At 44.5% G+C, this 71,668-nt stretch overlaps 2 protein-coding genes across 2 annotated transcripts; both read right to left on the bottom strand.

Moving 5' to 3' along the window:
• Positions 1-42,835: 42,835 nt before the first annotated feature.
• On the bottom strand, positions 42,836-50,880 carry LOC129342205 (SLAM family member 5-like). Its single transcript, XM_054997848.1, has 4 exons — positions 50,810-50,880; positions 48,311-48,631; positions 45,279-45,554; positions 42,836-43,469 (listed from the first exon to the last, which is right to left on the bottom strand). Exons 1-4 carry the CDS (start codon positions 50,847-50,849, stop codon positions 43,318-43,320), a joined length of 789 nt encoding a protein of 262 aa, XP_054853823.1. The 5' UTR covers positions 50,850-50,880; the 3' UTR covers positions 42,836-43,317.
• A 2,169-nt stretch (positions 50,881-53,049) lies between these two features.
• LOC129335905 (SLAM family member 5-like) lies at positions 53,050-71,364 on the bottom strand. Its single transcript, XM_054988774.1, has 4 exons — positions 71,315-71,364; positions 64,120-64,440; positions 58,470-58,733; positions 53,050-55,199 (listed from the first exon to the last, which is right to left on the bottom strand). Exons 1-4 carry the CDS (start codon positions 71,352-71,354, stop codon positions 54,994-54,996), a joined length of 831 nt encoding a protein of 276 aa, XP_054844749.1. The 5' UTR covers positions 71,355-71,364; the 3' UTR covers positions 53,050-54,993.
• Positions 71,365-71,668: the final 304 nt, after the last annotated feature.

The following is a 71,668-nucleotide window of genomic DNA, read 5'->3' as shown; positions in this document are numbered from 1 at the left end:
TCAAATTAAAAATTCTGGTACCTGGATAAATTTCAAATTTAGGAAATATTCCATGATGGTTATAGAGATCTACAACTTAAGGAAAGCAGAAAGAACATCTCTTGAAGTAATGGTTTACCCAGGGCTTTTTTTCAGGGGGAACGCGGGGGAACGGAGTTCCGGAACCTCTTGAAAATGGTCACATGGCTGGTGGCCCCGCCCCCTGATCTCCAGACAGAGGAGAGCTTAGATTGCCCTCCGCGCTATGCGGCATGGAGGGCAATCTAAACTCCCCTCTGTCTGGAGATCAGGGGGTGGGGCCACCAGCCATGTGACCATTTTCTCCAAGGGCAACCCACTGAGTTCCACCACCTCTTTTCCCAGAAAAAAAGCCCTGGGTTTACCATTAGGCTCCTCAGCCAATGAATTAACAGGCCTAGTCCCAGATTCTCACCCGGAGGAATTGAAGAGCAGTAAAAAAAATATATAACCTCCACATAGTGACACTCTAGGAATTTCCCCTGATCTTTATGGTCTTGCAGCCTAGAGCATCACCTGGTAGTGACATCACATCCTCCCCAAACTCCACCATCTCTAGACACCATCTCCCAAATCTCTTGGCATTTGCCAACGCAATGTTGGGAACCCTACTTACCATAGAAGTTTTAATTAAAATAGTTTAAATTCCAGCTGGATCACAGTCTTAATTCTGTTTCCTGCTGATTGTAAATGAATAAAAACAATCCCTCAGCACCACTTAAGGGTCCTACAGTTCCATCCTAAGCAGGGCCGATTCCGCACATCTTACCTGAAGCCGGAACGTTGCGGGACATTGCGGAACATGCCAGCAAAAATGCGGAAGATCGCGTTTTCTCACACGAGTTCCGTGTGGAATCGGCCCAGATCTACTCAGAATCCTACTCAGGTCTACACAATAGGGCTTACTCTCAGGACAGTGTTCTTAGGATTACACTGCTAAAAGGAAAGGATCCTTGTCTGGTTGAGAGAATGATGCTTAAGCAGATGCAGTTGAACATAGAGTTACCAACCTCCAGGTGTGGCCCAGAGTTCTCCCAGCATCACAACTGATGTCCAGAGATAAGTTCCCCTGAAGAAAATGGTAGTTTCAGAGGGCAGAAACACATTCCCACAGAGTTTCCTCCCCTTCCCAAATGCTGCCCTCCCCAGGCACCACTCCCTAATCTCCAGGAATTTCTCAAGATGTAGCTTACCACCCTAGCTGATACTATTATGGGGAAGAAAAACGTATTTTCTCTGCTCAGTTTTGTCCCAAGTTCTAATGTACATTCTTATCTATTTTATTTTTGAAATTAATATTTATGACTTTTTAGAAAGTATCTGAAAAGCTAAATTCTCCTAGACAAATTGTTATTTTAACATTTCCAGATAGGGATGAAGTTGGTGATTTTTCTAGGGATGAGGAGAAATCTTCCCTTCCCTTGAGGAATTTGGCTAGTATTAAAATAAAATTCCTTTTTGTCTCTGTAAATGTCTGTACCCAAACAGGAACTTCCCTCCAAATTCCTCATCTCTTTTGTCTCAGCAGGGAGCTCAAAATTCGTGTTCAAATTCTTTCAAAATATCTCACCTGTTTGGCCTGAGCCTTCAGATTCAAATTCACCACCAAATTGCCTCAGAATTGCCTCCAAATCCCTGACAGCCAAGCTACAAGTGACGCCTGACACAGGTTGGACACTTGTCAGCTTCCCTCAAGTTTTGATGGGAAATGTAGGCATCCTGGTTTTACAGCTTGGCTCTCCATTACAGCTGCAAGACCAGGATGCCTACATTTCCCATCAAAACTTGAGGGAAGCTGACAAGTGTCCAACCTGTGTCAGGCGTCACTTGTAGCTTGGCTCTCAGTCGTTTTCCCTCAGCAGCAACCTCCAAATTCACCTTCAAATCACCTCAGCGTTCTCTCCAAATCCTTCATCTGTTTTTCTTCAGCAAGAAACTCTAGATTCACCTCAGAACTACTTCCCAAATCCCTCAGCTCTATTCTCTGAGCAAGAACCTCCAAATTTATCTCAGAATTTCTGTAAAATTCTACAGCTCTTCTACTCATTTTCTTTGCTTGCTGCACTGGTTTTCCATTTGCAGGAAGATTTTTAATATGATGGAGCATTCCAAAATGTGATTCTCCATTACAAGGACGTAGTCCATTCCACTCATCTCAGAATTTTATAATCTCATTCTCCTAGTATGTGTAAAGCTGGTACATTCAGTAGATTGTTTCAGAGAGCTGTAAACCATGTAAACACCATATAGTTGTGCCTAGCGTAGTTATTAAGATATGCTGAGATCTTAAATGATGTCAGATTTAACAAATCACATAGCATTCCCCCAAAATGGTAATCTAGTAAATTTTAATAATTATTTTTGTTTTTAGAGGCATCTTCTAATGGCCCTAAACTAGATTACTAGTTTACATAAATCTAGCTCTACATAGTACATTTATGGGATTCTGCAAATTATTGTTGTTGTTGTTATTATTCTGCCTTTCTCACTGAGATCCTCACAGGACTTGGTCTCCAGACCTTTCACCATCTTTGTTGTCCTCCTTTGAGCATGTCCCAGTTTATCAACATCCTTCTTAAACTGCAGTGCCCAAAACTGAACACAGTTCTCCAAGTGAGATCTAACCAGAGCTGAGTAAAGCTATGCATGATCTGGACACTACACTTCTGTTAAAGCTTAAAATCACATTTGCCTTTTTAGCTGCTGACTCATGTTCAGTATATGATCTACTAAGACCCCTAGATTCTTTTCACATGTACTATTGCCAAGACAAGTCTCTCCCACCCTCTAATTATGTCTTTGATTTTTTTCTACCTGCTTTTTCTGCACAACTTTACGTTTATCTCTGTTGAATTCCATTTTGTTAGTTTTAGCGAGTTTTCTAGCCTGTCAAGATCACCTTGAATCTTGACACTTGAATCTTAGCACTTTCTAGATTATAAATGTCTTGTATTCATTTTAACTTTGATGCTACATTAGCAGTGAAAGGATCAGATGGTGCCAGGGTGCCAATTTGTATGTTTGCTTCGGCTGCTTTTCAGTTTATTCCATCAGAGGATGTGGACAGGATCCATGGAGGTTTGAGGCCTATCTCCTACTTGTATGACCCTTGCCCTTCTTGGTTAATTATATCTACCAGAGGAGGGGCTGGTTGACAGGGTCCAAGAGCTCATTAATGCCTCCTTGAAAGTGGGGTTGGTTGCCCCAGTCTTGAAACAGGCTGTGATTAGAGATGTTAACTGAAAAGAGGGTAGAATGCTTCACACAAATACCAACAGCACAACACGCAAAGGAAGCACACCCGAGGCGGAATCAATTAAAGACAAATTTACAAAATTTCAGCAAGGATAACACGTAATACAAGGTTACATGCGAAAGTAATCACTATATATCAGCAAATTCAAAGTCCGGTGAATGCCAAAATATTGTTGCTGACATGACCATTAATCAACTATAGCCCAAATCGTTCCCAATTGTATAACGAAAGCTTATAGTCACTTGCACCCCCGCCGCGGAGCGGGCGGGAGCCCAGGCAGGCACTCGTAAGAGCCGCTGAAAGGCAAGCCGTCCCAATCCGGCGCTTGTAGAGGCCGCTGTGAAGTGAGCGGAAATAAAGCAACTGAGGCAACGAGCGTGAGCCGGCCAGATCGTTCTCTTTTTCTCGTATCAGACTTGAATAAATCTTTCATCAGGCCACAGTATCTAAAGGATAACATAAAACAGTAGTATACAGCAATACATACATAACCGTCCCCCAATCATTAAGGTAGTACTTACAATACAAATCACAAGTTTATTCTCCCAGGAATATATCCAAACTTTTGGAGTGAGGGGGATGGAAGAATTCAAGCGCTTAAATACATAGAGATGGGTCGATAACAACATGAACGCAATTAGTTTAAAGGTGCAGTACTATTGATTAAAAGGACAGGCACTAACATATGCCAGGTTATTTATAACTATCTACTGAGTGATACTCGGTTCTAACATCCTAAATTAATGAATGAAAAATTTATTTTAGAAGGATGCTAGCCGACCGGAAAAAATCCGGGACTAGAAATTCATAAGAAAGAGGAGAGATCTAGATGGTTATTGAGGCCATTTGGGATCATAGAATGAAGTCTAAAGATCCACCGAGTTTCAGCCTGGAGAAGAAAACGATTTCGAAACCCTGGTCTCGGAACAACTTCCAAAACAGTAAATTTAAAGGGTCTGTCTAAGGAGTGTCGGGCTCTGAGATGTTCGTAAAGGGGAAGGTCCAAATTTGGATTTTTACATCTAGAGATATGTTCCTGAATGCGTGATCGTACTGGACGAGTGGTACAGCCGACATAGAACTGATTGCACTCGCATATCAGGAGGTAGACAACATTTGGGGTGCTGCAAGTGGAAAAGGATTTGGAATAAAGATATTTACCTGATGCTGGATTTATAATTTTTGTTAGTTCTATACTCAAAGAGCAAACGTTACAGTGCCCACAGGGGAAATGCCCCTGTGGTAATTCGGATCCGGCAGACTTAGATCTAAAGTCTGAATGGACCAAAATTTGAATTTGCTGATATATAGTGATTACTTTCGCATGTAACCTTGTATTACGTGTTATCCTTGCTGAAATTTTGTAAATTTGTCTTTAATTGATTCCGCCTCGGGTGTGCTTCCTTTGCGTGTTGTGCTGTTGTGATTAGAGATGAGCATGAACAGCAATACGAACAAAAAAAACCCACGAACAGCCCAATCCGCTATTCGCGAGCAAGCTGTTTGTGAGGCCCCGTTCCCAGCGAACATGTGTTCGTTCCAAGCCCTCTTCGTGGCATTCGTCAGCCATTCATAAAGCCAGACAGTCTGGCGCCTTTCAATCAATTCCCCTGGCAACATAGGCATGGACTGTCTGAACTCTGTCTGAACTCCTTCTGGCTTTCCTTCTGGCTTGTATCCCCTCAAAGTAGCTTCCAGCAGACAGTCCAGTTTTTTCCACTGTGAAAGAAAAATGACAGTAAAGGGAGAGACCCATGGATGATGGCTTTCCCAGGGTCTAATCTCTCTGAAACTTGGGGGGTCTTCAGAGGACAGTGAGGACTATGTCCCCTGCAAATTTGGTGGGTATTGGGCATTGGGAAGGTCAGTTTGTAACCCCTCAAATTAGCTTCCAGCAGACAATCCAGTTTTTCCCACTGTGAAGAGAAAGTGATATGAAAGGGGGAGACCCATGGATCATGCCTTTCCCAGGGTGCAATCTCTCTGAAACTTGGGAGGTCTTCAGAGGACAATGAGGACTATGTCCCCTGCAAATTTGGTGGGTATTGGACATTGAGAAGGTCAGTTTGTAACTCCTCAATTAGCTTCCAGTAGACAGTCCAGTTTTTGCCACTGTGAAGAGAAAATGACATGAAACGGGGAGACCCATGGACTGTCCTTTCCTCGGCTCCAGCTAAGTCCCAAGGGGGCCATTCAGGCTCCCACGAACCTCCAACTACGAACATATTCGTGAACATGTCATGTCCGTCGATGTCCGTGAATCCCTGTTTGTGGATGGCAATGAACAACGAACATCGTGTTTGTTTTTTTCCTGTTCGTGTCCATCTCTAGCGGTGATGTCGTCACTTATAAAGAAATCTATCTGAGACCCAGGAGATCTTGATAACTATCAACATTCCTGAGCAACTGCAAGATTTCCTGGACGAGACAAATTATTTCGGTCCTTTCTGGTCTCATTTTAGGCCTGGTTGCAGCACTGAAACAGCCTGGGTTGCCATGGTGGATGACCTGCTCTGAGGGACGCACAGAGCGAGTGTGACTCTGTTGATTCTCCTGGATCTCTAGCATCTTTCGATACTATTTGATACCTCTAGGAGTTTCTGTACAGTAGCGTTGCTGAGGCAATAATACATGCTTTAAAAAATCCGTTTAAAGAAGATTAAAGCAAGTGTCCAGTAGCTCCTAGAAGACTAACAGAATTTGTGGTAGGGCATGGGCTTTCGTGAGTCACAGGAGCTCATACCCTACCACAAATTTTGTTAGTCTTACAGGCACTACTAGACTCTTGCTCTTTTCTACTGCTACAGACCGATTAACATGGCTACCCATCTTGAAGAAGCTTAAGTACGATTTTGAGTTATGGGTGGGTTCAGAGAAAGTCCAACATTTGGCACCCCCAAATCAGGAAGAGTGGCAGTGGGGGTTGCCACTTCTTGGCAAAAAGTCAGCGGTCGCTGAGGGGAGCTGTTCCTTTTGTCATGTAAATCAACTCTTCTTTATGAGAGTCTCCAGAAATACAGTGCCTTTTCACTGTGGGTCAATCCCAGCACAGCAGCAATGTTTGAAATCCTGGTTTGGCCGTATCTTGTTAGTTCTCTCCCCAACTGCTGTTTGGAACAGTTTTAAAAAATTTTTCCAATAAACCACTGCGGCTTTCATCATGCTGGCTTGCCATTTGATGAATATTTAGTACTGGAAGGGTGGGGGAAGAAAGGGGCTGAATCTATTTGGCTCTTGCCAAATACAGGGTATTGCAGCAGCCTTGAGTGAATGGTTGTGTGACTGCCTAGAATGCTAAGTATCCTTCGTCCCTAGTCAAGTCCACTCCGAACTGCTCCCTCCCTTTTCTCACAGGCCGTAGGCCAGAATGTACACTCCCAATCTCACTTTTTAAACTAACATCTTAACAAATTAATAACAGCACCAACAAGTATGGCCTTTCTATAGTTAAAACTAAGCAAAAAGAAGGGTACCTTTTTTTTTTTGCAAAACCTTGGAGGGCAGAGTTGAAAAATCTCCTTACAGCATTTTTTTCAGAGATTGTAGCAAAAGCAGGGAGAAAACACATTCATCCATGCAGAGGAAGGCAATCAGTAACTCCCATGTCTTGTCGAGGAACTACAGTTGCCAGGCCCCGTGGCAACTGTGTGTGTGTGTGGGGGGGGGGGCAGCACTCACCTTTTGCAATGTCTTTCCGTGCACGCTTCTGGGGTGCCATAATGACATCACTTCCAGGAAGTGACATCATCATGCAGCAGGGCGGCTGAGGAGTGCTCATGTGCTTTGTAGTGCCACCTTGGGAGCTTGCCTGTGAGGCCCAATCCTCAACCTTTCCCCCCACCAGCCACATGAGTGGTGGTGGAGGATGTGAGCGGGGGATCCCCTGCCTCCACCGGGAGACCTGGCTCCCTGCAAGGATCTCTTATCCAGTCTTGCTACCTGCTTTGTTTGTTCTCAGTGGCCCTACAATGTAGTTAAATTTAGTTGGTGATGTGATGTCATTAAACAATCCCTGGCTGTCTAGGATCGGTCTGGATAGAAGAAATATTTTTTTATTTATTTATTTTCATTTATTTGTGCCTCTCCTATCTCCCCAGTGTGGACCCAAAGTGATTTGCATCCATTCTCCTCTTCTCCACTTTATCCTTACAGCAACCCTGTGAGATAGCTTAGGTTAAGAGTATGTGATTGGTCCAAGGTCACCCAGCAAGCTTCCATGGCAGGGCAGGAATTTGAACCTGGTTCCCCCGATCCTAGTCCAACACTTTAACTGCTACACCGCAGTGGCTCTGTACTTAAATCACTCCCCTCTAAAAAACTTGGTGCTTTATTGAACATCAGCAAAAAGGCTCAGGAAACGATAGCCAATTTTCAGGTAATATTTCATTCTCCTCCAGAACATTTTTTTTTTTTGCACAAAAATTGAAACTGAACAATTTTAGGTACAATCCTTGAAATTTGCGTTTATAGGGAGCGGCAGAGAAAGGAAACGTTACTGTTCCATATCCCTGTAGTTAGTGGTACAGCATGTATTTCACATGCTGTATGTCCTGGATTGAACCCCTGGGATTCCAGTCAAAAGGATGTTAGGTAGCCTATGTTGGGAAAGTCCTTGAAAAGTTACTTCTAGGCTTGATTGACCAATGGTCTGACTCAGAATCAAGCCGCTTCAATTGATGTTAATGATCCATTTTACTGTAATTCATGCCTAATTCTATCCTTGTCTTTTTTTAGAATGGCAGGAGTGACTTAATTCTTTTTGCAACCCTCAAAAGAAATAAAAAAATGTGGTTTAGATGTGTTCCCAGATCTTTCCAATTCCACAAAGTCCTTTTTGGCAGCTTTCCCCCCAATGCCCAGCATAAGGCACTCTTTCCAACAAGAAGAATTAAAAGCTTGACTTCATTATTCATCCAGAGACAGTGGCTGTCTCTGGATTTCATTATGCCACGTAACATAATGTTTCATAAATGTAGTGCTTCCACTTGTAAGGGGGCATTAAAATGCAGCAACTAGTTTTTCTGTCCAACCACAAGGTGCCCATTGAAGAAAAATAACCACTATTAAAAAAGTGCTGAACAATCTTAACTTTATTAAGAAGAGCCAGTTTGGTGTAGTAGTTAAGAGTGGCTGGACTGTAGTCTGGAGAACAGGGTTTGATTCCTCTGCTTGAAGCCAGTTGGGTGACCTTGGGTCAGTCACAGATTCTCGGAGCTCTCTCAGCCCCACCTACCTCACAGGGTGATTGTCATGAGGATAATAATAACACTCTTTGTAAACTGCTCTGAGCGGGCATTAAGTTATCCTGAAGGTCAGTATATAAATTGAATGCTGTTGCTGTGTTTGTTAAAGGTCTTTGTTATGCCCAAGTGCTTGGGTTTACCCATATGACCAGTCTAGGGTTTTTTTTCCTGGAAAAAGAGGTGGTGGAACTCTCAAGAAGGAAATGAGGGAGAAACACATGGGATTCTTTGAAATAATACTATTTTCATGCACTATTGCCGAGTATTTTCAAGAGGTTCCAGAACTCCGTTCCACCACGTTCCCACTGAAAACCTGTCCATCAGGAGATGTGTTCTGGCTAGCAATCAGCTTTGTTTGCCCTTTATGATGTCCCCAAATGAGATTGGCTACATAACGCTGTGATGTCATCACCAGGAATAAACTGATTGTGACTATTTTTGATTTCATATATTGTCATTATTATCAGTTTCAATCTACTTCATTCCATACTGACTCATTCAGTGATGCCCTCTGGCTGCCCCTGGCGGTCTCTCCCAGGGCTGGTTGCAAGTTTGGGGGGACCCTAAGCAGACAATATCTGGGGTTCCCACAACTTGCCCCTCACCAGGCCCCCTCCATGCCTCCATTTTCATTCCCCACCTGCCTGTACATCCTTCTTCTGCTTACCAGTCTTGCCACTGACCATGCTAAGTTGCCTGCATCGCCTGCACACTTTTTCTTCAACAGCACTGGCCAGAGGACGCAGCTGGAAGTGCTGCTGCCAGGGCCATCAGGAACACCATCCTCGTGCACCACCCACATATTCTTCCCATGATGCTGGACAGCTGGGAGCAGGTGTGGTGGATCACTTCAGGCAAACAGATGAGGAAGGGCGTGCAGACAGGTGGCAGTGGAGGTGCCCAGGTGGTGTTCCAGAAGCCCTGGGCCCTGGCAGCTGCCCCACCTCAGGGTATGCTAATGCTGGCCCTGCTCTGCTCTCATCTCTGCTGCCTCAACATGAAGAACTGATGCTCCTTCCCTTCATTCTCCAGAAATCTTTAAATATGGCATAGCAAGCCATATATGCCCGACGAAGCCCAACAAAACACTTGCAAGATTCTCTGATGCTGCCCTCCAAATCAGCTGCTTGAGGCCATAGCTTTATTTAACCTTGTTATAAATCTGGCCTTGTCCTCATTTTCCTTGCCACTTTTGGTAACTTTCATTTCTTTTATGCCATTTGCACATTTTTTGCATCGTTTGTATGCAATGCATATGCAATTTATGCCCAAGTAAACATTGACAAATGTGTGCATTTTAATGAGGGAACAGCAAAAAGTGTGAAATGAAAATTCACATGTTGATTTCTCACAGATGAAAAAATGGAGATATTTGAATCAAACTGACAAACCTGGAAAATTCAGTCTTATGCTTGGTCAACACATTTGTTACATGACCCCTGATTACCTAGGATCAGCCTGGGAAGAATAAAGAAGCAGTAACCAGATCTCCCCCTCATGGCATTGAAATATAGGAAGACATGATAAATTAACAGTACTAAACAGGTCTTCAATAAGAAGCCATTAAAAGTATTTTGGGGGAAACTTCCTAGATCACTCATCCTAACAGCAACTGCCAAATTCATTACATTTTTTTTTTGGCAAAACTTTCTAGCTACTTAAGAGGGTATGAAACTCCGCCGAGAAATTTTGCTACTCTATTCTTATATGTGAAAAAGACCCCTCCCCTTCCTTGACATGAAACCTCCAAATTTACCTCAAAATTTAAGTATAACAATAGTACAATGTTTATACAACGCTCTTGAGTGTTCAATGTGCACTTCGTCTATATTATCTGGTTGTGAACTTACAGCATCCTTGCGGGTCAGCATTTATCCCCATGTTAGAGGAGGGAGCTGAGAAACTGTGGTTTACCTAAAGCTTCTTGGTGAATTCATGACAAAGAAAGGATGTGAACCTCAGTTTGCCTGATACATACTTCCATACGTTAGCCAATACACTCATTTCACCTGAGCCATTACTACATTTTGCAGTAGTATTTCTATCTATCTATCTATCTATCTATCTATCTATCTATCTATCTATCTATCTATCTATCTATCTATCTATCTATCTATCTATCTATCTATCTATCTATCTATCTATCTATCTATCTATCTATCGTCTGTCCATCCGTCCGTCTTTCTTTCTCACTGGGACTCAAGGCAGATTACATGGTGTAAGTCAATAGGATCTCCAATTGGGACATTCAATAAGCAATACAATAGGGTATGCATTGAAGAAATTGGAAAAGAAGCATAAACTCAAATAGAGGAATATAGAAGCATAAATTTGAATACAGGAAAACAAAACATAAATAATTTGAACATGACATATTAAACAACATGGAAACTACCCAACAATACCTACATCAATAAACAGTACCCCATAATATAGTCTCCAGTCTACCAAAGCCTCTCTCTGAACCATTTCCTTACTGCACAGCCCTATTGCCTGTGTAAAAAGAGCCCTCTTGAATAATTCAGTTTTGCATAGTTTGCAGAAAGCTAAGAGAGTAGGAGCTTTCCTAACCTTTTCAGGCAGGCCATCCCATAAGGCGGGACTCACCACAGAGAATGCATGTGTGCAGGCAACTGTTGATTTTGCCTTGAATTGAGCCTGGTAACTGATGGGTAGCCAATGGAGTGACTGCAGAATGGGAATAATGTTCATGCTCTTGATAATAATTGGGCTGCCGCGTACTGCACCAGCCATTTTCCAGGCTAGTTTGAGTAAGGAGAAAGCATTCTTTGCAGCTGTGTTTATGTGTTTCTTCTTTTTCCACGTAGGTGTTCTAATCCCTTCCCTTGATATTTTGGTTGCTATTTATACCTTTCTTTGATATTCTTTCTGAGAAAAAAAGTAAAAGGGAAAGGCATACATTCTTTGCATGTCTGTGCTCGCGTCTGAAGAAGGGAGTTTTGACTCTCAAAAGCTTACACTCTGAAAATCTTGTTGATCGTTAAGCTGCCACTGGACTCATATACTTCTGTTCAACAAATAAAAAACAATATAAACAGTACAAAGACACTTATCTTAAAGCCAGATAAAAGCAGGAGTGATGCACTGGTGTGTCTGCTTAGGACGCCATCTTGCCCCGGTCCCCTCCTATAAACAGTATAATAAAACAAAACATTACAAACAAAAATGAGAACAAGTCAGCAGGGTATTCCCCCATTTATGTATGTATGTATGTATGCATGTCATTTATAGTCTGCCTTTCTCACTGAAACTCAAGGCGGATTACACAGTGTGAGATTAGTACAGTCGATATCAAGGACATTTCCATAAACAATGCCATAGGGTTAATAAATACAAGTTTACAAAGACATCTCATTAGCCATAGAAAAGAGCAAGAGTTCAGTAGCACCTATAAGACTTAAGAAAATTTGTGGTAGGGTATGAGCTTTCGTGAGCTCTTGTCTACTGCTCCAGAGAGACTAACATGGCTACCCATCTTGATAGCATTAGCAAGAATCCGATACAGAGTCGAAGAGATGCTGAAACAGAACATAAGCAATTCTAGGACTGACATTAGACAACATGAAGCACAAGTAGCTCATAGGAGCACTTATTTGAAACAACAGATCATACATAAGGCAATATAGCTTGGGAAAGTAGAAAGGGGCTTCAAGTCACAGCCAAATTATGGCAACCCGTAAGGTTTTCAAAGGAAGGAGAGGAACAGAGGTAGTTTGTCATTGCCTGCCTCCAAGGCCGAATCGAGGGGGGGACAGGGGGGGTAGTCTGCCCCCGGCACCACCAGGGAGGGGGCGCCGGGAGCAGCTGCCAGCTGCCAGAGGGCGCAGGCAGCAGCACGGGCAGCCTCGCAGCCCCCCGCGATGCCTTTTGCCTACCCCGCAGGACAGGAGGCGGCCAGCTTGCCGCGCACCCCCCCGTCCTGTGGGGCAGGCAAATGGCGCGGGTGGCCGTGCTGCCTTTTGCCTGCCCTGCAGGACAGGGGGGTGCGCGGCAAGCCGGCCGCCCCCTGTCCTGTGGGGAGGCGAATGGCGCGGGCAGCCTCACAGCCCCCTGTGCTGCTTTTGCCTGCCCTGCAGGGCAGGGGGTGTGTGGCAAGCTGGCCGCCCCCTGTCCTGTGGGGCAGGAGAAAGCAGTGTGGGGGGCTGCGAGGCCGCCTGCGCCATTCGCCTGCTGGGAGGTGAATGGGGCGGGCGGCTTCCCAGCCCTGCACGCTGCCTCCGTTCTGCCCTGCGTGATGACGTCACCGAAGTGATGTCATCACACAGCGCGGGGAGCGTGCTGCGGGCGTGGGCAACCCTAGATCTGGTGCTGCCTGCCTCTGTGTAGCATCCCTGGACTTCTCCCATCCAAGTACTAACTAGGGCTTATCCTGCTTAACTTCTGAGAGCTGATGATGAAAAGCTCTATGGAACAGCTCTGTTTTTCATTCTTAATGAATATCCAAGCTGGTAAGAGCTCCCCTGACCTCTTAGGCAGTGCTGTTCCATAGGCATAGGGCAGCCATTGAAAAAAATAGAGCCCAAATCATGATATGTGCCTTTAACAACAGAGGGACTGATAAAAGAAACTGTTTTATTGTGCTATGATTTTTGATTGCTAAGTTTTTACAAGCCACTTTGTGGGTCAAAGATATGTGGGCATAAATATTTTTAAATAAAAAATATGAAGCTTTTTGGGAATAAGAGATAGCACTGTTTTGAAGCGACCATCTTTCACTATGTGTAGATTGTTCAAAATCCAGATTTTTTTTTTTAAATGCCACAGAATGCCAGCAGGGCCTTCAAGACGTGGCAGCATCCGGCCTCCCTGCCCCCAACAGACCTCTGCTCCTTCCCTGAATTCAACTCGCTAGCCACCTGGAGGCCTCCCAATCCAATTCTGGCCTAGCCAGACTCTGTTCTGAGCACATGAGATCACTCTTGGGGGAGGGCGTCCTTGTGGTGAGACGCCTGAAGCTGGAAAGGGAGAGAATCAAACTGCAGAATCAGCAAGGAACACTAAAAAAGCCCACAATTAGTACCAAATGTTCGTTGCTTGGACTGCTGGCATCTGGAATTTCTGCTCAGAGAGGAATCGATCATTGCTGCCTCTATGATATGTACAAAACCAGCCTTTGGTACCGTAAGCCTCCAGGAGCCTCCATGTTTAAAGGTGGCATAGTTTTGAGTGCCAGTTGCTAGAGGACAACCGAGTGAGGCTGGGTGTTTATGCCCTCCATGTAGCTTCTCAGAATAATCTAGTTGGCTCCTGTGGGAATCAGGTTGCTGCCCAAGATCAGCTTTTGACCTGAATTAGCAGGGTTCTTCTTACGGCCAAGGACAGTGGGCACAGTGGATACAGCAGCTGGCAAACAGAAGGAGTCTAGGGAACATGGGGTGAGGTTAGTGTGAGTGTTGCATCACTTCCAGGGGGAACATGGAAGTGATGCCGTGCATGTCTACAAATTGCCAGAAAATAAACCATAACATTTCTGGTGATTCCTAGAGTGGCATGACTCACTTCTGGGTTTTTCCCAGAAGTGACATGATGCTGTTACCCCAATCATGATTTTTAAATTTAAATTTCTTCCTCTAGCCAGCACAGCAGCAGCAGGCAACCATAGGTTGTTTGGTGTCTGGTTTTGGCTCTGGCGGTGTGGTATTTTGGAGGTCTTTCTGGAAAAACAGTCCCCCAAATATCAGACACCTGGCCCAGGCCCTCTGCCTCCCCTGTCGGTTGCCTGACCTGGCCATCCAGCCTCCTACAGATGTGCAGCACTGTTGCCAAGCCAAGAAAGCAGCCTGCCACTCCGGGTGCCAAGGCAGACTCCTGCATCAGCACCATGCCGCCAAGAAGTGGCCAGCCAGCCTGGGTTGGGTGCAGGCAGCCTCCTGCAGTGGCATTATTCTTTCCAAGAGCAGCCAGCCAGCCCAGGCACCCTCCTGCGGCAGCGCAGCACCACCCAGGAGCAGCCAGCCAGCCTGGCTGGAAGGGGTGTGTGTGTCGGTGAGATGACATCACTTCCGACAGTGACATCATCATACCACTCGGGAGTGTGCATGCAAAAGGTGAACCCCCCCCCCACCTCTCTCCAGGGTTTGGTGTTGGGCCAGACCCCATATGGCAACCCTGGGCAGCAGGAGTGGCTGGAGGGAGGTCTCCCTCTATAGTGGGAGACCTGGAATCTCTATGGTACATACACTTGCCAGACCAGTGCCAACTCCTTACAGCATGCTACCCTTATTGAACCTGTGGACACTTCCTGTAGTCGTGAGAATAAGTAGGGCCACCACAAAATGCCTGCTAGTGAGGTGGAGGGCAGTGAGGATTTCAGTCTGTATGGGTACCAGGAAACACATCAACAAGGATGTGTCACTCATGGGTACCATGTTGAGGATCAATGTCCTACAGAAAAGGTCATGCAAATTGGCCCTTGAAATCAGCCAAAGATGGAATAGATAAAGTGAAGCCAACCGCACAAGGAGAGAGTTCTTGTCCTCATGCTAGAGAAGACATCATTTTTATCCATTCTCTAAGTTTATCTTTCATCTTAATATGAGACACAGACAAGGTTTATTAAGAGGGTGTCTCTGTTCTATGGACTGGAACAAATGTCAAGGAGAATCAAAGGGAGCTTAACTGGGGAGATATTTTTCCACCCAAGGAAGAACAGGAGCACAGTCAAATGGCACCAGGTCAGCCCATTATTATGGCGCTGAATGTGGATTTGTTTATAACACGACTACTGTGGGTAGTTAGCAATTTAACCAATGTAGGAGCCCCCCCCCCCACCAACCATCTCCATTCAAGGGTAAGCTAATATCTTTGATTGTCTGATTCTGGGTGGCTTCTGAGAGCTACTCCCCATAGCATAGTAGACAATATTATGGACCAAAGGTCTAAGTCCATATAAGACATTTCCCTATATCTATAGAAAAACGTAAGAGCCTTATGGCGCAGGGTGGTAAGCCACAGTACTGCAGCCCAAGCTCTGCTGAGTTTGATCCTGGTGGAAGCCGGGTTCAGGAAGCCGGTTCAAGGTTGACTCAGCCTTCCATCCTTCCGAGGTCGGTAAAATGAGAACCCAGTTTCCTGGGGGTAAAGTGTAGATGACTGGGGAAGGCCATGGCAAACCACCCCGTAAAAAGTCTGCCAAGAAAACATCATGATGTGATGTTTCCCTCATGAGTCAGTAATGACTCGGTGCTTGCACAGGGGACTACCTTTACCTTTTTTTAAAAATAGAAAAACATAAGAGTTCTGCTGGACCCAGACAAATTAGCATCCACATGATCAAATGTGTGTTGCAAGTTCCATGGTGGGAAATAAATCCCAGACACATGCAGGACTGATATGGGTTGGACTACAGCTTGGGTGGAGAAGGGAGTTTGACCTTTTCCTGCACCATTTTTCTGATCTGAAACAATCGCAGGAGAACAGTTTGCCCCATTGGGGGTTCTCCGAGTACTGATGGAGTACCTGCAGTGGGGCAAACAACATCCCCAGGGCCATTTTGTGTCAGGAAAATGCCATTGTGGGGGGAAGGGGGAAGCCCTCCCCCACTGAGTGCCATGGCCTTGATCCAAACTTTGCAGAAGGGCAATTCGGAGAGACGGACTGACTGAAAACTGAAGGATAAAACAGCATAAGGAATAAAGGCGGCATGGTATAGGCCTATCCTCAGATCTCAAAAGCTAAGCAAGTTTAGTACTTGGATGGATGGATGGATGGATGGATGGATGGATGGATGGATGGATGGATGGATGGATGGATCAAGGAAGACTCTGCAAAGGAAGGCACTGGCGAACCACCTCTGCTCCTCACTTGCCATGAAAGCCCCTTGCTGGGGTCACCATAAGTTGTTTGTGACTTGATGGTACACGCACACACACACACCAGCGGAAGAGAACCTAACAGAAATTTTGTGTGGGCCTCAGAAAGGAGAAAAAAGGGTAGCACATTTTTAATTACAGAAAACTGTAGTCGTTTTTATCTAAGTGTAAAATGCTTTGGAGGGGGAAGGCAAACGCTGGATTTCTCACACAATTTCCCCCCTCATTGTTCCATCTCATCTCCTCCCTCCCCTTCCTGCAAAAGGAATGGTAGGCATGCTATAACATCTCAGGTCAAACTATTTTTGCAGGTTTCTCTAGTGCTGTGAAAACCTGCCAAACCTGTTTAATCAGAGGCTATAATGAGATATTTTTTTAATCTTATTTATGTTATTTTTTGTCTTTCTCACTAAGACTCAAGGCAGATTCCACAGTAGAAGTCAATACAATCAACAGGTGGGACGTTTAATAAACAATACAATAGGTTACCGATTGCAGAAATCGGTTCATGTTCCCTTGGAAATGATGCCTTTCTCATACTGGAAGACTTCTGGTGAACTTGAAAACTTTCTGAGCACTTTGTGAGGCAATCGTTTCAGCTAGCAAAGCATGCGCCATACAGTTGTGTTTGGATGGCTGCTGTGCCCACTGCACCACCTAAAATTAATCACTAGTTTAGTTACCATGTTTCTTTTTAAAATCCTGCTTTGTTAATTGAGGCTTTTTAGTAAAGTTTAATATGCCAGCCTCTTATATAATTTGCTTTGAGATCTGTCTTCAGCAGAAAATCAGGTCATAAATGTATAAGGGGAGGGAGGGAGGGTGTGAGGGTGTGTGTGTATGCATGTGTGTAGGATGTGAGATTTTCTGTGTGCTAAAACACGTTTCATCCTCTGCAGAAGTGAGCTGTGACTCATGAAAACTCATACCCTACCACAAATGTTGTTAGTCTCATAGATGCTACTGGACTCTTGCTCTTTTCTTCTGCTACAGACAGACTAACACGGCTACCCATCTTGATCTATTTCATTCCCCTGGTGGGATATCTGTCAGTTCAGTGAGTCAGGCCACTCATTGTCAGGGTAGATAAGTTCTTCTCTACAACCTTGTTCCCAGTGCAGTTTTTTTATAATATCGGAGAAGGTAAAAGGGCTCGTTCAGTGTGACACCATTGGGATGAATGGGGTAAACCTGCTCCTGTTGAGTCCAGCTTTCTAACCTAGCCTGCTTCTATCTGCAAGACTCCATCCTGGGCTCTGCTTCTTGGTCTTTCTGAGAACTGGCTTCTATATCCTCTCCATCATCCCTGCTAACAGTAAAATTTACAATCCTTTAACCAGCAATGCACAGTGAAATGGAGCCACCTAGAGGAAAAAAGTTTTTCTGCACTTCTAAAGGATTTGCAGATTATGCCGAATAATATTGAGATGCATTTTTTGAAAAACGAACATCTCATCTCAAAGTGGCCTGAGAAGGATGGAGTGTGCCCGTTGCCCTCCAGGAGGCCTGGAAAGGTGAGGGAAGTTAGAGCCAAGCTACAAGTGACGCCTGACACAGGTTGGACAATTGTCAGCTTCCCTCAAGTTTTGATGGGAAATGTAGGCATCCTGGTCTTGCAGCTGTAATGGAGAGCCAAGCTGTAAAACCAGGACGCCTACATTTCCCATCAAAACTTGAGGGAAGCTGACAAGTGTCCAACCTGTGTCAGGTGTCACTTGTAGCTTGGCTCTTAGAGGGGGGGGAGAAAAGAGAGGAAGGGAAATTGGCCAGGCAGACAAACTTGGGGGAGTAAAAGGCAGAGACAAGGGTCATGAGATGTGCAGTAGTTCTTCCCTCTCTTGCTACTCCATGAGCCATAACCAATTAGGGTTGCCAACTCTGGTGTGGGAAATTTCTGGAGATTTAGAGGCTGTGCCTAGGGAAGACAAAGGGTGGAAATACATATTACTAAGTACCTAGGGATGCTCGAATGAACCTCGTTTCACATGCTCCCCCTCCTACTTCCCATGCACTTGCTCACAGTCACACTTCCATTTGCTCCACGTGAGTACATTCACAAGTTTGATATCAGTTCCTCCTAGACTGCTAAAAGTATCTCATTTATTGTGAGGCACCAGTGTTTTCCATTTTTCCTTTCTGATAACCACATGGTTTGAAATTGATGCAAACTGTTCCATTACATTTCTCTAAAGAAATAGCTCTGGCTATGCCTTTCATTGCTACCCCTGTAGGTATTAACCTATAAAGCCCTATGCAGACTGGGACTAGCATATTTGTGGGACTGCCTCTCCCTATATATACCCCAGAGGGCGCTTTGATCAGCAGAGAAACAACTATTGGTGGTCCCTGGCCCCAGGGAGGCCCGCCTGGCCTCGACCAGAGCCAGGGCCTTTTCGGTCCTGGCTTCAACCTGGTGGAACTTGCTGTCTGTTGAAACCAGGGCCCAGCAGGATTTGTTATCTTTCCACTGGGCCTGTAAGACAAGGATGTTCTGCTAGGCATATGGTTGAGGCTGGGCCAAGCCTCTGCCAACCGTGTAGGAGGAGGAAGTAAATGAGTTAAACCTCCTTATCAGATCTGCCCAACACCCTGTACGCGTGTTTTTAAAAGTAACTAAGCAGTGACTGCCGCCACCAGGGGAAGCTATTGTAATTTTTGTATCAAACTGTATGATTTTATAATGCTTTTATGTGTTTTTATGGAACTGTAATTAATTATGTATTGTGTTTTAAATGGTGAGATCCGCCCTGAGCCCGCTTGCCTGAAGGGTGGAATAGAAACTGAATAAAAAACCGGACGGATGGACGGACGGACAGACAGATGGACAATCTTGGACAAGGAAATTCTCTATTTAAAATTGCAAAAATTCCAGTTTCCCCCATCTTCCACATCCATTCATTGAAATGCAGATCTTTACACTTTCTCACACTTTAAATAAATGCAGATCGGCAAGTCAAAGGAGCCTACAGTACTTGTTCTTGCAGCAAAAACAGAGCTGAATTGGTGCTTGGCTGCCCCAACTCAGTTGCAAATGCAATTACACAAAGAGAGCTCCCGTGAAAGCAGCATACACGTGTGTCAAGCCAGACATAGCCTGCACATAATTGAGGATCACGCATAAAATCTTGCACTTGAGCATCCCCAGGTATTTCCATTCAGAGTTTGGGGGCAGGGAACGGCACAGAATCCACCCTTTGCAATGCAGCCATTTCCTCCAGGGGAACAGAGCTCTGTAGTCTGGAGATCAGATGTAATTCCAGGAGAACTCCAGGCCCCTCTTGAAGGTTAGTAATAGGCTCAGGGTTGAATGCCACATTGCATGGACCACAACTCCATCCCCTCCCCAAACTGTGCCATAATACATGAAAAAGGAGAAGTAATACCCCCACCCACACACCCACATCCATGTCACATTGTTCAGATTCGGGGCCAGAAGAGCATTATCGTGCTATAAGCAGTCTGCTCTGTTAGGCAATTTTTGTGATAGAGCACTACTGCTATATTCGGGTGAGCTACTGCATGAAACGGGCACCGGAACTTCTAATGCGATAATCATGACTGTTCTAAGCTCTCATGAAGTCCTGCCTGTGCTCAAACTATCCACTTTCCCCACAGGATTAACTACCAGTTAGAGAATCATGCCAGTTTCGCAGCTTAACTCAATAGCCCCTTAAAATACCCATGTGCATCTGAAACAACATGGGTAGTGTGATTGCTAATGCCAGTCATAAGGATGCCAAGCCATCTCTCATGTAGCTCAGCAGCAGCTGTGAAAGATGAAGGGAAACTGGATGAAACGGGACGTGGTCACTTTGCAATGCAGCCAGACTCTTGCTGATTCCGCACACATTGGATAATGCACTTCCAATCCTCTTTAGAGATCATTTGGAACTGAATTGTTCGTGTGTGTGAAACAAAAAATCCACTTCCAAACGATTGCTAAAGTGCATTGAAAGTGCATTATCCAACGTGTGCGGAATCAGCCTCTTTCTCAGTATTTGTTGCATGGTCATTCTGGATAACCCATCCTAGCCAGGAATGTTATTAATGTTGGTGAGGAGCTGGAGAGGGCATCGAGGGGAACCAGCAGAAACCTATTCACGAGTATGCAAATGCACTTTTCATTTTTTTAAAGTTTAAACTCTTTATTTAGGACGTCAACAAATAGGTTTCGTTAGTGCTTTGGGTGGTTTAGGTGAGCAGACATGTCGGTCCATTTGTGGAATGGAAAGTTGAGCACTTTTTCAATACTATATCAGTTGAAATGTTCTTTTGATACTGCAAGAAGACGGTTCCAAGAAAATATGGAAAAATTATTCCCAAAATGAATTACAGTGGCCCTGAAAGGATGACACGAATAATATGAATAAATTCAGTCTAAGAAGCAAATGCAATAATAATTCCTATAAAACCATACAGTTTAAAATGAAGTAAAACCTAACATATTCAGTAAGAAAAAAGATACCATGCATAACCAATCATAAAAAGATTTCAATAAATCACACACTCCTGAGATTATCCAGTCCTAGAAATCAGTTTAGTAAGAACTTCAACTCCTTTCGCGAGTGGCTGTTGGTCGATGTACGAATTTCGAGTCATGATCTTCCATAAGGTGTCATCCATGTCTTCATCACCCCAAACTCCTCAAAGTAAACATTTTAAAAAGTTTAAACTTCAAGGATTGTGCATTAGATATATTCTGAATATAACGGGACCCCAAGCTATTCTCAGGGCTGAATGGTTCTTTCCAAGACCAGCTATAAGTAGTTTCTGAGGCTGTGATACTTGGTTTGGGGGAAATATGATAGGTTGAGGTGTGAGAGTACCGAAATTTTCTCTCAGCTGCTGCTATGCACCATACTCATCTCTCTCTCTTCTCACACTCAGGCAAAAGGCTCAAGCCTCTCTTGGATCTCTCTTTACTTGGAGCAAGATGGCCACAACACACATGCTGATGACTGGTTTTGCCACAATCAAAGCTGCAATTGTAACTCCAATGACTGTATATGATGATTGGCCACTGGGGGAATTCATGATGCCTTTAAAGAGAAATAACATGTTTGAGTCACAGCAAAAACTGGATTTAGGGTGCTATTTTCTCTCAATGGGTGGTATTTTCTCTCTATCATTCTTTATATGTTTTTCTCTTTCTGGTCTTTTTCTGGTCACTGTTGCTTTTAGAGACTGATTTTCATTGTGCATGAATAATGTACAGTATGTAGACATTTATGTGTACAATGGTCATCATTTAATAATGCAATATCCATGGTGATATATTGAACCATATCATGTTTGAACAAAATGTACCATTTATGGGAAAAGTTCAGCACAGAAAATTTCTAAGGAAATTTTGAGCCATGGAAATTTTGGCAAAAAACCAAACAAACCAAAATTTGGGAAGAAATTGAAATATATGCAATATATACTTTCCTATCAAACTTAAACTTCTTTTATTGATTAAACAACATACAATGCATCATTTATAACTTTGTAGCATATTTGAACTATTTGGCATATTTATGGAATTTAAAAGAATAAATGTTTTCTATAATAAAAATTGCAGGTATACCCAACTGTATACCCTTACCTGGATAGCCCAGGTGACCCTGATCTCATCAGATCTCAGAAGCTAAGCAGGGTCAGCCTTAGTTAGTAATTGGATGGGAGAGCTCCAGTGAAGACCAGGTTTGCAGAGGCAGGCAATGGCAAACCACCTCTGATAGTCTTTTGCCATGAAAACCCCACCATGGGTCACCATAAGTCAACTCTGACTTGAGGGCACTCTCCACCAACACCACCTAATTTCATAATGCTGCACCCTATGATAACATAGTACTTGTCTATTTAATTTCTGCCATCTGAGAAGTAGGAAAAAATAAAAGATGACTGTAGACAAACTCTCCCACAGAATACCAATAGATAGGACTACCAGCATGTTTGGATATTAAACTAAACTTTATAGCACTGAAAATACTAAAATTTTTAATAATGAATTATCATTGCACACAATAATACATATTAATTGTAGCCAAAATTATTTACATTTATACAAACAAAATCTTGAAAATGTTGTAAAAGTCAACTGTATTAAATTTTTTTCCCTTGAGTGCTTCCCAAAATTTCCATATTTTTTCATTTGAGTAATTAATAAATTCCTCAGTCTCTTTTCATTCAAAAAGAAAATATTTCATAGGAATTTTTTTTCAGTATTCTCCCAAATTTCTGTTTTTCCACTGGAAAAAAATGAAAATGTCTGTAGACTTTTTCATGCTATATATTTTGAGTGTCAAGCATTCTAAAAGGGAAAATATTACATGGGAGCTTTTTTCAGAAGTCCCCCTTTCCCCCCCATTTTTCCATTGGAAAAAATGAAAAATTCTTTGGGGATTTTTTTTTTAAATAGAAAAGAGCACCCCCCCCCCAAGTTTTTCGGTTTCTCCCCTCTGGGCCTTCACTTCTCTAGGAGGGAACAGACCCATAGAAGATGAACAGTCATTCTCGTCTTCCAGAATGGAATTCTCAGGATCACAGCCGAGAATTACAATCAGAACTCTGCATGTTCCATGTTTCTGTGATTCTGTGATTCTACCCTGCGAGCACACACCTAGAGGACCTCCCATTTTCTTAAAAGCAGGTTTCTAGTCCTTATAAGACAACAGAAATTGGCTCTGATTTGCAATGAGTAAAGGGTAATGCTTCCATAAAACATATAAGGCCTACCTATGATTGCCAGAACCTGAATAAATCACACTAGAAAAAGATTCTCAAAGATGCTCCGTCTTTGGAACTCACACCAATCATAGAATTTAGAAGGTTGTAGGTTTTAGCTTGGGTAATATCTTCAGAAGTAAAACTCCTTTTCAGTTGCAACTCTCTATTCTGCAAATCCACAATGGCTGTTCTATTTTTCGCAGCTCTGCTTGTTTTGCCAGCCAGCCCCTGTTTTATTTTCACCTGGAATCATGTATTGTGGAAATACAACTATGTGACAGTATTGATTCTGCAAGGAAAGAACAGATCACTACCTTCACAGGTCTGCTTTGCTGAAACTGTCTTGGAGACGTTGCCTATGGGGTTCCTTGCTACGCAGGTGAGGTTCAGGTCGTCTGATGAGCTGTGCAGGACAATGTGATAAATCCTGGAGAAGAAGACTTCAGTATTGCTTGCTGAGGTCCAGCTGTATTTCACGCTGTTTTCCCACATCCCCACAGAGCAGTTGAGTTGCCAAATTTGACGCCCGTCACTGAGATTGTTTTTTTCACATTGGACTTCCAGATCAGACTCTGACAGACGTTCTGGAGAGAGTGGAGGGAGGGGTAAGACACCTGGTGTACAAATGAGTATTAATCGACAGAAAAGTGAGATATACACTCTCCAGAGTGTAAATGAATGAAAATTGAGGGGGGAAATTGTTGGAAATTGCAATCTCTGGTGCACTGCAGCAGCAGAAGGGAAGATGAGCCTTCTATGCAGGGGGCAGCAAGGATCCCTCAGAGCCAAGCTACACGTGACGCCTGACACAGATTGGACACTTGTCAGCTTCCCTCAAGTTTTGATGGGAAATGTAGGCATCCTGGTCTTGCAGCTGTAATGGAGAGCCAAGCTGTAAAACCAGGATGCCTACATTTCCCATCAAAACTTGAGGGAAGCTGACAAGTGTCCAACCTGTGTAAGGCATCACTTGTAGCTTGGCTGTTAGTTTAGACAGTGAGAGCAGCATCTCTCTTGTTTCCTGGGGGTCACTTCCTTGTCTCGTCTCCTATTGGGCTAAACAGGGCAATATCCTGCTTCTTCTCTCTCCTGCCTTATCACTCTTCTCCAAGATGTAGTCAGATAGTCAGGACTCTATCTCTGTCTCTCTTCTTCACGTCTCAAGTATCTATTTCTTAAATAAACTTTTAGCCTCTTTAATCTGCACAGTGTAACTTCTCTGCTTTATTTGCACTCTGCCAGCAAAAATAACAAAAAGGACCAAACAGGAGCTTTTTGCTTGGGCCTGGGACAGGAGAAAATTGGTGGAAAACTGGACATTTTTCTTCTAAGTGCAAAATGCCTGGGGGAAAGGGGGAACAGTGGGAGGAGGCATGTGTACAGGCAAAACACGATCTCATTTTCCCGTGCTTTTTTTCTAAAAAAAATGTTTAGGGGTACTCTCAGTTTGACTCAAGAAAATCACCATTTTATAGTTCAAATCGGAAAAAAGAAATGCAGTCAATGGACAAAATTACCAAGAACATGCATTACCTCGTATTACACAGCTCACAATAACTTCCAGATTGGCATGAGGTTGTGTTCACCATGAAAGGAAATGACGTCAGAAGACTGTCGGTGAGGAGAATTATGGGTATCAATATTGCCAACCAAGCCCCTCTATAGTGACACGTGCGCACAACCAAAGAGTTTCAGTATAGACAAACTCTTTGCACTCTTTGCGCAAAACGTACACAAATACACAAATTGGTCGCCGCCATCAGGGGTAGCAACAAGACTGCCCAATCACCGTGCTAGATTCCAACCACCAGAGCTCCTGGAAGCTACATTCTTGTAGAAAATTCTGGCTTTGTATGGGACTATTAGGGCTTCCAAGCACCTTATATAATGTTTACATGTACTGCCTGTAGAAATTTTGTGACTTGTATACCTCCGTTGATGTCTAAAGGATATTTGTGATTTCATATCATCGCTGATATTTGTTATATGACAAATTGTATGATGGAACAATTCATATGATGGACTTACTCGCACTGATCACTTTTAGCACCTTAAATATATGAATTTGGGATAATTGATTGCATTTTCCTAAGGGCTCTTTGTATTTACTACCTGGAGGCTGGCAACCCTATTGAGGGGAGAGTGGGCAAGCCCTTGCATTGGCTGGTTGCCATTAGGCTTAACGGTTCCTTGTTATTTTTCTTTAGCCCGTAGCTTCCAGGAGCAACTGGAGATGGGGCATGGGGCACATTTTCAGGCATTGCATCTTCTAACCCCAATTCCTACCCCTGCCAAGGTTCTTGAGCCGGTTAAAGGATCTCCCCCTTTCACACTGCAAACAGCTCTCGGCACAGTTAAGTAGATCTGGGGGAAGGGGGGACACGTTTCCTTTGATCCCAATTAAGCCTCCTCCCCAAATCATTAAGTGATGAAGGGAGCACCAATCTTCCTAAGAGCTTAAAGGATCCTGGAAAGTAGAAAAACGGGGGCCAGGAGAGGAGCACCATCAGGCCTGCATACCCAATTCTAGTTTCAAGAGCTTCTGCTTTCAGAATGAGGAGGGGAAGGAAACAGCCCGCCTTTTTTTTTTTTTGCTGTGGATGGTGCATAAGTGCTAGGCAAGCTCCCCTCCTCCCCTCCTAACTCTGAGCAGTTTAGTGTTGTTGCACTCTAGGGGCAGGGTTGCCAGTCCCCTGCTTACCTGGCCCCATCTTCCACCCCTGCCCCACCCCCGCTTACCTGGCTTGTGGGGGGTGGAGAACGTGCTTCCCGGGCACACTGCAGTGGACCAATTTGAGCCCAAATTGGGCCCGATTCGGGTGGATTCATCCCAAATTGGGCCTGATTCATCCCAAATCGGGCCTGAATTAGGCTGCTGCTGAGAGAGCCTGATTCGGCCTGATTCGGCCTGAATTGGGACAGATTCAAGCCAAATTGGACCCAAATTAGGCTGAATCAGGCCGCTGCAGAGCGCAGCAGCACTCCCATGCTCAACAGCAGCACAATTTTGGCTGAATTGGCCCGGATGCAGGCCAATTCGGGCTGAATTGAGCCCAATTCGAGCAGAATGAGGGCTGATTCGGCCCCCTGCAGAGCACAGGAGCACTCCCAGTAATAGCTTCTGGCCTGCGCGATGACATCAATTCCCGGAAGTGATGTCACAGTGCAGGCTGGGAGCGTGCACGCATGCTCAGTGCATGCATGGGGGGACCCAACAGGGTAAGTACCAGGTCTCCCACCTTCTTCCCGGGGGGGGGCGGGGGTTAGGGAGACCTGGCAACCTAGGGGTGATGGAGAACGTTTTCCTCTTTTCTGCCTTCTCTCCTGTGATTCCTCGCAGCCCTCTAATTGTAAATACAGACACTATGACTGTTTGTGTTCCATCTCCGAGGTCTGTTTGTGTGTGTTTGAAGGGGAGATTTACACAATACTGTGCAAGATTGTCAGTGTTTGAAGATAGGAATCTGCAAAGCTTATGAATATTGCATCCAATTTCTGGCTGTCCTTCTGGCCCCCCAGGAAAGAAGGAAACTCTCCACACAATGAAAAAAAGTATGGCAAGGGTGATGTTCAGACACTTACTGTATACCTGCAGGTCAAAGGTCTCCTCTTGTGAGGTTCTATCTATTGGTATTTGCGCAGTGTATGTGTCAGAGTCGTCTTGCTGTAGATCATTGATCTGTAAGCTTCTGCAGTCCTCAGAGACGTTCAGTCTCCCTTCAAGGGCTTGGCCCACAACAGAGAGTTGACATGACTGTTCCTTCTTCGCTATTGCAAAAATCTTTGTGCTGGTTCGAAGCCAGAACATTTGCTTAAATTCTACTGAAGTCTTCAAATGGAAAACTACAGATTCTCCCAGAATTCCAGTCACCTTTTCAGCCTTTTTTTCTCCAGAGGATTCTGTTTGGTCAAGAAGATGGCAGACAGCTTCAGTAACCAACCTCAAGCCACCATCACACTGGCCCGTTTCTGCCCTTGAACTCTAAGCCCAGCAGAAAGGTTGAAATACCTTCCAGGTTCTTGAGGGAGGCCTAAAGTTGCCCATTTCTATGTGGGGCTTGGAGTTCTCCCAAAATTATGATGCATCTCCAGACTACAGAGAGCAGTTCTCCTGGAGAATACCGCTATTCTGGAGGGTGGACTCTATGGCATTATACCCCTCTGAAGTCCTACTCCTTCCCAAACCTCACCCAGGTTCCACCCCCAAGTCTCCAGGAATTTCCCAACCTGGAGTTGGCAATCCTAGTTGCTAGTGGTGTGTAAATATTAGGAGTGTGCATCAAGAAAGTTTCTGTTTCCGTTACAGTTCCAGGGGCTCTGGAATCATTTCGTTCCATTACTCATTTGTTGTGGCTGGGCCAGTGCTGGCTCAGAACTGATCCATTTCCCCCCCGTTTCAGTCCTTTGCATGCACATTGGTCACACATGTGCCAACACACACTGTTTTTTTCAAGGGATGTGGGGAAACAAACAAGGCTCTGGGGCAGCTGTTTTTGTGCTGAACTAAAAACAGCATCAACTAGGGCTACAGGGCCATTTCCGGACGGCTTACCTGCACCCGGGACGTCGCGCCACGTTTTGGATCGTGCCGGGAAAAACGCAGAATATCGCATTTTCTTGCACGAGTTTTGCGTAACGTCGCACAAAACTCTCGCGAGAAAACGCGATATTTCGCGTTTTCCCCGGCATGATCTGAAACGTGGTGCGACGTCCCGGGTGCAGGTAAGCCGTCTGGAAACGGCCCAGGTTGTCTGGTGGGGATGAGGGATTCCCCTGCTCCCACCCTCTGCCTCCTGCCACCACTCCCCTGGTGTGTGTGTGGGGGGGGGGGGTAAGGCAGAAGATCAGGCGTCCTAGGTGCGCTCACAGGGGAGTGCAACTATGTCTCTCCAGGAGTTGATGTCATTGCACCATTCTGGGAGGGCTCCTGCACTTTGCAGATGGTTGATTTAGTCCCTCTAAAGGGCCCACATGCAAAGACAACAAGAAAGATGAGTGCTAGGTTCCCTCCTCACCCTGGGAGACTAAGGGGACCTGGCAACCTAAACACCAACCATTAGTCCCCCTCCTAGTCTAAACCATTCTCGCTGCCAATCTTCTCCATTGCCCAAATGCAGGCAGGCAGGTAGGTGGGCAGGCAGGCAGGCATGCAGAAAGATTGGCTGAATCCCCCATCCCCCAAACAGACCTATGTTTTCCCCATAAGTTTTCCCTTTGCTATGGTGAGAGGCAGAATTGTTTTTGAAATGGGGGGAGTAGGTACATGTTTGGCATTTGACTCAGAAAAAGAGAGAGTCCTGAAAGACTATGGAAGCAATCTTAAACAGGTCTACTCAGATATAAGTCCCATGTATCCAATAGTGCTTACTCCCAGATAAGTGTGTTTCAGATTGCAGCTGACAAGCGGGGAGGGGTCTCTCCTTGTGAGGACTGGATTAGCAGGGAGGGAGATAAGGCCATTTCCTGGGTAGCTACTGGGTGGTGGGGTGGGGAGATGCATTCATGCACATTAGTCTCATTCCCTCTTCCATGCAACAGAGTTAATTAAAAATGTAAGCTCTCTCTCCCCTTGGGATCTGATTAGCACTGTTCAGGAAAACAAGCTGCTGCCCTGCTAGGTGAGCTCAGTGCCTGCCTACTGCTGGAAGGTATGAACTGAAACGAAACCCACAAACTTTTCAGCAGGAAGGACCATTAAAATTTAGTTTCCAGGATTTGGTTCAGAGTTCCAGAAGCTGCTTCAACAAGCCGAACCATTGAGTTCTGTGAGTAGTTTTGGTTCTTTTTTTTCCATGATACATACTTCTAGTAACTATTATCACCAATTGCAGCTGCTGTGAATGATCATGTTTATCGATAACCTTCCAAAATGTCACAGACCAGGCCTTTCAACCAGGCCTAGTTCACACAATCCTTTTCTTTTTTTCTCATTGTGTAAAAATGTCTCAGTAAATGAGGATTTGCTTTATAGCATAAGATGAAGTCTGCCCATGAAAGCTCATGCTACATTTGTTTATCTTTAAGATGCCAGTAGAAAAGAGAGAGCCACGGAATGAAGCCACCAAAACAAAAGAACACCATGACCGGCTTACTACTATAATCCTTAAAGACACAGTAAATCAAATTCTAGTATCAAACAACTTCTTTATACGCAATTAGTTAATAGGCAAAAACGTCCATGTCAGCCAATTAATAGCATCATACATTTCATAGTTTTTAAAGTGCAATAATGCCTGTAAACTTCTATTTTCAAAGTTCAATTACTAGCTTTAAAGGGACAATGCCTCCTTATCAAACAGTAGTTTATACAGTACAGAATTTATGATACAGTATAATCCAGAGTAGAAATTCATCAATATGCAGTCAATAATTCCTAAATAATCAAATATATACATTTTTCATATAATTAGTAATCGCAACGGGTTTGCTAGCACGAAATATCCCGTTTCCGTTATCCCTTCTTCATGGCAGTTACCAAGAATAATAAGCTAGAAATCTTCACATATCATTCCCCATGCACAATGGCCGCTCGCTCACATGCCTATGTATGAGCAGCCATTGTGCATGGAGTGGCCTGCCCCTACCTTCACACAGGAGTGGAGCAGGTGGCAATGTCCATCCCCTCTTCACCCAGGTCAGATCAGGAGCAAAGCAGGTGGCAATACTTGCTCCCCCTTCACCCAGGTGGGATCAGGAGCGGAGCAAGTGGCAATGTCCGCCCCTGCCTTCACCCTGCTGGGATCAGGCACTCGGCAGCTACAGTAAACCATTAAAGTGCACCATGCAAAAGCCAAGTGATACTCAATGATTTATATATAATTATAAAGAGCAAGGTGCACAGTGTTCAATAAATAACAATAAATAGTTATCAAAGAGCAATATATAGTTCCCATCCAATAAATACACTGAATAATACTACAACAACAGATCGTAATACTTCACACAGATCATGCAGTCGGGGAGTACTCTTCTACTATCCTACCATAAGTGCGCTGGTGATGTTAAACTGAAGACTTGATAATAATAGAGTTCCTATGATGTTAAATCATTCTTTCTTCTTCCTTTACAGGTGCATACTCGCCCACGAGAAGAAGAAGGAGCTCCCAGGCGGGAGAATGCAAGAGGACAGTCAAGTCAAGAAGGAGGACAGGGTCCAAAGCTGCTGAGAATTGCTCAACAGGGGGCTAGCTGTTTTCCTGTTTCGACAAGCTTTTTCAAGAGCATTCAAAGACAACAATATTCTCCATCTCCAATACATCAGGAATAACACATTCTGCAGTAAACAACATAATAGGTACCCAGATACATAGTGATCCCAACCTGATCCCCAGCTGGAATCAGGAGTGGAGCAGGCGGCAATGCATGCCCCCCCCTCACTCAGCTGAGATCAGGCACAGAGCAGGAGGCAACACTTGCCCACCCTTCACGCGGCCAGGAACAGGAACAGTGCAGGTGACAATGCCTAGATCAGGCGCAGAGCAGGAGATAATGCCTGCCCCCCTTCTCCCAGCTGAGATCAGGCAGGGAGCAGGAGGCAATGCCCTCCCACTTCACCCAGCCAGGATCAGGAGCACAGAACATTTCTTGGGTTGTCTTTCTACAGAGTGGGAAGGAAGGAGGAAGTGAAAAGCACATATAAATCAAAACAGTTCCCTGCAGCAGAACAGAAGTGTAAAGGTTGGGTTATCTGCCATAGGCTCCCTTTCCCATCTAATGCAGGAAAAGACTGACAGAGACATTTCCCAGCTTCTTGGGCACTGCTACCATCTCCACATTGCTCATGTGCCCTGTAAGTATCCCTCCTCATAGTTTCCCCCAGAGCAGCTGTTCACATCTGTTTCTGCAGTAGCTGCAAGTTGAGCAGTCTCTGGGTGGAAGAAAAAGTCGCCTAGGATCTGCTGCTAAGAGGATATTCAGAAATAGTTCATCCATTTCACATATTTAAATGCTTCCAGCTTTGAACTCACCTGTCCAAAGACACAAGGCCACCATCCAAAGCCCCCACATTCTCCTCCTCTTATTCAGGTTTTTTGTTTGGTGGGAAACCTCAAGCAAAATTGTGCTGCACAAGTTAATAAGGAAGCCACATACACTTTCTGATGTCTCAACTTCCTCTTTAGGGACACATGACAAGGTGTGCGGAAGAAGTTTACATAGAGAATTTCACAATCCACAATCAAAATATATATATCGTGTGTGTGTATTTGAAAACAAACATAGAGACTTCACATTATACAAGTTTAACCGAGATATAAAGGGTTATGCCACAGGACGGGTCTATCAATGGTGGGAAAACCCTTTGCATAAAAAAGCAGCCTGGGCTGAGACCGTTGAACCACAATCGGAAACCGAGACCTCTGAAACGTCCGAGGTTGATTCGTCGGGGGGGGGGGAGTGGGTTCAGTAGAAATTTGAGAAGTAGAATAGTGCCTTTTACTAACAAGCCTTTTTTAGGCGGGGGACCAGGATCTGGGTGTCCACCTCCAAAACGAAACAGGCAAAAGTACTAGTATTTAATCTCTCTAGCAGAGCACTGAATACCACAGAATTAGCAGTCCTAAATAAAGGGTTAGGCTTTGTACCCACACCCAAGTATTCCCCATTTGACACGAGAGTTGATGCCTTTAAATTAATTAGATTGTTGAAATTAAGAAAATGGTATGGAGAGAATTCAACAGATAGAGATTGCCAGCCTTGCATTAAGATGAAGTCTACATTCACACCAGTGATTAGTGATTCGAGCTTTGATAGCATAATTTAACAACAGAGGAAAGACAATCTTTGTATAGTCTGGCTGATGACAGAGATTTAATTATTAAACCCGCAGATAAAGGAGGTGGGGTAGTTCTCTTGAACATAGGCAATTATGAAGCAGAAGTACTTAGACAACTGGAGTATACAGAGAGCTATAGAAAGGTGAAGGAAGACCCTAGTTATCATGTAGCTCACCTTATAAAAATTGTTGTGGGTGAGACAATATTATTGGAAGAGATTACACTGATATTACAAAAAGCATTATTAAATAAAGATCCAAAAATGCCCACCTTTTATGTTTTGCCAAAAATTCATAAGGGGGGGGGGGTTTCCCCCTAAAGGAAGGCCAATTGTATCCGGTAATAATTTCCTTCTGGAACCATTAGCACAGCTGTTAGATAGTTACAATCAGCAATGATGAAATCTCCTGCCTTTTTGAAGGACAAAATGCAATTCATAAATGACACAGAGGCTCTAAATATCCCAGAGGGATTTTTACTCATGACACTCGATGTAGTGTCTCTGTATACATCAATCCCTCATGAAGAGGCTAGACTTGTTATAGAAGAAGCTCTATTGGCACAAGAGAACCCATCACCCTCCACGTTTTTACTGTCTTTAGCAGACTTGATCACGGAAAAGAATTTTTTTCGCTACAAATCGGATTATTACATTCAAGTCAAAGGGGTAGCGATGGGGTGCCCAGCGACACCCTCCATTGCTAACTTGTATATGACCAAACTGGAAACGCTAACTGTTCTTAAAAAAAATGTTAGTCCATTCTTCGATCAAATTTTGTATTATCGGTGCTTGGTAGATGACTTTTTAAAATTGGAAGGGTGATGGGAGATATAGTGTAAATAAGAATTGTGATCTGTGGGTTTCCTAAAAGGGCGTACCCCCAGTGGGCTTGTTGTTATTCTGTAAACTACCATATCTAACCTAATTGAAATAACACTATTCCCTATTACACGTGGCCAGCTAATCTGACAGCACATGAGTGAGAGTATAAGTGTGCCTCTTGCAAGTTTGCACAGGAGATCTCCACAGACAGCATCTTGCTTCTTGCAAGACCAGCAGGAGAGAGAGAAGAAAAGGCACAGAAAGAGGCAGCATCAGGGCCCTACAATGTGAGCAAGATGAAAGTAGCAATTTCTCATGCAAGTTTGTAATGTCAGTTTAAGTTTAGCTGAAATACAGGGTTTTGGCACCACTATATATTTTCATGTGGTATTTGCTTTCTAAACAAGTCTCTTCAGCAATGACGAACAAACAAAAGCAGGACACATACTAATGTTTCAAAATGACATGCAAGTTTATAATACCATCAGTCGCAAGAATAAGCCTAAAGATATGCCATTAAAATGGTAAAGTTAGTAACTGGTGTCCAGGTTTGAAAACAATATTGTGGACAATATTTCAGATGGAAAGCCCTGTCCTAGTTTCTGCTTCTTAGGGCACTTCTCACAGGGATAATAATGAGGATCATTAGTTAGTTAGTGCACGGTTTTACTATCAGGAAAGCATGGAATCTCATGCAGTGAAATACTCTCCAAGTCAGTATAGTGCTGCATGTAAAACTTACTTTAATGGAAATTGATTCACATTCATTTGCATTTTTGTAGTAGCAGTAATGAAAATAGAAACTTAATTGAAATAACATTATTCCCTATTACACATGGCCAGCTAATCTGACTGCACATGAGTGAGAGTATGAGTGTTCCTCTTGCAAGTTTGCACAGATCTCTGCAGACAGCATCTTGCTTCTTGCAAGACCAGCAGGAGAGAGAGAAGGCACAGAAAGAGGCAGCGTCAGAAGCTTCTAGCTCAGACAAAGGGAGGCCTCACATGCATGTGCAGTCTCGTTCTATAAAAAGGGGGGGGGAATTGCAGGGCCCAGTGTCCAGGCATGCTGAGTTGCCTCTATTCCAATGGATGATTCCCTATTTTGTTCTCACTGGTGCTGTGAAACCTGTTTGACTTGAGACAACAGAAAGACAGAAGAAATGTATAAGAACATGATGGACTAGTGGGTCTCCTGTACCATGCTGAGGGAAACAGCTAGTAAACAGCTAGTTTACTAGAAACAGCTAGTAGGGCCCTACAATGGAGATGAAGAGGAAGGCATTGAGTGGAAAACAGTAGACATTGTGGTTCCACTTTCTTGAGTTTTGTAGCTGTTTCTTGTTTTTATATGACAAGTGCCTAGTGATTTGACATTATAAACTCTGCAGGAATGGAAGATGTGGTACGGAGTTACACAGGAAGATACCAGAGATGCCAGGTCCCTTGCTATGGTGGGGGATCCTCAGCCTCTGCCAGCTGCCACTCACCCAGCACTGCTTACCTGGCTATGGGGGGAGGCACCAGGAAACAAGTCAGCATTTTTGCTCAAATATCTGAGCGTTCCTGGTTCCACCCAGTGCCACACTGATGTCACAACTGGGCACATAGGGAGTGACATTAGCGTATCTGAACACTGTCCATACTCCCCCCAGGTTTCTGCCGTTTTCTTCCCTGCTAGCCGGCTGAGTGACAACAGGAAGCCCTGGCTGACAACAGGGGATTCCCCCATCAGTGCCAGGGGAATGTCAAACTTAGTTGTTAAGGTGGATGCCGCAGTTGTTGATTCTAGGCCCAGCTTGTAGCACACCTGTTCAATTCCTGCAGAAGTGGCTGGGATCAGTTGCTGAAGGATCCTCCTAAGTCCCCATTGTAAGAGGAATAAGGAAGGGTTCCCCCCCCCTGGTTGCACAGAGAACACAGCAACCAAGACTGCTTCCACATGTATGTTATTCTCTGCTTTGGCTTCCAGACTGGAGTGCGTTTTCAGAGTATCCAGATGACATCATTCTCTAATCGTCTCCATTCCAAGTTTCCCCAGTCCTCAGTAAGCTTTTTCCCAAATCTGCTTTACTCTCATCTTCTTGGGATCTTCTCCTCTCCCTTCTCTTCTCTGTTTTTCCACCTGATGTTCAACTGACCCCAACACTCCAGGCTGCCTCTCGGACAGCAGAAGGGTATCGTTTTCAAGACATATTGAGCAGGGGCTGTGCTTTTTTCATTATTGGGGAGTGGGAGTGCCAATACTCATATATAAGGTTGCACCAATTTCCATCAATTGCCCCCTCCCTCTTTGGATCCCTGCTTGGCTGTTTCAGAGGGATCACTTTCTTTCTTTTTGGATGAGTGAGGAAGGCTAGCTTATGAGGATCAGGGCTCCCGAAAAGGGAGCAGGTACTCAATACTAGTTAGTACCTCACAAAAAATCCCTGAGCAGTGGGGTATTTGTTAAAACTAACTTACAGCCAGTTTTTTTCTCATACCTTGCATATCCCTCAGATATATAGAAATCCATGCCTGCTTCTGCCATTTTCTGAGCTCAAGACTTTTTGTTCCCTCACATGGACACTGTCCATTTGGATATCACTTTCCTCATTTTTTCTCAGAGTGGAAATACAAGTTGAGAATTACTGGGGATGCTCAAGTGCGGGATTTTATGTGTAGTCCTCCATTCACATGCAGGCTGTTCTTGCTCGGTGCAAGCGAATGCCACTTTCATGGAAGCTCCCTTTGTGTGATTGCATCTGCAAGTGATTCTGGAGGGCAGAGTGCCCATTTTCACAGTGAGAACCAGTACCGTAGGCTCCTTTGACTTGCCAATTTGCATTTCTTGAAGGTATGAGAAAGTGTCCAGATCTGCATTTCAATGAATGGATGTGGGGGGAACTGGGATACTTTTAGCTGTTAAGGAGGAAGTGATATCGATTGCACGTGAATGTATTCATGCAGAGCAAATTGAAATGGGACTGTGCAAGCGAATGCATTGAAAGCTGGAGGCGGAGGACACATGAAATGAGGTTCACCTGAGCATCCCTAAGTATTTTGTAATGTGTATTTCCACTCTCAGAGTTCTTTGTGTCTGGGATGCTTTCAAGGCATACCATCCCTGTTGCTGCTGCCACTCCAGAAGAGTGAAGGTTCTTGTGAGGGGGTGAGGGGTTTGCAGAGGTTTTGGAGTATTAAACCCACATTCAATGATGTCTCATCATTAGGGTTGCCAATTTTGCATATGGGACATTACTGGAGATTTAGGGAAGGAGTCTGTGGAGGGCAGGGGGTAGGGAATGGCGGGGCCTTAGCAGGGTATAATACCCTAGATTTCACCCTCTAAAGCAGCCATTTTCTCTAGGGGAACTGATTTCTGTAGTCTGGAGATCAGTTATAATTTCAGGAAACTCCAGGCCCCATAAAACTCTTTTCATCACCATGTCCAACTCAGAATTTCCAAGACTGAGAGCCAAGCTAGAAGTGACAAACAGAGCCCGCATGCCCATTGAGGCCAGGTAGGCGGTGGCCTCAAGGTGCAGGGTGCTGGAGGGGGTGCCGGAGGGGGCGCAGGGGGCAGGAGCATATGCCACAGAGCTGCAGCCTCCTAGCTCTCCCACCCTGTGCCACCGCCAGCATACGCCCCCTGGCCGGGCTCAGCAGCCATCGGAAGGCATCCGAGCGGGAGAGCTCGGAGGCCACCTGCACGCCGTCCCAGCCGCCCACACATCATCAAGCAGGCTGGTGTGGGTGTGCGCATGTGCGGGCGCTCGGCCCACCAGCTGGCTGCAGGCGCTGAAAACCCTGGTGCCGCTGCTGGTGATGAATTACACTTGAATGGCAAGGGAACAGACTCACATGCATTCCTCCCTGTTCGCTTGTGCTCCACTTGATCACATAGAACCAGTTCAAGCACAGACACGGGATGGAGAGCTATGCGATTGATTGGAGCGCAAGTGAACAGGGAGGAATACATGCGAATCTGTTCACTTGCCATTCAAGTGTAATTCGTCACTTCTAGCTTGGCTCTGTATTTTAGAGCTCTCCCCAGACTTCATCTCCTGACACAGACATTGTTTAGATTGGAAGGTGTTTGAGGCAGGGATCTTTGTTACTCTGCAAATCTTCATACACATCGAGGGTAGTATTAAATAAATAAGCAGCTGCTGGCATACATATTCCCCAAAACTTCCCTCCTTTGCTAGGTATGAAATGGTTTTTTGGGGAAAACCTGATGTAAGAATTCAAAGTATCCCCTCATAAACTCTGATTTCCAGATTTTGAAGCTTCATGATAGTACACAATCCTCGGAAGGAAAAAAATAAGGGGACAGCAACCAGAATTCAGAGACAACCTATGAAGCTATTTACAGATAAGAGAGTAGTGTCTCTGGATATTGGGGGGAATATTTACAAACCAGTCCCATTGAACTAAAAATATAATGGCATCTACGGTCTCTGATTGGGAATAAAACACTTTTTGGGTCTGTCTTTCTCCAGATTTGGAAGGAAGAAACCCATATAAATCAAAACAAATCCCTGCAGCAGAACAGAAGAGTAAAGTTGATTTAGCTAGCATAAGCTTACTTTTCCATCTAATGCAGGAAACAAATCACAGATGCATTTCAGACTCCCAGACTCTTTTCACATAGCTCATATGCCCCCTCATATTTCCCCCCAGAAGACCTGTTCCTATCTGTTTCCTCCACAGCTACAAACTGAGGTCTCAGAAGGGAAGAAAAGGTTACCTCGGTCCTCCAGCTGATGTTCTGGCATCGTCCATCCATTTCACGTATTTAAATGCTTTTAGCTTTGAACTCACCTGTGCAAAGACACAAGGCCACCATCCAAAGCCACCACATTCTCCTCCTCTTATTCAGACTTTCTGTCCAGTGTAGAGCCCCAAGCAAAACTCTGCTACACAAGCAAATAAGGAAGCCACAGATCTGCTCTGTCACCTCAGCTTCCTCTCTGAGGACAGATGATAAGGTGTGCGGAAGGAGTTGTTGATGTAAAGATGTCATAAAAAATTAAGAGCAATCAAATCCCACTGAGTGAGATGTCTCTGTCTTTAGTAATAATGACATTTTGCATCCATGTGAGGGGTTTTTGGTGCTTAGTTTATTACTCCTATTTCATTTCTGAAATCCTCACAACAAACATACACTGTATAGTATAGTTATTCCAATAGTATAGTTATTCCTCATATTGCGGATAGGTGGCAGAGGATAGAGTTGGGTTGGTTTTTAAATTTATATTCCACTTTTCAGTTAAGAAGACATGAAAACAGAACATTTTGTTTGCTACTTTACAGCTAATATTTTTATTTATTTATTTATTTGACATTTATACCTGGCTTTTCTCTTGCACTGGGGATTCAAAACAGTTTGCACATAAAAATATCCAGAACACTGGATATTTTTAGTTACAAGTATCCAAAAATCACAATGGGATGGATCCAACTATCCCCCAAATAGTCTTTTGCCATGTTAAGTGACTGTGTACAACAAAATAGAGCAACACGGTAATGTAATTGTCACAACAGAGAATCTCCCGTGTGGTATTATGTCTTCACAATTGTTTTAATAAAGGATATATTAATTGAGTACTGTTTCACAAATTTGTTTATACAAATTTATACTGTATAAACAAATTTGTGAAACAGTACTCAATTAATATATCCTTTATTAAAACAATTGTGAAGACATAATACCACACGGGAGATTCTCTGTTGTGACATGTTAAGTGACTGTGGCAGAAGAGTTACTTCAATTTCAGAAGAACTCTTTAGATTGGAGAAAGGCGGGGGGCGTGGCGTCGATGCCAATAGGAATGGACGCCTAAAGAGAGAGCTCCGTCCCAACACCACCATGAAGCCTGTAAGCTCACCTTCCAAAACGTTTCGATTCATCTATTATGAAAGGTAAGCAGGATCAGAATAATAAGAAACACTCTCAAAAGGCGGCGAAGTGTTTACAGAAGTATTTTGCAGCCTCGCAGCAAGAGCCTGCTCTGGAAGCTGAAGCAGACGCGGGAGCAAACATGGCGACCGCGGGAAATAGCGATGACGCACAGATTGGTCCCATATCAAACTCAATGCTTAAGCTAATGTTGAAAGAGCTTGAATCAAATATCTTAATTCAAATGTCTACCCTGATGAAGCCTTTAACAGAACAAGTTACTGGTAGAGGTGTGCAATTCGGGTTTCTGAAACCCGAAAGAAACCCGAAACAAACTTGTTTCGGGTTGTTTCAGGTTATCCGAAACGTTTTGGGAAACCCGAAACGTTTCGGGTTAATCGGAAGAAAATAACCCGAAATGTTTCGGATTGTTTCGGGTTTTTCAATGGGAAAATGCCTCCGTCTTCCCGGATGCCTGGGGGAGGCATTTTCCCACCGAATCATCCCAAAATTGGTGGGGACCTTCCGCTAACCCCTCTCTAACAACCCCCCAAGTTTCAGACCGATTGGACTTTGGGGGGCCATGTTATGGCCCCCTAAACCAAGTCCCCCTATCCTCACATAAGAAAGGGAAGGGTGAGCATATTGTTAGCTTGCTGCTGCTCATCTTCTTCTTCATTATTTCCTATGGGGAAAAAATGAAGAGGCAGGCTTCCTTTGCAGGCTTTCCTCTGGGGCCCTTCTCCCACCCCTGGGCTGTGCAGGGCCCTTCTCCCACCCTTCCTCCCACCCCTGGGCTGTGCAGAATTGCCCAGGGAAAGAGAGTTTAGAAGTTCCCAGCATAGGGAACAAAGGGAGAGGGCTGGCCTTTGCCAGCCTGTTCCTGGGGTTATGGGTGTGGGGCAGGTGGGGGTGGATTTGGGTCTGTGAGGGGCTAATGTGGGGATTTGGGTCTGTGTGTGGCAGCTGGGGGGGAATTGGGTTTGTGTGGGGCTGTAAGGGGTGGACTTTAGGGGCTGAGAGGACCTACTTGGGGAGGCCATGAAATGGCCCCCCCAAGTGGGAGCAGGCTGAGCCTTGGTGGGGGGTGGGAGGAAGGGTGGGAGAAGGGCCCCAGAGGGTTGGGGGGCATTTTGCATGCAAAATGCCACCCCTGGCAATACAAGCCTCCCCCAGCTGTCAGTGGTAGAGATTAGAGCACCGACTTGGGTAGGCCATGAAATGCCCCCCCAAGTGGGAGCAGGCTGAGCCTTGGTGGGGGGTGGGAGGAGGGGTGGGAGAAGGGCCCCTGAGGGCTGGGGGGCATTTTGCATGCAAAATGCCACCCCTGGCAAGACAAGCCTCCCCCAGCTGTCAGTGGTAGAGATGAGAGCAGAGCACCTACTTGGGGAGGCCATGAAATGCCCCCCCAAGTGGGAGCAGGCTGAGCCTTGGTGGGGGGTGGGAGGAAGGGTGGGAGAAGGGCCCCTGAGGGTAAGGGGGCATTTTGCATGCAAAATGCCACCCCTGGCAAAGGAAGTCTGCCTCTTCATTTTTTCCCCATAGGAAATAATGAATAAGATGAGCAGCAGCATGCTAACAATATGCTGCTCCTTCGCTTTCTTATGGGAGGATAGGGGGACCTGCTTTGGGGGGCCATAACATGGCCCCCCAAAGTCCAATCGGTCTGAAACTTGGGGGGGTTTAGAGAGGGGTTAGAGGAAGGTCCCCACCAATTTTGGGCTGATTCGGTGGGAAAATGCCTCCCCCAGACGTCCGGGAAGACGGAGGCATTTTCCCATTGAAAAGCCGAAAGAAGCCGAAATGTTTCGGCTTTTTTTCTTTCGGCTAGCCGAAACGTTTCGGCTTTCTCCGAAACGTTTTGGCTAACCTGAAAGAAGCCGAAACACTTTTGTTTCGGCTTTCTTTCGGCATTCAGAAAGCCGAAACGCACATCCCTACTCATGATATTGCATGACTATATTATTTACTCAGCTGTAGACATCTATTGGCATTATTATACCTTACTTGATGTTATTGCTATGTTGCTGGTTGAATGTTATGTTATTTTTGTTTGGAAAAGTTTAATAAAAAAAAAAAGATTGGAGAAAGGCTTCAAACATGAGATGAAAGGAAAGATGGGGTATGAATATTTTAATAAATATTTCTATATTTAAACATTGATATTCTGACGGCCAAAAAGACAAATAAGTAGGTTCTAGATCAAATCAAGCCTAAATTCTCCCTAGACACCAAAATGACAAAACTGAAGCTATCATACTTTTGTCACATTACGAGAAGACAGAAATCAGTGGAAAAGATAATAATGCTAGGAAAAGCGTAAGGCAGTAAGAAAGGAGGAAGACCTAAACCAAGATGGCTTCTCAATAAAGATCTGAGCAAGTGTGTTAATGATAGGACGTTTTGGATGTCTCTCATTCATAGGGTCACCATAAGTCAGAAGTGACTTGACAGCACATAACACACACAGTCACTGTAAGAGTAGGACACTGTAATGAATTCAGTCTGAGAGGGGGTAATGCCTACGCCATGTGGGGAGCTCTCCTGCTAGGCCATTTTACAAATCAGTAGAAATAAGTGCAACTGTGCAGAGAGGGGCCTAATTTGGAGGCCTGTAAAAATTACTCATATTGTTCAATTAGCTTGAAATTTAGAAGGTCTTTAGATTAGAGGGAGGACTATGGTTGTTGTGGATTTTCCGGGCTGTATAGCCGTGGTATTGGCATTGTAGTTCCTGACGTTTCGCCAGCAGCTGTGACTGGCATCTTCAGAGGTGTAGCACCAAAAGACAGAGATCTCTAAGTGTCACACTGTGGAAAAGATGTTGGCAGGTAAATTATATCTACTCAGGAAGGTGGGGTTGGGCTGAGTCATCCTGTAAGAGTTTCCCAGGGTGTGGAATGCTAATGGAGGGAGGCTTCACTGTATCCTGAGGAGGTTCTTTTGCATATGGATTGGTGCTTGATGTGCTAATCTTCTCTGCAGGGCTATTGTCAGATATAGAGTGTTTTGTTAGCCTGGTGTTTTTCAGGACTGGAAACCATGCTCTATTCATTCTTAAAGTCTCTTCTTTCCTGTTGAAATTGTGCTTATGCTTATGAATTTCAATGGCTTCCCTGTGACAAAGTAGTTGCAAGTGTTGTCAAGTATTTTAGTGTCCTGGAATAGGATAATGTGTCCTGTTTGAGTTAGGCTATGTTCAGCCACTGCTGATTTTTCAGGATGGCCAAGTCTGCAGTGTCTTTCATGTTCTTTTATTCTTGTCTGGATGCTACGCTTTGTGGTCCCGATGTAAACTTGTCCACAGCTGCAGGGTAGACAGTATACTCCTGCAGAGGTGAGGGGGTCTCTACTGTCTTTTGCTGATCGTAGCATCTGTTGTATTTTTCTGGTGGGTCTGAATACTGCTTGAAGGTTGTGCTTTTTCATAAGCTTTCCTGTCTGATCAGTGATTCCTTTGATATATGGCAAAAACACTTTTCCTGTGAGATACTGTTTTTCCTTGGTTGTTTGATTTATTCTTGGTTTAATTGCTCTTCTGATTTCATTTCTGAAGTAGCCATTTGCTTGAAGTGCGTGGTTTAGATGATTTATGATATAAATTACCTGCCAACATCTTTTCCACACTGTGACACTGAGAGATCTCTGTCTTTTGGTGCTACACCTCTGAAGATGCCAGTCACAGCTGCTGGCGAAACATCAGGAACTACAATGCCAAGACCACGGCTATACAGCCCGAAAAATCCACAACAACCATCGTTCTCCGGCCGTGAAAGCCTTCGACAATACAGAGGGAGGACTGTTTTCTGTGCGAATTTGGTGGGATTATCTTTATAAACAGCAGCCCCAGACCCTTGAATAAATTTCCCATTGAAAATAATGGCCCCAAAGGAGGGAGAAACACAGATTTGACTCCCGAACCAGTAATATCGTACCAGGACATATGCAATAATGGTAAGAATCCACCCCCCTCCCAAGTCCAGATCAGAAATTATAAGGGAAATTTTCTCTGTGCTCAGTCCAATCTAATTCTCTGAATTCCCAGCTGTCATTGTTTTTTTTCTAAAAGTGTCTCTAGCCCCTTTCCTTATGGGGATATATAGGGCGCAGATGTCCCTACAATGGACTCATTTAAAAAAAATAAAGGCTAGGAATTTTATTTTGGTATAACAGCATATATCAATATAACTCTATTAAATCACTGATTTTTAAAAAAAAACTTATTACAGAAACCTGCTGTGTGGAAACCCTGTTGCCACATGCAACCACAGCAGCCACAGGGAAACTACACAACTTGTCTCCCTGTTGAAAACACTGTAATACGCATACTCTGCCTTGCTGCCAATAATAATCAAGTCTCTGCATTCCAAAACCCAAGGGAGTTTCTGGGTTGTCTTCAACATTTGACAAAGGAGGTGTCAACAAACATTACAAAGCAGAGATATTACACAAGCATACAGTAAAATCAAAGGAAAACCTATGGAATCAGTTTTAAATGTTTCAACTGTAATCAATCTTGGAAGAAACAGTTTCAGATCAGATCCACAGTCCAAGTTCATCCAGTCTTGAGAATCAGCAAAGATGCATTTCTGGCGCCGGACCTCAAGTTTCAGTTTTGCCAGAACGTATTCTTATATAGAGATTACTGGCGCTGAATGGGTCTTCCAAAGAGCAGCAATAAGGAAACTTGGTAGGTGCAAGAAAATGGGCTTGGAGGAAGTTAGGACAGCTCAGGTGCAGCTTTCTCACCTTTTGCTCCTGCTCAATGCTGCACTCTCATCCCAGCTTCTCTGGGGTGTTTCTTTGCTTGGTGCTGAAAAAGCACTTCACAGAAATAACGTTAACAATCACTTTCACAATAATTAGTGCTGCAATTGTAATTCCAGTAAGCACGTATGGAGGGTGGCCACCAGTGAACTCCACGGCACCTTTAAAAGAGAAAATAATATTTGAATTACTGGGTTAGTGATTGTCTTATTAAATATATTTTTGAAAAGGGCTCTTTGGTGTTTTCCTTAATCTCTGTTGCATAGCTCTTCTGGTTAAAAATTGCTCACGAATGCATCACTATGATAATTATATTATGTTTATATATACAGTGTACATATAAGCAAGTTGAGAAACAGCCACCTAACAAGAAATACATTGTTAAAACAATTAAAACTGGAGCAAAAACATTACAAGATACCTTACTGACCTACTGTATTTTTGCCTCATATTAAAGAATAACATTCTCAAAGACAAGATTTACAAAGGAGTGATTCATGACTTCCAACTGACCCATTACTTTTTTCAATAATTTTGATTTTGCTACCACAGACTAACACGGCTAACTTCTCTGCTTCAATAATCTAGTTACCAACAGATTAGTAAATAATAAACAACGTCACTTCTCTTTGAATTCTCTGTTCCTTATCTAACAATATCACAACTTGATAAATGGGAATTTTAATTCACATCAGCCACTTAATTGTATTTAAAATTTCGGCCATCTGTTCCAGCTGTGCCATTGAAAGCAGCTTGATCTGCAGCAGATATCTTGATTTCCATGCCTGCCACGAAATAGTTCCACCTGCTAATCCTACTAAATTCTGTAAGCGTATTCCTGACGACTCACCAGGATTCCACAGTGCAGGCACGTTAGTGCGCCCCTAGTGAGATAAGAGGGGAGTCGCTCCGTTGGCCAATGGGTCTGTAATGAGTCGCTGCTGGGCGCAGGAACCTATCAGGAAACTGGCACTGCCCCCGTGCTACCCATCTGTGCGGCCAGATCCGGCCCTGTTGGGGCCGTGATCCCAGCGGGGGGGAGGGACGCAGTGGCATGGAAGTATCGCTCACCTGCTCTCCCCGCCAAGCCACGATCCTGGGGGTGGGGGGCATGGTAGCGGGCAAGCCTGGCTCACCTGTTCTCCCCCCCAAAGCTACAATCTGGGTGGCTGCTGGGTGGAGGAGCTGGAACCTCCCCCCTCACGTGCTCCCTACCAGCAGCAGCCCCAATCCAGGTGGCTGCAGGGTGGAGGAGCTGGAGCCGCCCCCCTTGCATGGTCCCCATCTGCAGCAGCCCTGATCTGGGTGGCTGCAGGGTAGAGGAGCTGGAGCTGCCCATCTCATGCGCTCGCTGCCCACGGTGGTCACTGCCAGGCACAGGAGCCCATCAGTCCCTCACATTGCTACAATGGGCTTTGTTGCTAGTTTCTACATATTCAGGGGCCAGCAAAAAGCACAAGAACAGATTAAGTTCTTGGTCCATCAAGCTGCACAGGTGTAATAATAATCAGGGGTATGTATTCTGTGATACTATGCACACCACACATATGCCAAATCTCTGGCCCTTTCCATATGTCCTTAAAGGGACGGCACACTCACTGAACACTGGCAGCTTTTCCCCTTTATTCCAAATGTCTACATTTTACTTACTTTAATGATACTGCTCATGCAGCCTATTCGGCTCTGAGCAGTGCCACACTAGAATTAAAATTAAAAGGCAAAATTTTTAATATATAATCTGTACAGTATTAAAATTTAAAAATTTAATAAGTTTTTTCCTTAACCGATTGGGAGAGAAACTTGGCTACTGATTGCTTAGCATTATACCCTGCTGAAGTCCTTCCCCTTCCCAAACCTCACCCTCTCCAGGTTCCATCTCCAAAATCTAGAATTTTTCAACTTGGCACTGTATAGATGATAGTTGTGTAAAAATCTTGAATTGCTCTGTTAAGGCAAGAGTGGCGTATTACCTTGACCTTCACAGGCCTGCTTTATGGAGACTGTCTTGGAGGCACTGCTTACAGGATTGTTTGCTGTGCAGGTGCAGGTGCAGTTTGTGTCATTGCCTTGAAAATCGCTCTGGACAATATGGAAGGAGCTGTCTATAGTTTTGCTAGTTGGGGTCCAGATGTAAGATACTCCATCTCCCCACTTCCCCGCAGAGCAGTTCAGCTGCAAGATGTAAGTCCCATCACTGAGTACGTGCATTTCGCATTGGACTTCCAGATCGCTCTCCAACAGATGTTCTGGATGGGAGTGGGGGATAGGTAGGAGACATACAGTACAATCCTAAGAACACTTTCCCGGGAGTAAGTAAGCCCCACTGAATAGACTTGAGTAGGATTCTGAGTAGGCCTGAATAGGATCACTTTCATTGAATGCCAATTGAAAGGTAATCTAGAGAGATGATAAAAGACTGGAAAATGAGGGAGGACAGCAGAATCTAACAGAAGTTTGTGCTTAGGTGGGACATGTGAAAATTGGTGGACCCTTTTCCATTACAGTTAGGTGTAGTTGGTGTAGTGGTTAAGAGTGTTGGACTCTAATCTGGAGAACCGGGTTTGATTCCCCACTCCTCCACTTGAAGCCAGCTGGGTGACCTTGGGTCAGTCACTGTTCTCTGGAGCTCTCTCAGCCCCATCCACCTCACAGGGTGTTTTGTTGTGGGGATAATAACAACATACTTTGTAAACCACTCTGAGTGGGTGTTAAGTTGTCCTGAAGGGTGGTATATAAATTAAATGTTGTTGTTCTTGTTGTTACAGAAAATTGTAGACATTTTTGTCCTAAGTGTAAAATGCTGGGCTGGGGGGGCAGAAAAAAGAGGAATTTCTCATGTAAAACTCTCTCCAATTTTCTTTCCTCATCTCCCATCTGCAAAAACAGGATTAGGAGATTACAAGTCATTGTTGAAAGTGGAGTGATCTTGTGGTACAGTGGATCAAACAGGTTTGACAGATTTCTGCAGTGCTGTGAAAACCTATTTAACAAGAAAGTAATCAGTGTATACCGTCTTGGGAAACAGTGCCCTTTTCATACTAGAAGAGTTTTGGTGAACTTGAAAATGTGATCGAGGACAACGGTTGGCTGTAATACCATACCATTACATTTGAAAGGCCTCAGTATCTTCTGTATCACTTAAAATTAATCCCCAGTTGCACTAGCACATTATTTTTTTACTTCTCCTTTGAGTCATAGTTATGCTGTGGTTATTCTGTCTTTAGGTGAAACTCTGTCTAGTTTGATTTTATTTCCTTCTGCCTACAGTTTACATGAAAATAGGCCAAAGTCTATCCCCCCCTCCCAACACACTCTCTAATTCTTTTTGGATGTGGGGTAAGGAGGTTGCCACTGTGACTGTCACATTCATGTTGGATCCTCCTTCCTTATCCTTTTCCATCATACACTTAAAGAAGGAACTATAGAACTCACTGGAACTATATAGAACTCACTGCCACCAGATGTGATGATAGCTAGTAGATCAGATGACTTGCAGTGTTTTAGGTCTTACAGTTAAAGGAACAGCTGTCTTTTAATAAGCAGGAAGCAAATCCTAACATTTTGTGGATTTAGTTGGACAATAACGTGGATAATCATTTTTTTAAAAAACCATTCACCACCATTTCCTTTCCCTCCCTCTCCTCCTCTACCAATCCAGATAGGTAATTTTACCTCTCCTTTATGCTTTATCTTTTAAGATACTGTATTGATAATTGTAAGAAAGAAAATATTTAATAAATCAAATAAAGAAAGGATTAGAGAAATTGATAGAGGAGAACAGTGTCAAAGACAATTAAAATGTGATTGCTAAATAGAGCATCCATGTCCCAGGGCAGTGTACTTTCAACTAACAGGAGAGGTACGTTCCCTTTGTGCCTCACTTGTGGGCGATGCAGAGGCATCTCAACTGGTTATTGTTGGCAGCAGAACACAGGACTAAATTGGTCTGATGTAGCAAGGCTTTTCTTACATGCTTATAAAAGTTAGAAAAATTCATGGTCACAAGCCTTTTACCACCTATTAAACAGGAAAGACAAATGGAACCGCCATGTGCAGAGACTGTCTACCTTACGTACCCGTTTCTGGGAACCAAACCACACACGGGCAGACCATCAGCTTCTAACCCAACTCATGAAAGCCATTTTAAAAGAGGCTGCCAAAAAACCCGCAGGCATCTCCTTGAGTTCTGCCCTCTTCCAAAATAGCCAAAACCCCCACATTTATTGGCCAGTAGAAAAGATCAAGAGTCTGGTAGCACCTATAAGACTTAACAAAATTTGTGGTAGGGTACGAACTTTCATGAGTCACAGCTCACTTCTTCAGATACAGCTAGAATGTGACTACATCTGTCCTTATATCTTGGAGAGCGGAGTGATTTCAGATGCCGAATGACAACAGAAAAGACTAATTTATCTAAGGTGCACAGGTCTCTGGCTCTCTTTGGCTGTGGCAATGTATAGTGGCAAAAAGGGAACAGAAAAGGCAGCCAAAGATATTTGCAGCGTTTAGAGAAGCAACATTTGAGATTCTGAAAAGCTGAAAATAAAAGTGAAATTTGGCTGCAAGCCTCGTGCTGCAAAGGTCTTGAAGAAAAAGTACAGCAATATCCTTTGCCTTAAAAGGCACCAACCAATAGAAAAACAGCTTCTCACCTATTTCTTCCATTGCATTTATAAAACCTCATCTGGCAAATATCCAGAACAACCAGTTATGCCAGTGAAAAACTGGGCAGTTGGCAACCTATTTGTAAAAATAAGTGCTATAGGTGAATTCGTTCCATCTTATTGTTTATTTATGTCTGATTTGTATCCTGTCCTTCTACAAAAATACTCTGTGCATCATAGAAATAAAAAGTGAAGACAATAAAATAATAATCTGTCTATATTTAGAAAGATCTTCAGGCAACAGAGCAAATGACACAATGTTATTTGTGGCAATATTTCTTTTTTGATGCCCTACAGGAAGGTGGGAAAAATGGCAAGGCTGCTGTTCAGGTACTTACTGTACACCTTCAGCCTGAAGGTCCCACCATCTTCCCCTATTTGTGCTCTGTATGTTCCAGAGTCATCTTGAGTTAGATTCCTGATTTGTAAGTTCTTGCAGTCCCTTGAGACATCCAATCGCCTTTCAAATTTTGGGAAGATAACCTTGATGTCACAGGGCCGGCCTGCTTCCAGATCCAGAGAAGCAAAATGAACAGGTTTATCTTGGACAGATCTAAGCCAGGAGACTGATGTGAATTCTTTCGAAGTCTTCAGATGGAAAGTTACAGATCCTCCCAGAGTTCCAATCGCTTCCTCAGCTTTTCCTTCTCTGAAGGATTCTGTACGGTCAAGAAAATGACAGACCACTTGAGGAATCATCACACCCCCAACATCATGTACAGCCATTTCTATACTTGAGCTCTAGTCAGATCCCAAGAATAACTTAAGAGAAACATTGTGTGAGTTCTTTTGGTGTTCTTACTTCTCCACGAAGACTTACATGGACATCCTAGACAAGTCACTGTCTCTGGGAGAGACTAGGGTGATACATTTTTTTGCCAGCTACAAAGAGTTGCTAGGTCCCCCATGATGGCAGGGGATCCCCCACCCTGGCCCCTGCCAGCTGCCACCCACTGCCAGGGACGGATCTACGGTAGCCGGCGCCCAGGGCAACTGAAGACCGGCCACTCGTGCGCGTACATAGCACGCGCACTCCCGGCGCTGCGTGATGGTGTCACTTCTATAATGTCATCACGCAGGGCAGCGTGTGCAAGCCGGCTGTCCTGGCGCGCTGCAGAGCTGGCAGCGGCAGCGCGAGTGGCTGGGAGGCTGCCCGTGATATTCGCTTGCCCCGCAGGACAGGGGGCAGCCAGCTTGCTGCGAGCCCCCTGTCCTGCGAGGCAGGCAAATGGTGCAGGTGGCCTCCCAGCCACCCGCGCTGCCTTTCGCCTGCCCCGCAGGACAGGGGGCGTGTAGCAAGTGTGCCCCTTCCTGCCACCCATGCACTCCTGGGGTTGGCAGCTGCGCCTGGCGCCCCTCTTTGGCGGCACTGGGGGCAGACTACCCCCCTGTCCCCTGTCGATCCGTCCCTGCCCCCTGCCATTACTTACCTGGTCAGCAGGGGGGGAAAGGCATCTGGGAACAGGAGTGGCAGGCATGTGCACAAAGTATGGGCATGTACCCATTTCTCCAGTGAGTATATCATTCCTGATGCAACCCAGAAATAACATTTTTTAAAGAATCAGCCCATGGCATGACCTCTTGTTTTCAGGTTGCCCCAGAAATGATGTTATTGTCACAAGAGCTGAGTGTACAGGTATGTACTTGTTGCCTACCTGGCCCCCTGCACCTCTCTCCTCTTATTTTTTAGTTGGGGGGATCTGACAACCCCAAATTACTTCAACCCATATCCCTTTCACACATGATGGAATTTGTGGTGGTCATGTCCAGTCGTGTCAGGATAGGGTTCATGCTGATGGCAGCATGTAAGGGTATAGCAAAGTGCTAGAAGTCAACAGAATCTTTATCAGTGTATCTTTGGTAATCTGAATTATGGCAAATTGCAATGGTGGAAAAACTGATGCACCAACAGAGTTGTCAAAGATAATGCTAGAATGTTGGATTTTTATGAAACATGGCAAAAGTTTATCACATATATTAATCAGAAAAGTACCAGTGCAGCCTGAGGCCCTGGTCGACTATAGGGTTAACATCTCAGACTGTCATACATCAGAAGGAATTCACATACTCTGCTCAGCACTGCAAGGAAGGGGAAGGAGCTTTCAGTTTCCCTTCCACCCCTCTTTCACCAGTGGAAAGGGTGGTAGGGGGGCTTTTTGCTCCTTCTTTCAGTCTCCACATTTTCTATCTAGGGCAAAAAGCCCTCCACTTTCCACTGGTGAAAGTGAAGTGGAAAGGAAACTGGAAGTTCCTTCTCTCCCCTCACAGTACCAAGCAAATGAGTACTTTTAAAGGTGAGTTCCCCAATGTATATTTGACTGCAAGTCCAGTCACACAACCGTGACCTGGCATGTGTCAGGCATATTGTATAGTTAAGCCCTCAAATTTTGCATCTGGAGGGAAAAGGGAAGTCTGTTGAATTCTGCAAAGATACTGCCAAACCAAACCAACCTCACTGATCTAAAATATCATTAGCATCTTCCGTCTCTGATAGGGCATACCAACACCGTTTTTGTCTCTCTAGATTGGGAGAGAAGGGGGGAGGAAAAGGCCCTGTAGCAGTACAGACAAGTAAAAAATGAACTCTCGCTCCACTCTGATGTGGAAAGGAGGAATCATTTCACAAACTTATAGGTGCTGCTACCCTTCCTCCATTGGTCATATGCCCCATAATATTAACACCTGTCCTCTGACTCAAAGTTCCCTCCAGTTCCTATGTTTTCTCTCTAGCTCAAGCTGAGAGATTTCAGTAAGGAATTAAAAGTTTCTACCTTCTTCTGAGGATAGAAGCACTGCAGTCATTTCACGTATCTCAACATTTCCCACCTGGAACTCACCTATCAGAGGACACAAGGCCACCGTCCAAAGCCACCACATTGTCCTCCTCCTTCAGTCTCTCTGTTGTCTGTGAGTCTTCAATTAATGCTGTGTGAAGTACCCACGTAAGCAAGCCACAGTTCCCCTTTCCGGTCTCAGCTTCATTTTCAAAAGCCATATCACAATGTGTGGGGAAGACCATTACATAGAGATGTCACAAATTTTTAAGCACAAGCAGTCTCTGCTAAGGGCACGTTTCTGCATTTAGTAAAACTTTATATTCATATAAGGCATTTTTGGGTGTCCAGAGTATTTCACTTCTGAAATCTTCACAACAAACATATAAAATAAGACCAATAATGTAGTTCTCTCTCGTTTTGCTGATGGGTGATAGTGACGATAGTCAGGTTTTTTATTTATTTTATTTTATTTGTTTTAGATTTTTATTCTGCTCTCGCTGCAAGCAGGCTCAGGTTGGATGACAAGAATTTTAAAACACATTGAAATAACATATACAGTATAAAATGATAAAAACCATTTATAACCATCAACCATACAATATACAATAATATAAAATTAGCCAGACGGCAGCCATCAGACAGTACTTGAAAAGCAAAAAAAAGATGGTGGGCAGCTCTAAGGGGAGGGTTCAGATCTTTCAGTCTCCCTCTTTTTAAAAGTTATATTCCACCTTTCAATAAGAAGACATTGAGACAGCTAGAACATTTTATTTGCTGATTTAATTAGATTTATTTACTGTTAGGAATCATTTCATCACTGTATTGATTACTTTCTCCCCAAATGCTTTTGTGGTTTTGCATTCATGTACTTATTCCACTCCTCAGCACTAGGGCATTTTATTGCATTACCTTTGCTTATTTTCCTCTCTATTCTTTTCTGTATTTTATAAGTTCAGTAAGGATAAGCTTTAGCTCAGTTCACTGTCAACTCTCCCCTTCAACCCCACCTAACTAAAATGCTGTTTTACAGTGTTTACAAAAAAAACACACCATTACATTGCATTTCTTAATGGACAGGCCTCTTCTTCCTTTTTTTAAAAAAAATTAGTGATTAGGGCGTCTGCAAACAAGAATTTATTAAGAAGACATCCATTATTGTCAAGTGTTAAAATGTAGTTGCAACATAAGCGAAATGATCACGCCAGCATGACCAGTTCTGTATGTTAGGCCATTACTTTAAATATCAGTGATAACAGAACTTGAACTTGGCAACTGAAGCACATGACCCTCCATTAAAACCTGGGCGGAGGGGGGGGGGGTTGTGTTTATTGTCTTTGGAGTCCTTGTGGCATTTTCCCTTGTTCTTACTTAAATAATGCCTTCAGATATCCGTCCGCTTTGCAGAAAGATTTACAATTCACCAGCACATTGGTGAAAAATCTGAAGCAAACATTTCATTCGTATAAGCTTACTGCAGCACTGCATAAACTTCCACTGACGCCAGCAACAAAATGTGCATCTAAAAGGAAAAATCCAGATACTACTAATTACAAGCATTTCTATTAGAGGCCGTTTTAAAGGTTTTGAAATAAAAAGTCACTAGTCTTCCCAAAGGACATAGAAGCTGCTGTAACGTGGTGCATTTCGCACATAACTGAGGGCCAAGCTACACATGACGAACAGAAGTATAAAGGTGGATTTATCTGCCGTAGGCTCACTTTCCCATCTAATACTGGAAAAGAATAGCAGATGCACTTCAGACTCCCAGGCTCTGCTGCCCCCTCTCCACATTTTTCATATGCCCCCTCATATTTCCCCCAGAAGACCTGTTCCTATCTGTTTCCTCCACAGCTACAAACTGAGGTCTCAGAAGGGAAGAAAAGGTTGTCTCAATCCTCCGGCTAAGAGGATGTTCTGACATCGTCCATCCATTTCACGTATTTAAATGCTTTAAGTTCTGAACTCACCTGTGCAAAGACACAAGGCCACCATCCAAAGCCACCACATTCTCCTCCTCTTATTCAGACTTTCTGTCCAGTGCGAAGCCCCAAGCAAAACTGTGCTACACAAGCAAATAAGGAAGCCACAGATCTCCTCTGTCACCTCAGCTTCCTCTTCAAGGACAGATGATAAGGTATGCAGAAGGAGTTGTTTATGTAAAGATGTCACAAAAAATTAAGAGCAATCAAAATCCACTCAGTGAGATGTTTCTGTCTTTAGTAATAATGACATTTTGCATCCATGTGAGGGTTTTTTAGTCCTTAGTTTATTACTCCTATTTCATTTCTGAAATCCTCACAACAAATATATATTGTGGCTCCAATAGTATAGTTATTCCTCGAATTGCAGATAGGTCGCAGAGGAAATTGTTGCGTTGGTCTTTAAATATATATTCCACTTTTCAGTTAAGAAGACAGGAAGACAGAAAGTTATGCTTGCTACTTTACAGTGAACATTTTAATTTATTTATTTGCCACGTATACCCGGCTTTCCTCTCACACTGGGGATTCAAAACAGTTAGCACATAAAAATATCCAAAACACGCCATTTAGTTACAAATATTAAAAAAACACAATGGGATGAATCCAACTATCCTCCAAGTAGCCTTTCCCCAAGTTGTGGCTCCAGCAGAAGAGCTGCTTAAGTTTGAAAAAAAAACTCTTTAGATTGGAGAAAGGTTTCAAACCTGAGATGAAAGGAAAGCTGGAGTATAAATATTGTAAATAATATTTCTATATTTAAACATTGATATTCTGATGGCCAAAAAGACAAATAAGTAGGTTCTAGATCAAATCAAGCCTAAATTCTCCCTAGAAGCTAAACTGAGAAAACTGAAGATATTGTACTTTTGTCACATTACAAGAAGACAGGACTTAGTGGAAAAGACAGTAATGCTAGGAAAAGCGGAAGACAGTAGGAAAAGAGGAAGACCTAAACCGAGATGGCTTCTCAATAAAAGAAGTCATGTCCTCTAGTATGCAAGATCTGAGCAAGTCTGTTAATGATAAGATGCTTTGGAAGTCTCTCATTCATAGGGTCACCATAAATCAGAAGTGACTTGCCAGCACATAACACACACACAGTCACTGTAAGATAGGAAACTGTAATGAATTCAGTCTGAAAGGGGGTTACACCTATGCCCTGTGGGGAGCTCTCCTGCTAGGCCATTTTAGAAATCAGTAGCAATAAGTGCGGCTGTGCAGAGAGGAACCTACTTTGGGAGTCTGTAAACTTGACCCCCTCCCCCCCTCCATTGTTCAATCTGCTTGAAATTTAGAAGGTCTTTCTGTTAGAGGGAGGACTGTTTTCTGTGCAAATTTGGTAGGATTATCTTTATAAACAGCTTTATAAACAGCGTTAGATTTCCTGTTGAAAGTAATGGTCCCTAAGGAGGGAGCTCAGATTTGACTCTTGAACCAGTAATATTGTACCTGGAAATAAACAATAATGGTAAAAATCCCCCTCCCAAGTCAGGACCAGAAATTATAATGAAAACTTTCTCTGTGCTCCGTCCTATCCAGTTCTCTGAATTCCCACCTTTCATTTTTTCCCCTAAGTCTCTAGCCCCTTTCCCTGTGGGGGTATATGAGGAGGGGATGTCTCTACAATGGACTCATTTTTAAAAAATGAAGGCTAGAAATTTTATTTTCGTATAACACTGTATATCAATATATAACTCTCTTAAATCACTGATTTTTTTTAAAAAAAAAACTACCATAGAAACCTGCTGTGTGGAAACCCTGTTGCCACTTGCAAGATGCAACCACAGCAGCTACAGGGAAACTACACAAGTTCTCTAGCTGCTGAAAACACTGTAATATGCATACTTTGCCTTGCTGCCAATAATAATAAAGTCTCTGCATTCCAAAACCCAAGGGAGTTTCTGGGTTGTCGTCAACCTTTGACAAAGAAGGTGCCAACAAACATTACAAAGTAGAGATATTACACAAGCATATAGTAAAATCAAAGGAAAACTTATGGAATCAGTTTTGTATGTCTCAACTGCAATCAGTCTTGGAAGTTTTCAAATCAGTTTAAGTTACACAGTTTTCAAATCAGTTAAGTTACACAGTCCAAGTTCATCTGATCATGAGAATCAGCAAAGATGCATTTCTGGCGCTGGACCTCAAGTTTCAGTTTTGCCAGAACGTATTCTTATATAGAGATTACTGGACCAGAATGGGTCTTCCAAAGAGCAGTAATAAGGAAACTTGGTAGGTGCAAGAAAATGGGCTTAGAAGACGTTAGAACTTGTCTGGTGCCGCTCTCTCATCTTTTGTTCCTGCTCCTACATTCTCATCCAGCTTCTCTGGGGTGTTTCTTTGCTTGGTGCTGGAAAAGTACCTCACAGAAATAATGTTAATAATCACTTTCACAATAATCAGTGCTGCAATTGTAATTCCAGTAAGCGGCCCATATGAAGTGTGAACATCAGGGAACTCCATGGTACCTTTAAAAGAGAAATAATATCATTAGAGACTGGCTTGCTAAGTCTATTTCTGACAGGGGCTCTGTGGTGTTTTCCTCAGTGCCTGTTGCACAGCCCGTTGCTCACTAATGCATCACTCTGCAATTTATATTGCATTGCTATATATGGTGTACATAAGTGAGTTGAGAAACAGCCGCCTAAAAAGGAATACTTTGCAAAAACAATTACAATTGGAGCAAAACCATGACAAGACATTTTACTGACCTACTGTCCTTTCCCCCTGTATTAAATAATAACATTCTCTAAGACAAGGTTTAAAAAAGGAATGATTTATGACTTCTTCTGACTGACTTTTTTCAATAACCTAGTTACCAACCGATTAGTAAATAATAAACAGCATCACTTCTGTTTGAATTTTCAGTTCCTAATCTCACAACATCACAACTTGATAAATGGGATTTTTAATTCACATCAACTACTTAATTGTATTTAAAATTTCAGCCATCTACTGTAGCTGTGCCATTGAAAGCATCTTGATCTGCAGCAGATCTTGATCTCCTTGCTTGCTTTGAAATAGTTCTACCTGCTAATTTCTACATATTCAGGGGCCAGCAAAAAGCACAAGAACAGATCAAGTTCTTAGTCCCTCAAGCTGCACAGGTGTAATAATGAGGGGTATGTATCCTGTGATAGTATGCACACCACACTCCCAGAAAAGTTGCTGAAAAGTCGGAAGCCAACCATCCTAGAACTGCTTTGAAAATGGAGATGTCTGGAGTCAAGGTGAAAAGCCACCAGCATTTGGTGAGTGGGCTGTCCCTTTAAGGATGTGTGGAAATGGTGGGAGTATACAGTATCCTGTATGACTCATCCTTTTTTTCTTAAATACAAGTTTCTAGTCCTTAATCGGATAATTGTGGGTGTCTATTGAAATCTAAGAAATCAGCCATGGGACAACGTAAAATTTCTAGTAGTGAAGAGATTGCAATTCCAGTGCAAGGTGTAGCTCCTTTGCGGTCCGTGAGATTAGCAGCATAAATTACATTAATACAAGCAAATTTCAAGTATGTTTAATCTGTGTAATTTATAACAGTCACAGAGCTCAGCTGTTACTGGTACACAATTTCTTCTGCTTTGGGGCTGGTTACAGGAGGAGCTGAAACTCCTTTCCAGGGCCGATTCCAGATGGCCCTCCCCATTCCGAAACGTCGCGCGTCGTCGCGCGGAAAACGTGAAATATCGCGTTTTCTCGCGCGAGTTTTGCGCGATGTCGTGCAAAACTCGTGTGAGAAAACGTGATATTTCGCGTTTTCCGCGCGACGACGCGCAACGTTTTGGAATGGGGAGGGCCGTCTGGAATCGGTCCAGGTGCAACTTTCTATTTGGCCAAAACCCAAGGATATTCTACTGTCTTTAGGCCTGCTCTGCTCTGCTCTACCAACCAATTTGTCATACTAAGGGGTGTGCAATTTTGCAATACTGTATTTATTATCATATTCATTCATTTTTATTCCTTGTTTAAAAATATTACATTGTCACACAAGAAAATATGATAAAAGTCAACAGCATGGGGATAAGGTATTTTAATTTAAGAAGGAACTAATTAATGCAATTATCCTAATCAATTATCAACACAGTCCTAAGCAGGTCTACTCAAAATCCTAATGAAGTATACTCAATGGGGCTTACACCCCGGAAAGTGTTTTTAGAATTGTGCTGAGAGTCACTTTATTAAATGCCCTAAGAAGTAAAGCACAGTTGGCACAGGAATTTACCCCAGATCATGGTGCCAATAAAACTGATCAACAACTTCTACTTCTTTTTAAATACCCAGTTCCTAACTTAATAATGTCACAAGTGGATGAAAGGGTATTTCAGTTCTCATCATCTCCCTAATTTTATTTTAAATTTCATGCTGGTAATGGTTTAAATGCCCTGACTTGGATAGCCCAGGCAAGCCTGATCTCATCAGATCTTGGAATAACAATGACAACAACAATAACAACATTAAATTTATATAACACCCTTCAGGATGACTTGATGCCCACTCAGAGCAGTTTGCAAAGTATGTTATTAATAGCAAGAGAGCCCGTTGTGAGAAAAAATACAACGGGCTCTAGAAACCTGGGGCATGGGAGGGCTGGCGGGCAAAGGGGGCATGGAAGGGTTGGCAGGCAGATGGAGCATGGAAGGGCTTGCAGGCAGAGGGGACATGGAAGGGCTTGCAGGCAAAGGGGGCATGGAAGGGTTGGCAGGCAGGTGGGCTGGGGAAGGCTGGCAGGAGGGCTCACCTTCCTTCCCCTTCCCCTAGCTCAAACAGGGTTTGGGAGGGTTACGGGCAGCCCGCCCTTGCCTCTCCACACCCAGCTCAAGTAGGGCTTGGGAGAGTGGCGGGTGGCTCGCCGTTGCCTCTTCGCACCTGAGAGGGGCTTGGGAGGGCGGCGGGCGGCTCACCCGTCCGTGGTTCACTTCTGGCCATGGATCAGCTGGCAGGGAGAAAGCCTTCTCCCTGCTCATCTAAGGGGGGGAACGGTGGATGCTCCGCTGCAGCCCCCCCTCACCCGCGGGCCAGCTGATCTGTGGGCAAGGGGGGGCAGCAGCCTTCTTCTGCCTCTCCTCTGCCTGGCTGTGCAGGGTTGGGCTGAGCCGTAATGTGCCGGGCAGCCCCACGCCTCAGCAGAGGGCGCCTTCAGGCCACCTGGCAGCGCTTCTCCATTGGTCTTCCAATTCCTGAGTGGGCAGCCACTCGGCAGCTATCCCTTTTAGCCCCCTATGGGCTGGATCAGCAGCGGAAGGCAGTGAGCGCTGCTGGGAGTGGCTCTCCCTTATCCCCGCTAGGGGTGCACTAACGCGCCTGCGCCTTGGGATACCTATGAGTCATCAGAAACCCACTTACGGAATTATAGAGTAGAATTATCCCCACAACAAAACACCCTGTGAGGTGGGTGGGACTGAGAGAGCTAGAAGCTGTGACTGACCCAAGGTCACCCAGCTGGCTTCAAGTGGAGGTGTGTGGAATCAAACCCAGTTCTTCAGATTAGAGTTCCGCGCTCTTAACCACTACACTAAACTGGAATCTATGCAGGGTCAGCCTTGGTTAGTAATTGGATGGGAGACCTTCGACGAAGACCAGAATTGCAGAGGCAGGCAATGGCAAACCACCTCTCATAGTCTCTTGCCATGAAAATCCCACAAGGAGTTGCCATAAGTCAGCTATGACTTGATGGCACTCTCTATCACAAATGGTTAAGAAAAGTAACAAAAGTAACAAAAGGAAAAAGTGACCTTAACCTTCACAGGCCTGCTTTATGGAGATTGTCTTGGAGGCACTGCTTACAGGATTCTTTGCTATGCAGGTGTAGTTTGTGTCACTCTCTTGAAAATCGCTCAGGACAACTTGAGAGGAGCTCTCTATAGTTTTGCCAGTTGAGGTCCAGGTGTAAGTCACTCCATCTCCCCACTTCCCTGCAGAGCAGTTCAGCTGCAAGGTGTAGTTCCCACCACCGAGTGAGCCATTTTCACATTGGGCTTCCAGATCACTTTCCAACAGATGTTCTGAATGAGGGTGGGGGGAAGGATAGGAGACACACAGTACAATCCTAAGAACATTTTCCCAGGAGTAAGTCCCACTGAATAGACCAGAGTCAGATACCAAGTAGGCCTGTTTCGGTTTGCTGAAAGGCAAAATAGAGAAACGATAAAAGAATGAAAGATAAGGGAGAACAGTAGATTCTAACAGAAGTTTGTGCTTAGGTCTGGGACATGTGAAAACTGGTAGACTCTTTTCTGTTACAGAAAATTGTGGACATTTTTTGTCCTAAGTGTAAAGTCCTTTGGTGTTGGGGATGGGATTTTTCAAGCAAATATCTGTTATTTTTCTCATTTCATGTTTCTCCCTCCCCACTACAACAGGATTAGCAGATTATGGTGAGCGTTGAAAGTAGAGTGGTTGTGTAGTGCAGCTAGGTTTGCCAGGCCCCCTCGATCTCCCAGCGGGAGATTGGGGCCTGGCTCTTACCTGAGGGGTGTGTGCGCGCTTCTGTAAGCGCAATGACGTCACTTAGTGACGTCACCACGCAGCCTGTTTGGGCGCGGATCACGCCCGTTGAGGGCCCCTGCGGAGCGCAGGAGCGTTCCTGCGCTCTGCAGGGGCCCACAAAGGGCCCAATCCATGCCAAAATGGGCCCAATCCGTACCCATTTTGGCATGGATCGGGTCCGTTTTGGCGCGGATCGGGCCCGTTTAAGGCCCCTGTGGAGCATGGGAGCATTCCTGCGCTCTGCAGGGGCCCACATCGGGCCCGGTCCACGCCAAAATGGGCCTGATCCGCGCCCGTTTTGGTGTGGATCGGGCCTGTTTTGGCATGGATTGGGTCCATTGTGGGCCCTTGCGGAGTGCAGGAACGCTCCTGCGCTCCACAGGGGCCCCGATCCAGGCCAAAACAGGCCTGATCCTGGCTGCTGCTGTGCACGGGGGTGCGGAGCTCCGCAGGGGGTGAGCATTGAAGGTGCACGCCCCCCCTGCTGGCCAGGTAGGTGGGGCAGGGGTAGGAGGGTGGGGGTGTGGGCGTGGGCGGGGCATCCCCCGCCCCCACCGGGGGTCTGGCAGCCCTAAGTGCAGCGGGCAGGCTTTTGATCTGACTGGGGGCTTAGAGAAATTCTTGGACAACCATCTTAGAGAAATTCTTGGACAACCAGTCTACTGGCTGGAAAAGCCACATGGAATCTCTATGCACAGAGATTGTCTATCTTTAAGTACCAGTTTCCTGGAACCAAACCACACAAGGGAAGACATCACCTTCATGCCCAACTTATGAAGGCCATTCTAAAAGAGGCTATCAAAGAAAAGTGCAGGTATTTCCTTCGGTTTTGCCCCTTTCAGAGGAGCGAAAGGGGCAGAGAATCCTCAACCATTTATCAGCTAGCCATTCTAGACGAATGAGGAACGTTAACTGAAGTTTATTTATTTTTAGAATTTATAAGCTTACTTCCTATTGTAAATTTATCCAAGGTGACCTTCTTTATTTAATTAAAATTAAAGTCTGTTAGGGGATATTTTTGTAATAGTACTCTGCTTCCAATTTATAAGTACTCTGCTATCACTAACCCACATATATATTTCAAGACACCAAACACAGTGAATACAGAGGAAAAATGGGTTTATTGGATAAGCCCAGACACTTTCTCCATTAGGGGGAGACATGTGTAAAGACAAGTGGCATTGGAAGGCCTTATGTAGCCTTCAGTACTAATTGCTATTTGTTTACAGAATAAAATAACAACAACAACAACATTTGATTTATATACTGCCCTTCAGGACAAACTTAATGCCCACTTAGAGCAGTTTACAAAGTATGTCATTATTATCCCAGCAACAAAATACCCTGTGAGGTGGGTGGGGCTAAGAGAGCTCCAGAGAGCTGGGACTAGCCCAAGGTCAACCAGCTGGCTTCAAGTGGAGGAGTGGGGAATCCAACCCGGTTCTCCAGATTAGAGTCTGAGCTCTTAACCACTACACCAAAGATCAGAGGTTAGTATGAAACCTTGTCAAAATGATGCATTTTCCTAGAGAACATGACATCTGACAAGTTTGACTGATAGATGAATTATACAAACAATTGAAAAGCTGAAGCCATAAGTCTGACATGTTCTTGGGAAAGGAATTCATTCAAGGTTGAGTCTTACTTTATTTAATTAGAATAACCAAAACAGAAAAATGTTTACACATTGCTCCAGTAACCTGTCTCCACTGGAGAAGACACATGTGACAAGCAGGATTCCTTCAGAAGAAGGAATGTGACAGGTAGAGCAAGGCTTTTTTACTTGTTCACACATTTCTGTGTGCTGGTAGCTAGAATGCATGCTCAGAAAAAGATTTTATAAAATGGGGCCTAAAAATTCCCTAACAAGTCATAACACACTATTTTACGTTGTTTTTGGTACTTTTTAATCTTAAAAATGGCATAAGTTGCTTTGAGAGGTGCCTTTAACTAAAAATCAGCTGAAAAATTTATAAAACAAAACTGTCCAGGCTCACCACAGAGACTGCTGGGTGAGGCACTGTCACACCTGGCTCTGACTTCAGGGGGGTGCCAGGGATACTGCAGGACCCTGCTCTGTGGAAGCAGGGGCGGTATACCTCACCCTGGCTCCCTCTCAGACCACTCACTGGCCTGCTCAACCTGACCCCATTACCACTCTTACTCTCCTCCATCAACTTTCCTTCTCTCACTTCTCCTCCCCTCCTACACAACCCACCACAAACACTCTCCTGAGCCAGCTTTTATAGGGATTCCTTCACCTTCCACCGCCCTTCCTTCCAGGCTCCTTCCCTCTCCTGATGCTGCCCAGCTGTGTCTGCCCTCAGGTGTTCCTACGCTTTCACTAACCCCTCCTGGCCTTCCTTGCCTCTCTAGCAGGGTGGGGCCGAATGTGAATATGTACCAGCTGAGGCTTCCCCCAGGTGTGCCTCCTTTCTTCCTCCTTCCTTCTCCCTCAGACTTTCCTGCTGGACAGGGCTGACAGGGCCTTTCCAGGTGATGTGCCTTGGCCATCTCTGCCTCTGCTCACGAGGTGCCACCTTGGCTGGCATCTGGGCTACCTGTCCATTGGGGCTGGGCGTGGCTGCACTTCCCTGGCTTTGCTCATGAGGTGTGGCTGCACTTCCCTGGCTTTGCTCACGAGGTGCTGTCCCGGTAGGTGTCTGCACTGCCTGTCCATTGGGGGTGGGCGTGGCTGCGCTTCCCTGGCTTTGCTTATGAGGTGCCGTCCCAGTAGGTGTCTGCACTGCCTGTCCATTGGGGCTGGGTGTGGCTGCACTTCCCTGACTGGCTTCTCCCTTTGGCTCTCCCCTGCCCCTGCACTTGCTACTGGCTGGAGCTATGTTGCCCTCTCAGGAGCCTGCTGCTGGGGTGCCGTCACCCCTCAGGTAAGGGGGTTGTGACAAGTCCGGGGTGCCAGGACTGCTCAACCCCGGACAAAAACAAAATGCCCATTGTTGTGATAGAAAGACTCTGCCTGTAGTAGGAGGGACAGACGCATGTGAGATTCCCTGTGCACAGAAACACATGGTATCCCATGGTGAGATTTCTGTCAAAATGGCCACTCAGTGTTATGAAGCACTGGTCCTTCCCTACAGCCTTGTTTCCCAGTGCACTATATAATATGGGAGAAAATGGGGAAAGGAGTCTGTGGAGAAATGCCCTCCACTCCAAAATTTGCCCCTCTCTTTCAGTTATTATGATGTCTCTCTGTCCATGTACACGACCCTGGCTGCAAACTCACAACTGACAGAAAGGAGGATTGGAGAGAGAAGCCATCAAGCTCCCAGCACAGAGCACTCCGGTTCTTGGTTGTTCTAAAGAATCTGGCTGAAATAGGGCAATGGCTTACCACCTCACAGTCTGCTGAAAAGTTGCAAGAAGGGTGGGGAAAGGAAACTGCATGTCTTCCCCTTTTCTTTGTTCCCTTGCTCAGCCTGCTCTACGTCTACTCTGGGAAAACACCATGTATGTTTGGCCTTGCTATCTGAAGTGTGGTAAGGGAAGGGCAGCAGAGAAGTTGGCTGTCCCTGGGCATGATAGCTCAAATTTGCAATAAATCCACCCTAGTTTATGGAGTGAAGAGGGTAGGTACAGCAGCTAGACGGAGCCCTTAAACAGCAACACAGGTACAGGATGCCAGATGTATGTCTCTGGCAGGACATGCTCTCAGAGTCGTTGGTGGCAGTGGGTGGATACCAGTTTGTGTTTGGCACCCCTCAGGAAGCATAGCTGCTCAGCGGAACGGAGGGCCATCTAAACTCCCCTCTGCCTGGAGATCAGGGGGCGGGGCCACCAGCCCTGTGACCATTTTCAAGAGGTTCTGGAACTCCGTTCCACTGTGTTCCAGCTGGAAAAAAGCCCTGTTACTGTTATTGTTATTATCCGCTCTGTTATTGTTGTTATCCGCTCTGAGTGTGGCACTAATCTGTCCTGAAGACAGGTAAATAAGCAGTTGTTGTTGCTGCTGTTATTGTTATTATATCTGCTCTGAGTGTGGCACTAATCTGTCCTGAAGACTGGTATATAAGTACAAGTTTGTTGTTGTTGTTGTTATTAAAAGTACAGCAAATTCCTTTGCCTTAAAAGGCACTAACTAATTGAATAATAGCTTCTCAATTATATCTTGCTTTGTATTTATAAAACCTCATCTGGCAAATAGAACAACTAGACTTGCCAGTGAAAAACTGGGCAGTTGGCAACCCACCCTCCTATTTGTAAAAATATATGCTGTAGGTGAATTTGTTCCATCTTCTTACTGTTTATTTATGTCTGATTTGTATCCCATTGTTCTACAAAAGTACTCTATCCATCATAGAAATGAAAAAATGAAGATAACAAAAGAATCATCTGTTTATATTTAGAAAGATCTTCAGGTAGGAGGGCAAATGAGACTATGTTATTTGTGACAGTATTTCTTTTGGTGAAGACCTATGGGCAGGTGGGAAATAGGGTTCCCAGGTGCCTGCCGGTGATGGGCAAACTCCTGAAGGTTTGCCTCTTTGCCTGCCACCCTTCCCGTGATCAGCAGGAGGTGGCAAACCCCCTGGAAGTTGCCTGTCCCTGGCAGGCACTGAAAGAACACATGCCATGTGCACACTCCTAGGGGGCACGACAACATCACTTCCGGGGGCGGGGGGGGACGTCATTAAGCCAGCGGTGTGAACACTTCTGTGCTTCATTTGGGGCCAATTCTGGGAGTGCTTGCGCATCCAGCGTGAGGATGTCAGCCCTGGAAGTGACATCATTGCGTATGTGCCAGGAGCGCATGCAACACACAACCGGCATAAGGTAAGTGCTAGGTTCCCTCACTTCCCAGCAGGAGGGTAGAGGGACCTGCCAACCCTAGCGGGAATCTGTCCAGCCCATGAAAAACAGCAAGGCTGCTGTTCAGGTACTTACTGTACACCTTCAGCCTGAAGGTCTCACCATCTTCCCCTATTTGTGCTCTGTATGTTGCAGGGTCATCTTGAGTTAGGTTACTGATTTGTAAGTTCTTGCAGTCCCTTGAGACATTCAATCGCCTTTCAAATTTTGGGAGGATAACCTTGATGTGACAGGGCCGGCCTGCTTCCAGATCCAGAGAAGCAAAATGAACAGGATTATCTGGGACCGTTCTAAGCCAGGTGATTGATGTGAATTCTTTCGAAGTCTTCAGATGGAAAGTTACAGATCCTCCCAGAGTTCCAATTGCTTCCTCAGCTTTTCCTTCTCTGAAGGATCCTGTATGGTCAAGAAAATGACAGACCACTTGAGGAACCATCACACCCCAACATCATGTACAGCCATTTGTATACTTGAGCTCTTAGTCATATCCCAAGAATAACACAGAAACATTGTGTGAGTCCTTTTGGTACTCCTACATCTCCAAAAAATCTTGGAGACTATGTCAGGCTGTGGCATCCCAGTTATCCAGAGTCTGCCTTCCTCCCTTCTGCAAGAAGCCAAGGTCTCTTGATTTCAAAAGGTTTATTAGAAAGACAGCATTCAGGAACAGATGTCCACAATCCAGAACCAAGATGGTCCTGGCTGAACACAAGCTTGGTTAGGAATGAGGTACAAAGCGAAAGTTGTTTCACATCAAACCCTTCGTTCCCAGCCTCCCCCCAGAGTTCACATTGCTGAATGTTCATCTGTGGGAAAGCGGGCTCCTCAAGGTCGAGACTGAAGAAAACAGATAAGACGCGACATCCTCTCCCATGGAAACTGCGGTCATGGTACTGTTCGGACCTGGAGGGAGAGAAAGACTAACAACTACCCAATTTAATATGGCGTAACTCAGGTTAAGAACCCAAAACATGACAGATCCTGACATCCTAGACAAGTCACTGTCTCTGAGAGAGATTAGGGAGATAAAGACTTTTGCCAGGTGCAAAGGGTTGCTAGGTCCCCCATGATGGCAGGGGATCCTCACACCCCAGCCCCTGCTAGCTGCCACCCCTGCCACTGCTTACTTGGTCAGCAGGGGGGGGAAAGGCATCTGGGAAAAGGAGTGGCAGGCATGTGCACAAAGCGTGTACATATGCCCATTTCCCCGGTGAGTATATAATTCCTGATGCAACCCAGGAATAAAAATTTTTAAAGAATCAGCCTGTGGTGGGACCTGTTGTTTTCAGGTTGCACCAGAAATGATGTTATTGTCACAAGAGCTGAGTGTACAGGTATGTACTTGTTGCCTACCTGGCCCCTGCTCCCCTCTAGTTGGGGTGATCTGGCAACCCCAAATTACTTCAACCCATATCCCTTTCACACATGATAGAATGTTTCTCCTTCTACAGAACTAAATGGCATTGAAAGGGATAGGGGAGGAAACAACTGATAATGGCAGGGATGGGGGGAGCTGCAGCGTCAAAGAGGGCAACAGTCCTGAATGTGCTGCATGTCAGAATTACGGGCAAGATGGTCCCCAGAAATCAGCACGATATTTTCTCCTCTGACTGGCCATAGTTGTTAACTGTACATATAAAGAAATCGGGTTTTTCTGCAAAAATCATTTAAGTTTTATTTCTGTATTATAGCTTTTAAGAGCAGGCATCATCTCAGAAGAGGCATTCCATCCTGGATGAGGAAGAAGGCGATACCTCTTCTAGAAAGATTGCTGCCCCCCATGAATATGTAAGAACTTGTATTAGAAATAATTAGCAATTCTTAAAAACAATCTGCTGGCCATTGATTAATTAATTGAAGAAGATGAGTAGTCACGTTAGTCTGTCTCTAGCAGTAGAAAAGAGCAAGATTCCAGTAGCACCTTGGTATCTGAAGAAGTGAGCTGTAGCACACGAAAGCTCACACCCTGCCACAAATTTTGTTAGTCTTATAGGAGCTACTGGACTCTTGCTCTTAATTAATTGAAGGTCACTTTATGACTAATCAGAATATTTTTTCTGTTGAAGGGTATCACATTTACCAGCACTCAAACTGCAAAGTTTTGTCACTAGGAAAATGCAATTTGCCACCACTGGATGCTTCAACTGCAAAAACCAATGCTGCTTGGGATCACTGTGACCATACAAGTATAAGGCACTATTGGACCACAGAAGAGGAGCTGTACATCAATGGCAGAGCATCTGGTTTGCCTACAGAGAGTCCCAGGTTCAATCCCTGACATTTCCAGCTAAAAGGATCACATACTAGGTGATGCCTTTGAGAGTCACTGCCAATCAGACATGATAAGATGGTGCATGGTAGACCAATGGTATGACTCAGTAGAAGGCAGCTTCTTCCCCCCAAAATCACACCTCTGTGTTCTTTTGAAACTAAACTGTGGCTACAGTGGCTGTAATAAAACAGAAGAAAGTGGATCAGAAAACTTAAGTCTTTATGAATGTATCTCAGTGGCAGCAACATGTCTGTGGCTGAGACACCCAGGGCTTATAACCTACGTTCGATGGAGAAGACAGGGTTGGAGGAGGCAGAGTTCAGGCATAGGTGGTGGATTGATTAATTAAGAGACTTGTTTACATTAGACCTGTCTCTCTGAATGAGGCTCCTTCTCACTTGGGTCCAACTTCACTCTGGGAAAGCCCTGCATAAGACAGAAATCACTCCTCCACCACCTGTTCTAAAGGAGGTGAAAGTTTAGCTTCTATACTGCTGTAGCGGGGATTAGCCTTGCACACTGTTCTAGATTACTGGTCAGGCCTGATCCAGGTCTAGGCACACACTTAAGAAGTCTTAGGTATCTACTTGGTTTTCCTATATCAGATCATTAATCTTCTGTCAACAAGCATGCCCAAAACATGGCCATTTCCACACGGCTTACCTTATTCTGCAAAATAACGAAACCTCACGAAATTGCACGAGAAGACGCAGTTATCGCGCGAGAAGACCCGATAACATTGTCTTCTCGTGAGATTTTGCTATTTTGCAGAATAAGGTAAGCTGTGTGGAAACAGCCCAGGTCTTAGTTGGTTTGGGTATTATTCTCAAGTGAAATATTACTAGAAAAACTTTGTCTTTATTTGAGCGAGTTTGGTGTAGGGGAGAACAAGGTTTGATTCCCCACTCCTCCGCTTGAAGCCAGCTGGGTGACCTTAGGTCAGTCACAGCTTCTAGGAGCTCTCTCAGCCCCACCCACCTCCCAGGGTGTTTGTTGCTGTGGGGATAATAATAACATACTTTGTAAACCGCTCTGAGTGGTGTTAAGTTGTCCTGAAGGGCGGGATATAAATCGAATGTTTTTTTTGTTATTTTATCTTTTACTAGCATGAAAACCCATTGTAAGAAAAAATACAACAGGATCTAGAAACCTGAGGCTGGGGAGGGCTGTCAGATGGGGGGCATGGGAGGGTTGGCAGGCAGAGGGAGCATGGGAGAGCTGCCAGGCAGAGCAGACATGGAAGGGCAGGCAGGCATAGGGGGAATGGGGAGCTGGCGGGCAGAGGGGGCATGGGAGGGCTGGCGGGCATAGGGAGAATGGGGGGCTGGTGGACAAAGGGGGCATGGAAGGGCTGCCAGACAGAGGGGGCAAGGGAGGGCAGGCAGGCATCATGGAAGGGCTGGCAGGCAGAGGGGGCATGGGAGGGCTGCCAGATAGGGGGGTGGGGAAGGCTGGCAGGAGGGCTCACCTTCCTTCCCCTTTCCCTAGCTCAAATGGGACTGGAGAGTGCAGCAGGCAGCTCGTCCTTGCCTCTGAGCACCCGAGAGGGGCTTGGGGGGCGGGGGGCGGCTTGCACTAGCCTCTGTGTACCTGAGAGGGGCTTGGGAGGGCGGCAGGCAACTCACCTGTCCGTGGCTCAATTCTGGCTGTGGATCAGCTGGCAGGGAGAAACCTTCTCCCTGCCCATCTGTGGGGGGAGGGGGGAACTGTGGATGCCCACGGGCCAGCTGGTCCGTGGGCAAGGGGGGGCAGCGGCCTTCTTCTGCCTCTCCTCTGCCGGGTCGCGCTGCAACGTGCAGGCAGCCCCACGCCTCAGCGGACGGCGCCTTCAAGCCATCTGGCAGCTCTTCTGCATTGGCCTTCCAGCTCCTGAGCTGACAGCTGCCCGGCAGCTATCCGTTTTAAACTCCTGCGGGCTGGATCAGTAGCAGAAGGCAGTGAGCACTGCCGGGAGTGGCTCTCCCTTATCCCTGCTAGGGGTGCACTAACGTGCCTGCACCTTGGGATACCTGTGAGTTGTCGGCAACCCGTTAAGGGAATTATAAAGTAGGATAGTCACATGCAGATTAAAATCTCTTTAACTGAATTAAACAACACATTAACTGCGAAAACAGTGCTGAATGCTGTCATAAAACTAGGTTTGCCATGTCCCCCATTCACCAAACGGGGTGGGAGCAGGGTGGTCAGGGGTGTGCAGAACTCATCTGTATGCACACATGAAGAGCATGCACCTGCCTGCAACCTCTGGTGATGACATCATTTCCAGTGTAACCTGGAAGCTATGAGTCAGGCTGAAGATCATGCTGGGGACTGATTCTTTAAAAAAACATCATCCCAAAATGCTTCCAGGTTGTGACAGGGATGATGTCATCACTGGGGGCACTGGGGACACTCTTCGTGCACATGCCTGCTGACCTGTTCACTTCCTTTCCAGCTGCCTCCCCCACAACTAAACAGATGAATAAGGTGGGGGGGGGAGTGTTGCTAGGAGCAGGGGATCCCCTGCCATGTTGGAGGACCTTGCACCCCTCCTTAAAACATTCAAGCTTTGCAGAGCACACCCACAATCTCTAAGGGAGTGGTTGGGGTTTATTTATTTGTTTTTCAAGATTCAAAGTGATTCCTTGTATATCCCAATCAATAAACAAGCAATGTATCAATTGAAACGTTTATATAAAAATAATTTAACTGTATAGCTGATTAAACAAAATGCTAAATAGATACACAGAACACTGGCATTCACCATAGAAGTCAATTCTATAGGCATATCTGACTCTCAAAAGCTCAAACCCTGGAAATTTAGTTAGTCTTTAAGGTGCTACTGGACTTGAACCTTGCTCTTCTACTACAAACCAACGTGTCTACCCATCTGAAACTAGTAGAAAAGAGCAAGAGTCCAGTAGCACCTATAAGACTAACAAAACTTGTGGTAGGGTATATTTGTGGTATATCCTAGCACAAATTTTTCTTAAGTCTTATAGGTGCTACTGGACTCTTGCTCTTTTCTACTGCTACAGACTAACACGGCTGCCCATCTTGATCCATCTGAAACTATTCCACCTAAGTTTACTTTCAGAAAAAAGGTTGTTTCTAAGCTTCTTACCCAGAGCTTTGCCAAAAAAAGGGGAAACTCAGATTTCACTGAAGAAGGGAGCTTTGATTGTGGAAAGCTTATACCCTAAAGATCTTGTTGCTCTCTAAGGTGTCACTGGACTCCAATCCTGCAGATTTCACAGAATTTCAGATATGAGAGATTCAGAGGGTATAGGGTATAGTCATCTTATACAGAAACTATTACACAGGCCAACACTTGATTTTACTAAACCTTCTGATTCATGCTAATGGCATGATGTAAGATAACTCTGAGCATCCCAAAGCATAACTTCCACATCCTCTGGGATTTATTCTGCGCATGAAGCCATTTATTCATAATGTTTTATTCTCAAGGCTGAAAACTGTAAATTAGCTTGAGCAGTAAAAAAAAAAAAAGCATGTTTGCAGATTTACACAAGAACCTAGAAGCAGACTCTCCTACTGTGTCAAATTATCTTAAACAATAGTTTAAACAAATCTATAACACGGGGGCATCATTTAGTTAGGAAGGACTGAGCCAAGACAAAAGAGTATTGCACCCAATGGCATCTTGGTTGAATTAAAATGTTAAGAATAATAGTGGCAGGATTGACCACACCTGATTGAATCATTTGTATTTTGTCCTGTCTTTTGGCTGCATGACAGGTTTTGCAACGGAGTGAGTTCACCATTGTGCAATATGGCTAAAATTCAGTTCATACAGAGTAATTTATTCCTATATGTTCTCCTGTCCACTCTCAGACAAGGGTTTGCTACACCTACTTGAGTTTCACACAATGGGTGGGCTAATCACGAACCAAGGAGTAGAGATTCATGCCTCCCCAAAATGGAGGCTGTATGGTCATGACAAAAGTGAGACATCATCATTCTCTCACCTGCTCTGTTTACCAGATTATGAAGCAGCCTCTTCTTGACAATATAAAAAAACAAACTCTGAAGGATAAAGCCCAGAATCTCTCTCTACATGAGACTTCTTACATGAGGACACTTAAGAAGGGAGACGCAATGTTAGCCAGGAATAGTAGTAGTAATATAAAAGTAGTAGTAGTAGTAGTAGTAGCAGCAGCAGCAGCAGCAGCAGCAGTAGTAGTATAAAAGACAGATTGGTGAAGTATTTTCCCATAAAATAATGAGAGCATTGTTTTAAAAGTCTTCATGTTTGTTAACTACAAAGGGATAGACTGAAGGCAAGACAGAAAGGAAATTGAAAGGGCAATTTGGCAATCAGAAAATTTGGCAAGTCAAAATGCTTCAATTATCGACTTTGGAAAGTCTTAATTCAACAGTTAATAAAAACTTTGATGATAAGATGCCCAATTATGTCTCACTCATGGCTAGTCCATAAGAGAATTGTGTGGATATGTGCATTTGTCAGAAGAACATAAGAGAAGAAAGGTTCAATGAGAGAAGGAAAGGAACTTAAAAAGAATGCAAGGAGGAGGCTTGGGGATCAAAGGCAGAGAGTTATGGTGGAGAACTGGACACAAATAGGGGTTGGCAGGAGCCAAAGAGCCAGGGGATCTACCAGGGCCCTGCTTTCTGTCTCCAGATTGGGAGGGAAGGGGGAAACAAAAGGCCCTGCAGCAATACAGACAAGTAAAAAATGAACTCTCATTCCATTCTGATGTGGGAAGGGAAGCATTTAATAACCTCATAGGTGCATTAAGGGAATGTGCTTAAAAAAGTGTGACATCTCTAAGTAAAGGTCTTCCCCAGCATTTAATAAACTCATAGGCACTGTTGCCCTTCGCCCATTGGCCTCATAATATTAATACCCATCTGTTTTCTCTCTAGCTTGAGCTGAGAGATCTGAGTAAGGAATAAAAACTTTTCTAGCGTCTCCTGAGAAGAGGATACTCACTGCAGTCATTTCATGTATCTCAGCATTTCCCGCCTGGGACTCACCTGTCAGAGGACACAAGGCTACCATCCAAAGCCACCACATTGTCCTTCTCTTATTCAGTCTCTCTGTTGTCTGTAAGTTTTCAACAAATACTGTGTGAAGTACCCAAATAAGCTTCCCTTTCCGGTCTCGGTTTCCTTTTCAAAAAGCCGTATCATGATGTACAGGGAAGATCTTTCCGTAGAGATATCACATATTTTTAAGCATGTTCAGTCTCTCCTGAGGGCACATTTCTGTATTTAGTAAAACTAAGACTTTATATCCATATAAGGCATTTTTGGGTGTTCAGAGTATTTCACTTCTGAAATCCTCACAACATATAAAAAATAAGACCAATAATTTTACTGATGGGTGAT

This window comes from Eublepharis macularius, chromosome 1 (assembly GCF_028583425.1).
Source record: "Eublepharis macularius isolate TG4126 chromosome 1, MPM_Emac_v1.0, whole genome shotgun sequence".
NCBI classification, from domain to species: domain Eukaryota; kingdom Metazoa; phylum Chordata; class Lepidosauria; order Squamata; family Eublepharidae; genus Eublepharis; species Eublepharis macularius.
This window is presented reverse-complemented; position numbering and strand designations above follow the sequence as displayed.

What these genes read in the sequence shown, in the direction of transcription:
- LOC129335905 (XM_054988774.1), bottom strand. Translation starts at nt 71,354, where the DNA reads ATGTGGTGGCTTTGGATGGTAGCCTTGTGTCCTCTGACAG. An exon ending in CTTCAGGCTGAAGGTGTACA is followed by an intron (nt 58,734 to 64,119) that starts GTAAGTACCTGA and finishes ACCCTCATTCAG; the next exon opens with AACATCTGTTGGAAAGTGAT. An exon ending in CATAAAGCAGGCCTGTGAAG is followed by an intron (nt 55,200 to 58,469) that starts GTTAAGGTCACT and finishes TCTCTTTTAAAG; the next exon opens with GTACCATGGAGTTCCCTGAT.
- LOC129342205 (XM_054997848.1), bottom strand. Translation starts at nt 50,849, where the DNA reads ATGTGGTGGCTTTGGACGGTGGCCTTGTGTCCTCTGATAG. An exon ending in GGCCTTGTGTCCTCTGATAG is followed by an intron (nt 48,632 to 50,809) that starts GTGAGTTCCAGG and finishes TTGACCGTACAG; the next exon opens with AATCCTTCAGAGAAGGAAAA. An exon ending in GCAGGCCTGTGAAGGTCAAG is followed by an intron (nt 43,470 to 45,278) that starts GTAATACGCCAC and finishes TCTCTTTTAAAG; the next exon opens with GTGCCGTGGAGTTCACTGGT.